Genomic DNA, 72,089 nt, shown 5'->3' on the forward strand with positions numbered 1-72,089 from the left:
AGAATAATTCTCTTTATAATTGGCCTTGCTGTAATAATCAGGGAAATTGATGAATCATTCAATAATCAATGAATATCACTATTTAGGGCTAAGCACTGTTGCAGGTATTGGGTAAAATAGATAAATAAAATAGTTATTTCACAAAAGAAGCTTATTCTCTAGTGGGTACATACATACTTAAACAATACAATAATATCACCTTATAAACATTTTCTTCACTAGAAGAAGGCACTAATGCTATGAAAATACAAATATGATCTGTATGATCTGCCTGGGTGACTCTGGAAGGTTTTATTCTTTCCTTCTACAAATAATAGTGAAGATCTACTTAAATGATATGTACTGTAGTTGGCTTTTGGGGTACAGAGATAAATATTCTATACTTCAATAACTGTCTAAAATTTGAGAGGAACAAGTATATAGAAAAAGAAATGAGTGCTGTAATAATAGAAGGTCACATAAGGATTTTGGGGAACAAACATTAATATTAAAGAAGTTTGACAAAATAATGTGTAGAGTGACAGAAACAAGACATATGTAATAAAACAAAGTATGAGAGAATGCAATACACAGGAATTGTTCCCAGTAGAGCATGCCTGTATGGATTACAAGGGGAAAACTGGAGACAGAGGCAAGACCAAATTAGGAAGGTCAGTAAAACAATTATTAAGAAATTTGTGTTTTTTCTTAGGTCATAGACTTTTCTTTATATCATTAATTCTGAAACTTCCATTTACATTAAGCGGAAAATATTCTGATTCTTAGGGTTCAAGTTAATAAATACCCTTCAGAAAAAAATTTCTAAGTGATGGGAAGAACTGAAATTAGATTATTATGGAAGCCAAGCTGATAAATGATAGGAACCTGAGCCATGATAGTGGGCAGGAGGATCAAAAACATGGAGTCATTTGATATAATCAATATTTAAAAATTTTAGTGTCTGATGAGCTGGTGAAGGAGAGAGGAAATAAAAATGCAAAATTTTTTTAAATCACCTGTCTACCATAATCTTGTGCACTATATATGGTTGTGTTGGTTTTCCTACCGGTCTATATGCATGGATAGCCTAAGTGTGAATCATAGCTTTGCTCTATTGTGTGACCCATGTTAGAGACTATTTTATGGGAAAAGATATGCTTACTACATTTGTTAAGTTTTATTATAGTTTTGTCTTACATAGAAGGAGCAAAGATTACCCCATATTCTTGGCTTTGTGATTGGACAAAAACTTTGAAACATATTTGTAATATTTTTACCACATATTAACCATACATAAGTCTATAGCTGACTGCTGAATTTGGGGTGTATCTCCAAATGTTATTTATGAAGCACTAGGTTAGGATCACACTCAATTATTATTATTATTACAGCACCACTAATGTTGATTACCCATTCAACTGAATTTACAGTGTCCATCAAGAATGTCCTGATATTTGGCTCTCCTTTCATCTCTTCATGTGTTTATACTCCCTCCCATTTATCTTTAGTTAATCAGAAAAGGCATCAGCTAGTCAAAGAAGATGGCCAATATCAAGACTCTAGGATGGATGTAAATGAAAATAGAAATCTACATTAATTGTTTCACTCAATTCATTTAGTGTGTGTGTCAAGTTGCTTATTCTTTAACAAAATTAAGAATTTAAATGTTCTCCAATTGGGTCATTCTGTAGGAATTGGATGTGAATTTTACAGTTAGTATTTTCCCTTCCTGCTTGTTTCTGAGCATGTTACAGTCATCCATAGATTAAACAAGGAGAAAAAGTCTAAGCCTTCATGATTAAAAAAGAAAAGTTAAACTTGTGCCTTGGGGAAAAATGTTTGAACTGGAGGTCTACAATTGAATTTTTCAATTAAATTGGTTCCTGTTTTCCTTGCTTCCATATGTTTGGTTTACATCAAAATCTGACATTTTAATCATACTCTGAGTGAACTCCAAATGAAATCTTTACTCAATGTATCTAAGTGATACAAGCTGTGAAATAAGTCACATATTTTTCCTTCTAAATTTTCAAAAATTCATTAGGCACTATTTCCTGAATTTATAACTATTCGAATGAATTAGATCAGACTCACATACAATTTAAAATTATTTTAGCACTCGTGTGTGATACGGTTTTAAGCAATATGCTTGTTTGGTTGCTTTATTTAATATTTTTTATTGTACTATGTTCCAGTGGTGAAATAATTTCACTTATTATATTACCAGTGCTGAATGTCACAAAATAATTTCCTTAAGTCAACATATGTTCGTCAGCAGGAATTTAAGCATTCATTATAACAACCCTATAAATGCCTGAGCTTTTTTTCTCCTACGACTTCATAATGCGTAGCCTATGCTCTAGCTAAATTTTACTTATTATTATTTCCTATGTGTGCCTGGAGCTTGCTTCCTTGTCTTCATTCATACTGTTTTACTGTCATGTCATCCTCTACTGCAATTTCTACTTACTACCATGTTTTGGTGTCTCACCCAGATTTTTAAATGATTAATCATTCCCTTAACCAAAATTATCCTCTCCTTTCTTGAACTAATATGATATGTATTGAAATTATATAGTCCTATAATGGTAAAGTTATTTAATGCACACCTGTCTTGAAGCTGTCTCATTTTCAGTTTCTTCTAATAGACTGTATGCTATGCCATGATGGTGATAATATGTTACTCTTCTTTTAACCTACTTTAGCAATTAACACAGGGATGAGATGGGGTGGGGATTCTGTAAATAAATATTGGAATTGAATTATTCTTCCCTGAAAATTTTGTTTTGTTCTTTACTTTTTGTTCTGAGTCTCTTCTACTCTCCTTAAATATATTATTTACCATTTATTTAACTAGTTTTATATATTGTTATTTGTGAGCTTTCCAAAATCTGAAAATATATCAGATTTTGTATCACACATCATTGAGCATATTATAGATGATCAATAAAATGCATGGTTTGCTGGGTTTAATTCTCTTGATAATTATGGTTTTATTTAGAACATAAGAAAACCCATTTGATGCAGAACCAAAATTCCATTTGGTATTTTTATAAGAATGCTACACTGTTGAGATCACGGGACATCAAAGAATGTGTAGTGGAATGGTTAAAGGTAAAACAAAATAATGAATATAAATTATACAAATACTATAAACAAATTATTACTAACACAATGTATTTATCTCACAGGGATTAATTATCGAGCTTTGAAATATGCCTATTCAAGTTATATACAGTGAAATGTTGTACAGGAAAGAGTAAAAGCTAAGTAGGCATCATCCAAACAATATAAAATGTTAAATTGCTAACATTTTCTGATGGATTTTGAGTTAAATTATAACTCAACTTTTTGACCACTCAACACTTTTTCTTTTAACTTTGGAAAGAGACAATGTCATCAATTTAATTTTCTTATGAGATCCAAGTAGCAAATAATTGAATATGAATAGTTTTTGAAAGCTTCAGGTTTACATATTTTCTTGCTGTGTGTTTGTTAATTTCTTTGTTTTTCAGCAATATGTTTATGAACTAAAGCTTGCCAGCCTCAAAGCAAGTGCCCTTTCATTCTTTCTGGACCTGCAGTGGCCTTACTTCCACAACATTATGACTGCATTCACCAGCAGGCTTGCTGTAAGACTACAATGAGTCCAACTTCCTGCTCAAAAAAAATGTGCTAAAGCAGGCTGAGCCTTCAGACATTTTAGAAGCTCTTCTTCACATAAGAGAAAAAGCACCAAGTCACTATGCACTTGCAAATATGTCAATTATCTAGAATCTGGGACTAAATTCATGTCACTTAGGGGAAAATATATGCTAAGAGATTGTAATTCCAAAATGGAAATTGCTATTTGTTTTTGTTTGGTAGGTTTTGTTTTGTTTTTCATGTATAAAGTTTGCAGTTTGATCCCTTAAAATGGTCAGGGGAAAAAAAGAAAGAAATATGCAAGTATGAAAAGCATTTATATAATATTAATGCTAAAGAAAGTTTAGGGACAGATTATAATCTCTTGAACAAGTGAATAATATAAAGGTTTTATTTCAAAAATATTAATATCTGTGAATTTTTACAGTGATGGATGCATTTTTAGTACCATTTTATTCTTTGGTGGCACTTGTCATTTCGAATGGCTTGGGGGTGATTTTGCTAATTTAAGTAGAGAATGGGTATGTAGGTGGAGGATGGTGTAAGGAAGGTGAGGAAGAAAGAGCAGGGAAATCAGGGCAGATATGTTCTCCTGTGTGAAACGGTGGATGGGGCACTATTACTGACACCCTTGGTAACTAAAATTGAAGGTGATCACATCCTAATTTAGTTTTATGCATGAGGCACTTAACCCAACAGCTAACAAGTGTCCACCCTATGGAACTCCTCAACACTTGACTGCTACAGAGTATTCCAGTTCCTTGTGCTTGTGTTGAGTTTTGTATCCGATTCCAAATTCAGAGCTCAACACTTTTATGAGAATGCAACTCACTGAGAGTCCTGAAGGATAAAGGCAGACAGCCCATGCTGATCAAATTCAGAGAAAAAGAAATGTTTCTTAGACATTTATTTTAAACACAGGTAGCATGTAACGATCAAGATAGCTTTTCACATCTTTTTGGTGCAAATCAAACTTCCTTAAAGAGCAAGCTTGTAAATTATTCAGTATTATAGATGGAAGAATGTATTTCTAAAGCTGAAATTTTAGACATTTTTCTGCAAACTACTCTGATTATATCCCATTTATCTAAGTTGCTAGATGGTGATGATTCATCCTTGGGTGTTTGTACTTAGCAAAGCTCCTAACTTGGTGATTTCAAAAGTAAGAATAAAAAACACTGCTTTAATAGCAAATTCTCAAGTTCTTTACATTAGCACACTGCATTAGAAATTGTCCAAAGCAAAATTTAATTCGAAGTTAGGTGCTCCTTATATACAATACACTGAGGAAGTTAAATATGTCAACTGCTTCAAACTTTGTTTTTATAAACCACTCTAGAATCAAGCACACTTAAAAAATTTTTCCATTATCTATCTTTGAAGTTCATTCATGCTTTTTATCATTTTAATTAAATCAAATAAGTGAGACAGATTACCATCACAAAATGATAAAAAATTAAAGAAAAATAAATATTAAAAAATAACTGAGTTGATATCATTTATTTGATCTGTTGTTGCTGAATGTGTTCTATAAATGCCTTTTTTCCCTGTCCTTTCCTGAAGGATAATTTTGTTGGGTACAGATTTCTCAATTTACTATATTATGCATTTAGCACTTGAAAAACATGTGCTATTTCCTCTGGTTGTCATGGTTCTTGATGAAAAATCTACGTGAATTTTTGTTCTCCTACAGCTAAGTTATTCTCTCTCACAGTTTTTATGATTTTTTTTCCGTCTTTCAATTACAAAAGTGTTTTTTTTTTGTTTTTTTTTTTGCTGTAATGTGTCTTGTGGATATATTTGGATTAACTCTGATCAGAAGTGGTCAGATTCTTGAATCTCTAGGTTTGTGTTTTCTACAAAGAAGTTTTCAGCATTATTTCTTCAAGTAGTTTTTTAAGATTCACTCTCATTCTACTTTCTTCTAGAATCCTAATGAAAAAAATGTTTGATTTTTGTCATAGTCCTTCAGGTCCTTGAGACTCTATTCTTCCTTTCTCCCTTCCTTTCTTCTATATACTTTCTCTCTGTTCAGATTACACAATTTTTATTATTTTATTTTCAAATTCACTTATTTTTTCCTCTTTCTCCTTCATTCTACTATTGATATTATCCACTGAATTTTTATATTTGTTATTGTATTTTTTGATTCTGAAATTTCATTTGTTTCTCCTTTATCTTTAGGTGGAAGAGGAGGTCTAGGTTTCCCACTGAGTCTCTGTTATCATTTGAGAGTAAGAACTTCTTATAACTGCTGAGTGGGGTGGGATTTCTGAATGTCAACTAAGTGTCCAATGATAGCACCCTGGCTGTGAATAGAGGAGTGTTTAGGTACTCTTCTCCAGATCTGCACTGACATCCATGGGCTGAGGAGAAAAATAACTTCATTAATTCGGGGGGTGATGAAATTCGTGACTCTTCACTAGGCTTCCACTGACACTACTCCAGTGGGGAAGGATATAGTAACTGTTACTTTCTGGCAAGGTTGGAAGTTTAGGTTTCTCTGTGGTTTCTCCTGTATGATAAGTTGATGGAGGTACCTTGTTTCAATCTGTGTATGTGCAACTCTGTGTTTCCCACTAGGTCTTCACTGGAAGGAGTGGGAGTTGGGCTGCAGTTTGTTTCTGTGGTGCTTGATTCACAAAGACCAGGTGTTTTCTAAATGTTCAGTCCTTTGCAAGGCTCCCCATTCCTGGACCTTTGCAGTTTTTTATGTTTATGCTTGTTAATACTTCAAATTTGTTGTCTTCTTCAGCTCCAGATACAGGATATATGAAGTAAAAACAAAAAACAGGAAACTCAGTCACCCTACTGTTTCTTGGTCCCCCAGGTCCCTATCCTGCCCTCTGCCTTCTTCTGACCATTCAGTCTTCTTATGTTGGTTTCACATACAATACATAGGGATTTTGATTCTATGTGGCTGAAGAAATGGGGAGAAATACATTTACTCCATTTTCCTGGAAGCAGAAGTCTGAAAAATTTTTGTTAGGTTTTTTCATAAATTCTTCTGAAAATGTAATAACACCCACAATAATTCCCTAGCAAAATATGAGACACACAAATAAGCACAATATTGCATAGAAGTCAACAGAACCAAAGACTCCCAACAGTTCACCCATGGATTCCTTTCTCAGAAAAAAGTTCCCTTTTAAAAAATTTTATCCTTGTTACAAAAAATTTTACTAATAAGAGCAAATATTTTCTTGTGTTAACTCTATTTGTTAATGTCTGTTATTTCATTAAATCAATAACAAATTTTAAGAAGTGATTACCTCCATTTTGGAAATAAAGAACTTGAGAGTTAAAAAAAGCAGTGTTTCTAAAGAAATGATAGTTCTTTAGGATTTAACTCTTAGAATAATATACTGAGTTACACCTAGGCTAAACAGTCTATCACCATGGCCAAGACAATGTGCAGCTTTGGGGAGCCATTCAAGTCTATGTCCATCATAGAAAAGAATGTACATGCTGCCTCCCAGAGGTACATAACAGACATCTCATGCATTTAAAAAAAATTTTTATTTTGGTATCATTAATACACAATCACATGAGCAACACTGGTTACTAGATTGCCCCCATTATCAAGTCCCCACCACATACCCCATTACAGTCACTGTTCATCAGCACAGTAAGATGCTATAGAGTCACTACTTGTCTTCTCTGTGCTATACTGCCTTCCCCATGCCGCCCCCCTACATTATGTGTGCTAATAGTAATGGACCTATTCCCCTTCTCCCTCCCTTCCCACCCAACTTACTCAACCTACCCAGTCCCTTTCCCTTTGGTAACTGTTAGTCCATTCTTGGGTTCTGTGAGTCTGCTGCTGTTTTGTTATTCCAGTTTTTTCTTCGTTCTTATACTCCACAGATGAGAGAAATTATTTGATATGTGTCTTTCTCTGCCTAGCTTATTTCACTGAGCATAATACACTCTAGCTCCATTCATGTTGTTGCAAATGGTAGGATTTGTTTTCTTCTTATGGCTGAATAATATTCCATTGTGTATATGTACCACATCTTCTTTATCCATACATCTACTCATGGAAACTTAGGTTGCTTCCATTTCTTGGCTATTGTAAACAGTGCTGTGATAAATTTAGGGGTTCATGTATCTTTCTGAAACTGGGCTTCTGCATTCTTAGGGTAAATTCCTAGGAGTGGAATTTCTGGGGCAAATGATATTTCTATTTTTAGTTTCTGAGGAAACTTCATACTTCTTTTCACAATGGTTGAATTATTTTACATTCCCACCAGCAGTGTAGGAGGGTTCCCCTTTCTCCACATCTTCATCAGCATTTGTTGTTCCTAGTCTTTTCTATATTGGCCATCCTAACTGGTATGAGATGATATAACATTGTGGTTTTAATTTACATTTCCCTGACAATTAGCAATGTGGAGCATCTTTTCATGTGCTTGTTGGCCATCTGAATTTCTTCTTTGGAAAAGTGTCTGTTCATATCCTCTGCCCATTTTTTAATAGGGTTATTTGATTTTTGGGTGTTGAGGCATGTGAGTTCTTTATATATTTTGGATGTTAACCCCTTGTTGGATATGTCAATTATGAATATACTCTCCCATACTGCAGGATGCATTTTTGTTCTGCTGATGGTGTCATCTGCTGTACAGAAGATTTTTAGCATGTGTAGTTCCATTTGTTCACTTGTTTTCCTTGTCTGAGATGTGCACAGGAAAAAGTTTCTCATGTTTCTATTTAAGAGAATTTTGCCTATGTTTTCTTCTAAGGGTTTTATGGTTTCATGACTTACATTCAGGTCTTTGATCCATTTTTAGTTTACTTTTGTGTATGGCGTTAGACAATAATCTAATTTCATTCTCTGGATGTAGCTGTTCAGTTTTGCCAACAAAGTTGTTAAAGAGACTGCCATTTCCCCATTGTATATCCATGGCTCCTTTATCATATATTAATTGACCATATATGCTTGGGTTTATATCCGGGCTTTCTAGTCTGTTCCATTGGTCTATGGGTCTGTTCTTGTGCCAGTACCAAATTGTCTTGATTACCGCTGGCTTTTTTTTTACTAGTAGAGCTTCAAGTTGGGGTGCATAATCCCCTCTGCTTTATTCTTTCTTCTCAGGATTGCTTTGGCTATTTGGGGTGTTTTGTGGTTCCATTTGAATTTTAGAACTAATTGTTCTAGTTCATTGAAGAATGTTCTATTTTGATAGGGATTGCATTGAAATTGTAGATCGCTTTCGGCAGGATGGCTATTTTGATAATATTAATTTTTCCTATCCATGAGCATGCGATGTGTTTCCATTTATTGGTATCTTCTTTAATTTCTCTCATGAGTGTCTTGTAGTTTTCAGAGCATAGGTTTATTTCTAGGTATTTTAGTCTTTTTGATGTAATTGTGAATGGAATTGTTTTCTTGATTTCTCTTTCTGCTAGTTTATCATTAGTGTATAGGAATGCAACAGATTTCTGTGTATTAATTTTGTATCCTTCAACTTTGCTGAATTCAGATATTATATCTAATAGTTTTGTAGTGGATTCTTCTCGGTTTCTTATGCACAATATCATGTCATCTGCAAACAGGGACAGTTTAACTTCTCCTTGCCAATATGGATGCCTTTTATTTCTTTGTGTTGTCAGATTGCCATGGTTCAGACCTCCAGAAATATGTTGAATAAAGTGAGGAGAGTGGGCAACCTTCTCTTGTTCCCAGTCTTACAGGAAAAGCTTTCAGCTTTTCACTGTTAAGTATGATGTTGGCTATGGGTTTGTCATATAAGGCCTTTATTATGTTGAGGTACTTGCCCTCTATGTCCATTTTGTTGAGAATTTTTATCATGAATGGATGTGGAATTTTGTCGAATGCTTTTTCAGCATCTATTGAGATAATCATGTGCTTTGTGTCCTTCCTTTTATTGATGTAGTGGATGATGCTGATGGATTTTCAAATGTACTATCATTCTTGCATCCCTGGGATGAATCCCACTTGGTCATGATGGATGATCCTTTTGATGTATTTTTGAATTTGGTTTGCTAATATTTTGTTGAGTATTTTTTCATTGATGTTCATCAGGTATACTTGTACGTAATTTTCTTTTTTTGTGGTGTCTTTGCCTGGTTTTTGTATTAGAGTGATGCTGGCCTCATAGAATGATTTTGGTAGTATTCCCTCCTCTTTTGCTTTTTGGAAAACTTTAAGGAGGATGAGTATTAGGTCTTTAATAAATGTTTGATAAAGTTCAGTAGTGAAACCATCTGGTACAGGAGTTTTATTCTTGGTAGTTTTCTGATTACCACTTCAATTTCATTGCTGGTAATTGGTCTATTCATATTTTCTGTTTCTTCCTGGGTCAGCCTTGGAAGGTTGTATTTTTCTAAAAAGTTGTCCATTTCTTCCAGGTTGTCCAGTTTGTTAGCAGATAATTTTTCTAGTATTCTCTCATAATTCTTTGTATATCTGTGGTGCCCATAATGACTTTTCTTTCCTCATTTCTGATTCTGTTTCTGTGTGTACACTCTCTTTTTTTTCTTAATAAGTTTGGCTAGGGGTTTATCTATTTTGTTTATTTTCTCATAGAACCAGCTCCTCTTTTCATTGATTCTTTCTATTGTTTTTTTTCTTGACTTTATTTATTTATGCTCTAATCTTTATTATGTCCCTCCTTCTACTGACTTTGGGCCTCATTTGTTCTTCTGATTCTAGTTTCATTAATTGTCAGTTTAGACTGTTCATTTGGGAGTACTCTTCTTTCCTGTGGTATGCCTGTATTGCAATATAATTCCCTCATAGCATGGCCTTTGCAGCATCCCACAGATTTTGCAGTGTTTTATTACTGTTGTCATTTGTCTCCATATATTGCATGATCTCTCTTTTTATTTGGTCATTGATCCATTGATTATTTAGGAGCATGCCATTAAGCTTCCATGTGTTTGTGGGCTTTTTCCTTTTCTTTGTGTAATTTATTTCTAGTTTCATATCTTCCTGATATGAGAAGCTAGTTGGAACAATTTCAATCTTTTTGAATTTACTGAGGCTCTTTTTGTGGTCTAATATATGAATCCATTCTGAAAATGTTCCATGTGTACTTGAGAAGAATGTGTGTCCTGCTGCTTTTGGATGGAGCATTCTGTAGATGTCCATTAGTTCCATCTGTTCTAGTATATCATTCAGTGCCTCTGTCTCCTTACTTATTTTCTACCTGGATGATCTGTCCTTTGCAGTGATTGGTGTATTGAAGTCTCCTAAAATGAATGCATTGCATTCTATTTCTTCCTTTAGTTCTATTAGTATTTGTTTCACATATGTAGGTGAACCTGTGTTGAGGGCATAGATATTTATAAGGGTTATATCCTCTTGTTCGACTAACCTCTTTATAATTATGTAATGTCCATCTTTGTCTCTTGTTACTTTCTTTGTTTTGAAATCTATTTTGTCTGATACAAGTACTGCAACTCCTCCTTTTTTCACCCTATTAGTTGCATGAAATATCTTTTTCTATCCTTTTACTTTCTCTCTGTGTGTGTCTTTGGGTTTGAAGTGAGTCTCTTATAGGCAGCATATAGAAAGGACATGTTTTTTAATCTATTCAGTGACTCTATGTCTTTTGATTGGTGCATTTAGACCATTTACATTTAGGGTGATTATTGATAGATATGTACTTATTGCCGTTGCAGGCTTTAGCTTTGTGGTTACCAATGGTTTAAGGGTAATCACTTACTACCTAACAGTCTAATTTAATTCCCTTAGTGTGCTATTGCAAACACAACCTAAAGGTTTTGTGGTTTTTTTTCCCCCTTTTTCTTCCTCTTCCATTCTTTATATATTATGTATCATATTCTGTGGGTTTTCTTTACCCCTTGATTGAATTTGGGGTTAGTCTATTTGATTTTGCTTCTGCTTAGTAATTAATTGTTTTACTTTGCTGTGGTTTTATTTCCTCTGTTGAGAGCAATTTAGCCTTAGGAATACTTCCTTCTATAGCAGTCCCTCCAAAATGCATTGTAGAGTTGGTTTGTGTCAGGTAAATTCTCTCAGCTTTTGCTTATCTGAAAATTGTTTAATCTCTCCTTCAAATTTAAATGATAATTTTGCTAGATAGTGTATTCATGGTTTGAGGCCCTTCTGTTTCATTGCATTATATATATCATGCCACTCCCTTCTGGCCTGTAAGGTTTCTGTTGAGAAGTCTGATGATAACCTGATGCGCTTTCCTTTCTTTGTGATCTTTTTTCTCTCTCTAGCTGCTTTTAAAAGTCTGTCCTTATCCTTGATCTTTCCCATTTTAATTATTATATGTCTTGCTGTTGTCTTCCTTGGGTCCATTGTGTTGGAAGATCTGTGCACCTCCATGGCCTGAGAGACTATCTCCTCCCCCAGATTGGGGAAGTTTTTCTCAATTACTTCCTCAAAGATACTTTCTATCCCTTTTCCTCTCTCTTCTTCTTCTGGTTCCCCTATAAATCAAATATTGTTCTGTTTGGATTAATCACACAGTTCTCTCAATGTCTTTTCATTCTTAGAGATCTTTTTTTTCTCTCTGTACCTCAGCTTCTTTGTATTCCTCTTCTCTAATTTCTATTCTACTTACTGTCTCTTCTACTACATCTAATATGCTTATAAATCCCTCCAATGTATGTTTCATTTCGGATATGGAATTTCTTAATGATTGAATCTCTGTTCTAATTTCATCCCTGAGTTCTTGAATATTTTTCTGTATCTCTGTAAGCATGTTTGTGATTTTTATTTTGAACTGTTTTTCAGGAAGATTGGTGAGTTCTGTTTCATTTGGCCCTTTTTCTGGGGTTTGAAAGATTTTGGTTTGAACCAGTTTCCTTTGATGTTTCATGTTTGTATGTGGCGCCCTCTCATGTCCAGAAGCTCTAGTCTCTTAACCTGTTCAGCCCCTGGAGTGATATTGGAGGGACACAGGGGACCACTGCTGGTTCCTGGGGGGAGGAAAGAGGTGTTTCCTGCTTCCCAAATGCAGTGCCTGTCTCCATTATCAGAACCAGTGAGCCAGAACAGTTGCATGCCTCCATGTTTTGTGTCTGTAGCTGCCATTGGCAGGGCCTCCCTCCAGCTATCCTGATGCCAGGGCCAGGACTGCTGGTTTGCGAGCTGGTCCCTGCAGGTCAGGAGGAAAGTGCAGCAAAGCTGCATATCACAGTGAGTGACCTCTGAGCTGAGTAGCCAGCCATGGGGATGGAGCACCTGAAGCTTCTGAAAGATCCCAACATGCTAGGCAGTGTGCACCCAGACAACCTCTTCTACCTATCCCTTCTCCCGCACAGCAAGCTCCGTGCAAAGCCCACCCCTTCAGCAGCCCTCTCGTTGCTAGGAAACCTCTCAGATCACCCACTTTTCTTTTGTCCCAGAGCAGCTGAGTGTGGATCCCTGTCCTCCACAAGTGGCTGGAATCTCAGTATCTCCAAATATTCTACCTGTCTTAGCTTTCCAACCCCACTAATCTCCAGAGCAGCATGCAATGTAGGTTTTTGCTCCCAAAGCAGATCTCCAGGGCTGGGTGTTCAGCAGTCCTAGGCTTCTACCCTCTACCCACTCCTGCCAGTGAGTTGTGGTGGGGGAAGGCCTTGGGTCCCGCCAGATCAGGGCTTTGGTCTGTTACCCTGTTTTGTGAGGTCTGCTTTGTTCTCCAGGTGTATACAGTCTGGTGCAGCCTTCTTTCCTCTTGCTCTGTTAGGATTAGTTGTATTAACCGTATTTTCATAATATATGTGGGTTTCAGGAGGTATTCTCTGTCTCACCTCTCAAGCCACCATCTTGAATCCCTTCTTCATGTATTTTTGACAAACTTAATTATTATATGATAAATAACACTCTTTTATGCTTAAACTCCTTAAATATTTTTGTCCAAAGCAGAACTGCCAATATACTTAAATGTAGACTTTTAAATTCTCATAGAAAAAGGAATAGATTATATATGCTAAGTGTTTTTTTAAGAGAAGGAACATTAAAATTACCACTAGAAGAAATAAAGATATAGTAACATGACTACTGCCTTTGAATACATTATCTCTGCTTATATCTATTAGGAATGCATTTTACATCTTTCATTTCCTTTCCGTTACCATACTCACAGTTTGTTGCATTCCTAGTGAAGTAGTCAGAATCCATGAAGAAAAGGGTAATATTCGTCTAGGTTCCAGTTATTATGATAATTTGACATGTTCCAGGCTCTTGATAGTTAATAAAGTTTAGATATTTAAACATTAAAATAGTTTAAATTCCTACTCTAACAATGAAACTGGTAGAACAATTTATTAGGAAGAAGTATTGTAGCATGCAAAAGCAGTGTGTTAAGAACCATACAGGTATGAGTCTGATAACTAGGTTTATATAATCCTACTTATGAGATAGGACAGATTATTAAACAAACAGAAAACCCTCCAAATCTCTATTCTCATATTAACTCTTAGTTTTTATGTCATAGAATTCTCCTAAAGATTAAGTGGTAAAGCACTGACTGCTACAGTTTATGAAAATATAAACTCAATAAATCATATCTATTAGTAGCACAGTAACAACATAAACTTGGGCACTAACTTCTATCTATAAAATAAAACTCTCTTGCTTATGTATTGATAATTTGTTTTTTATTATCCATGGGAAAGGGAAAATTTTTTGCATCCATTTCATCCAAATACAACAAAAATGATGAAGAAATAAGCAAAACACGTACAATGTCCAGAAAGCACCCCTATTTTATTGAACTAGAATTTTTAACTGCTCTGATAGAGATCCCAGGGATCCTTACTCTAAGAAATGAAACCTCTAATATAAATTGATTCTCAACTCAGTTTATATCAAAATGCAGATTCCTGGCTCTCACCCCTGGAAAATTTGAATTTATTGATCCAGAGTACAATTTGGACATTGCAATTTTTAAAACATCCTTAGATGAATCTAATATGGTGCCCAGATTAAGAATCACTAGTCTAGATTACTGCTTCTCCAATTTACTGTGCAATTATATCACCTGGGGATCTTGTCAAAACACACAATCTGATTCAACTGGTCTGGGGTGGGGCCTAAGATTCTGCATTTCTGTCCAGCTCCTCAATGTTTCTGATATCACTGGACCACACTTCTACCACCTTAGACTTAGGTGATCTCAGCCTATTGATTTTCATTAACTGTCCATATTTTGTTCCAAAATTTGAAATCTTTTACTCATTAAAAACCACAAAATTAAAAGAAAAAAATCACTAAATTTGAAAACAGGTTGAAATAAGTAAACCTAACTCTATTCCATATTTTAACATTTTTAGGTTGGGTTTCAGTGCAGTGATTAATTATATGATTCTTCTCATGTTGGGTTATTTTATTGCTCAAATGCATATTTGGTCATTTTGATTAGGCAAGACTAGAACTGTATTTAGTCTCAGACTGATTTTTGCCACTACTGAAGAATAATCCATATCCAACATTCTAGGGATAATAAGTATGTTCATTTTTCCTCTCTTTCTCTCTTTTTAATGGCAGCATTTAAAAGAACTATCTTCACTAGGAAAACTTCCCAGGAAGGAGGCAACTTAGTGCAATAAAAAGGAGGCCTTCAAGAGGCATGAGTTCTCCAGATGGCTGGAGACAGGACCTTCTCAGCCCAGCCAGCCACTGAGGGAGTGTCTGGTAGACTTCTCATGAGAAATGGGGGGGCCATGAGTCCAGGGTGGGTAAAGATCCAGGTGTGTCAGCAGTCCAGCAGCTCGCTGCCTGCCCCACCCTGCCTACCCCATGGGCAGCCCCTGCTCTCAGAAAGAAGGCATCTTGCTTGGGGTCTCAGCCCAGGAAGAGGTTTAGCATGACACTGGCATCTTGGGAGCTGCCAAGGCCTTAGAATTCAGCTTCTCTAGTCCATTCTGACCTTGCCAATCAGGATGCCCTCCTGCTTGAAGTGCATGTGGAACAAGTCCATGGAGTACATCTCACTCCACATGTACATGCAGTACTGGGTGTCATAGTGGCCCACCAGGTGGCTGAAGGTCAAGGGCATGTTGGTCCTTGGAGTGCCTGGGACCTCAAGGATCTCATGGCAGAGACTGGTGTGCTCCTCCATTGGATCTACAACCATCTGTGGGTGCAGTGCCCGGTTCACTTTGGCCAGGACAACTTGGTGCAGGTTGGAGAGACACGTGTTGGCCTATCAGGACTTGATGAGCTTCTCCAGAGGCTCCAGGGGGGATGTCACTGCCTGTCCTGAAGTGCTGTGACATCTGAAGCAGTAGCTCTTTCTCCCACACCCAGTTCTCCAGCATCAGTGACAATACTTCCACTAACTCCAGCTTCACTTGCCTCCTGCTTTACATGGTGAACTCTGCCTGACAACAGAGCTGGTGTGTCACATGCCCAAACTCATGCAAATAGGTCTCTACCTCACCGTGCTGCAACAGGGAGGGGCTGCCTAGGGTGGGCTTGGTGGATTTGGCCACTGTGGCTGCCATGGAGATCTGGCAGCTCCTATTCTGCCACAGGCAGCCCAACTGCAGGCCAAAGCAGGCTGTGTGTCCGCACTTCTCTTCCTGTGGGTACAGGTCCAGGTAGAACTTCCTGATGACCTTCCCTGAGGCTGAATCCCTCAGAGAGTACAGTGTCACATCACTGTGCCACATGGCAGCATGCTCCTTATGGTACAAGGTCAGCCTGAGAGGCTCCTGGTAGATGCTGAGCAGCCCCTTGTTGACCACCTGCATGAGGAAGTACTGCTTGAGCATCTGATACATGCTGTAGCATCTCCTTTACCTGGTTCTTGTAGAAGCTTATGTTCCAGGTGTTGATCCACCCGTAGAACTCCAGGCCCAGCTTCTTGCACCTGGCCTTCCTCAGCTCCAGGATCAATGCCTACTCCTGCTCCTGGAGCTGCTCCAGCTTCAGGACCAGCTTTCTATGAAAGTGGTCACCACTTTGCTGGTCTTAGCCATGTTCATCTACAGTACAGAGTTGGCCTGCCTGCCTAATCCCAGCTGTGGGGAAAACTGAAGTTTCTATGGCCAGGATCCTCACCTGAACCTAAACTACTTGATGAGGTAACTGGCCTGCTGCTAGGCTACTGCTTCCACACCCATAGGCAATAAGCTATTAGTGACTGAGTCACTATATAAAGAGCTCTGCCCAGTGCTCTGGGTGGAGGTAGAAATGAAGGAAGATTGCAGACATATTTCTAATACTCATCTACTGCTGGGAGAACTAGCTGGGTAATATACCCTTTTACCCCAAGAACATTTTATTGTCATACCTTTTTCTCACTGAATCCACAGTGAACTTCTCTGAGGCTGAAACCCATTGGCAGGACACCAGCAAGCTAGATTTCTGGGCCTGGAGTGAGATCAGGAATATTTCCAGTCCTCTGAGAATTTGGAGTTTTCCCTGTAATTCTTTGGGTAGTTTTTTCACTAGTCTCAGTTAATTTCTTCATACATTTTCTCTAGTTAGTATTTAGTTGAAATTTCAAAAGAGGTCCTGAGCAGATCTCCAAAGTTTGTTCTCTCTTTCTCATATGTCTTTCTTAATGTCTCACACAGCATTCTCTGTCTTCTACAAACTTCCAGCTTTGTCTCCTCAACTCAGGAAGATTACTAAGTTTTGTTCAGGTTCCCCTTTTTGTGCTACACTACAAAGAAACTCTCTCATGGTAGTAAGCCAGGGAAGTAGAGGGCACACACTTCATTTGTTTCCCTTTCAGTAATCACTGTCCTTTGTTGCCAGATGTCTCCTATCTTCAAAATCACCATTCCTGTGTTTGTCTTGATTTTTAGTTGTTTCAGGTGGGAGGCTAAATCCAGTCTATTACTCATCTTGCCCAGCTCCTCTGCATTTTATATTGGTTTCATTCCTATCATCTATATTTAATCCATTTCATTTCTTGTTGCCCTTTTTAGAAAACATAAGGATTTAATAATAACCATTATTGAACTGTTGAACCACTGTGTTGTATACCTGAAACCAATGTAGGATTGTGTATCAACTTCAATAAAAAAATACTACAATACTTAAATAAAAAAAGGACTTCAGTATTTCATAGCATTGGAACACTGTGTATCGAGTTAATCTGATTAAACAGGAAGCAATAAAGACAGAAATGACTTGGAGATTATATAAGGACAATATACAGAGTAAAACTATTTTTTAAAAATTGCATAATGTATTCAGACCTGAAAAATAAGGAATTGAATTTTTTTTAATGAATGTGGGAAAGTGCTAAACATTGCATGACACAATGTAATTTGAAAAAATAATTCAAATTAATTTTAAAAAGTAGGTATGTTACTCAGAAAATATTCATTTCCTAAGTATATGTAACATGTTTTTAGTATATTGTTTAACATCAGGCTACTGTGATCCCTGCAAATAATTCCTGAAGGGCAATTTACTAATTTGTGTAGTCTAGTATAAGAAATTTATGGGAATTGACTTTTGAGGGTCAAGGTAGAATATTATTGGTGTTACACCACATGGAGAAATACCTTTTTATTCCTCACATTGGAATTTGGCTATTATTTGCAATTATAAAGATACTTTATATTCACACAGGGTGTCAACATATGTTTAATAATTTTTGTCATACTATGCTCTTAAGTTTCAAAAAGATGGCCCATCACTGTGCTCCATATGTTGCCATTTATAAGACATCCCCACTCATTTCCTTTTTTAAAAATTTTTCGAGAAAGAGCTAGAAAAAAATAAAGATGCACAAATACATAACTTAAAAGATATGCACACACACAAAAGATATTCCTACTCAAATTCTGTACAGTGACAAGACATCCCTGCCAACTTCCAACAATAATATGCCATCATCATCCCACATTTTCAAACATTTAAAAATTATACAAATTAAAGAAGCTTATTTTTTAAATGAAATATCTCTCTCACTTATTTTTTAAATGAAATATCTGTTTGTTCTGAAGGTCTTATTAATGAGAGAATACTTAAGATTCTAACCAGTGAAATTGTTCTGTGTACTAGTTTAAAGGCCTTTGAACTGACAATCCTTTGTGCAGTCAAATTCTCAATACTGAAACCAGTGGTAATACCCATGCTTAACTGCACGGAGAACAAAGAGCAGATTATAACAAGGTTTCCTTTGTATAATAATTGAAAAGTAGAGGAAAAAATACTGTATTGACAAGAGATTTAGGGCATGTTTATACTTTTATCTGTTGTAAAGCAAATCTATTAAAGAATGTTTTATATGTGTAAACAAAATGGTTTTATAATTATATATGGGTGTTTTATTTGAAGATAACAAATTAAGAATGGAAAATATACTTTCTTTGTTAGCAGAATAGGTGTTGATGAATTAAGTATCTCATTTATGTACGATAAAAAGTAGTATTTATTTAGAAACTTAGAATTTCTTGTGACTTTGTGTCTATAAGCTGCCTATATTTTTTTGTAAAGACATGATATCACATTTATGTTTTCAAATTATATCATTGCTGCATGTTGCATTATAATTTAAATTGTCATGAAAAACAACCATTTTTTGAGATAACTAAAATCTATACCGCAACTTATACTTTTCACACAATAGTAATAAAAATATATTTACATTCACACAGGATATCAACATATGTTTAATAATTTTTGTCATACTATGCTCTTGAGTTTCAAAAAGATGGCCCATCACTGTGCTCCATATGTTGCCATATATATTTAAAATCTTACTGATGCTAAATTTAACAGATAAGGGGAAATTCAACTCCTAGGTACTTTCAGAACCAGGAAAAATGTGTTCCTGAACAGTGGCCATCTGTCAAACAAAACTGTACTATAGTAGTGTGTGGTACCCACATGATAGGATCTCATTTACTGAAATTGCACTGAGAACACTGCATGCATTTCACATAAGGAAGGCTTTCAATTCGACCATGGAGAGACATATAAAAGAAAAAAATTCACTCTTCTTGCAGATACATTGCTTGTATTGTCCTCATTATCCTACCAAGATGTTTTAGAAAAAAAAAAGAAGTAAAGGGATGCAGGGAATCATAAAAACAAGTCTTCAGGCACATGAACATGTTTGTTTAATTTACATCAAGATCTTACTGAAATATTTTATATGGATAAGCTGGAAGAAACACAATGACTATAGTGACTATTAAGTGTTAGGTTCACTACAACACACACATTAAACTCAGGAATGTAAGAAATTCTTTGAAACCAGTAGGACCACATTGAGTTTCCTCCCATTTTAATGGTACAATATATAGGCTGATTTTTACTTCAGTTTTTTCCTCAGACTTTATCAGCTGAATGATTTAGATGTATTTTGTGTCCTCTATATGCCAAATCTATTTTGGTCCCTCTGCTACTTAACATGAGCATCCTGCAGAGAAAGTATTTGAAGCCTTGATACTTTTTCCATGTGCACACATAAAAAATAACATTTTATTTCTCTTTTATCCAAATATAGAGGTGGTTAAATAACTTTCTTCTTCCTAAATTAATTTTACATAAATGCACTTATCAATATTGGTCATAGGCCAAGACAACCAGAAGTAAATTTTTAAAAAATTACTTGCTATAGCAACTATCTTACACTAATTTTCAGTGTATGCTGTATCTATTTAATGCAGCAACCCCAATGCTTTGCCTTATGTGTTGGTTTTCATTTAGAATGCATGACTGATGTTGTATTGCCAGAGGTTTTTTTGCAAAAGGATGAAATACTGTTTGATTTCATTCCTTTGACATTATGTTTTGACACCTGCATATACAGAGCCCACATATTCTTTAGGACTTCTGGTTGGATCACTGACATTTCCTTCAATTCCATATTTCTAAGGCTTTGGTAGTGTCTCCAGTTCAATCAGAGTATTAATTTTATCACCATTCTTGATACCCATACTAAAAGGTACATATTCTCCATAAGAAAATGTGTTGCTTCTTCTTCCCTTACATTTCAACCCTGGTTATGAGTGATGTGTTACCACTCTTCAAAACAGTTCTTCCCTCAGGTAAAATTTAAAAGTCCTTAATATGCCTCACAACAACATGTCTACCTGGAAGGTGTCCAGTATCATGTTTGACACAATGTGAATGGCTAATGGATGTCTGTTGAATTAATAGTCACAAATAAATGAATGGTAGTCCATTAAGTGAATTTTATCTTTTATTTGTCATTTAATAACCCAGCTAAAGAATGCCTCCTTCAGCTTACTACTGTTCATCTCAGCCTCTTGCTTCAGCTCGGATGAAGGACTGACTGATCTTGTCTGCACTCCTGGTGACTGTACAGCTGTGACCTGCACATTGGGTGCTGCACTGCTGATGCTGCCCACAGTGCTCTGTATTCTTACCCACAGAAGGGTGGCCTGCAAGTATGTAGCCCAAACATACGCAATCCGAAAAGGGCAAGGAAGTTATAATACCAGGAGCTGAACTTTGTCCAATGTGATAGAGGAGCCAGTGGATAAATTATATCCCTCTCAATCCCTTACAGACAGTTGTAACATACAACTTATAAGGCTCCTCAGGAGCATAGTCCCTAGACCCTAGATCAGACAATCAGTTGCCTTCATGGCAAAGGATAGCTTGCTAATGTATCTTTTCATGGACTGTCTCTCTTTTGTTTTGTTTTTCTTATACTTCAGTCATGGGACCATATTTTCTAGTAAAACAATGCACATAAATTCCATGTCAATGGCTCTTCTTTTAGAGGAACTCAGACTAAATGAACCCATCTCAAACCAACCAACAATTTCTTTGTGCTCCTTGTCTTTTAAGGGCTTCACTGTTATTAGGGACCTATTTATATTTCATACATACTATTTATTATATCAAAATGATAATTATTTTATTAAGTAAAATTTTTATATGCTTTTCACTTTATTAAGATACAGAAAGTCTAAGATGAGAAGACCCATTGCAGTCTTAAAGTTTACAGTTTAGGGAGAAACAAAAAATATACAGAAATAAAAACAAGTATAGTACCTTACAGAACAATATATAAAGAGAGTCTGAGCTACTCAGAGTCCTGCACCTATCAACAAGAGCTACTTTAAAATTCAAATAGAAGAACACCTATGTTAAATTTATCAGATTAATGTTCTTGGTCTCCCTACCCTTAGGCTTGGTGACAATATTTATAAAGGTTTCTGCCCACAGGGTAGTGGCAGCAGAAACTGGGCACCCTGCCTCATTCTTTCCTTAAACTATTTACTGTTAGAGTATTTATGTAGTAAGAAGAGAAGGGCAAAATGATTTCTGGATAGGAGAGGCCATAGTTTCCACTTAGACCCGTGAATGTTGTGTAGACTACATTAATAGGCCAATTCTTCATTTCTACCTTCAACTCATCCCCTGCCATGTGACTATGTAGTTTTTTCAACAGAGGAAAAAGTATATTTCCTAGTCCTTAGAGTCTGAGTTCAGCCAAGTGATGTGCTTTGACAAAAGGGGTGCTAGCAGATGTGATCTATGTATAGGCTTGAAAAAGCATGTTTCCACTGTCTCATCCTCCGTCATCACTATGATCACAGCAATGAGTTAGTATGTTCTAGGATGAGACATAGGTGGCCCAGAAGCCCAGTATCCCAGTTGACAAGTCTACAAAAATGCAGAAATGTTGATTCCAATTAAAGCCAGGAGAGCCACCAAACCTGAATGTTGAACCATAGTGTCATGAGGTAAATAAGTGCTCATTGGTTTATGTTACTAATTCTTGGGGTGATTTGATGTGTAGCATTATTGTGGCACTAAATAACTGATGCAGAAATTGGTTCCAGTAATTGAGTACTGCCATTACAGAAACCTAAAATATGTGGCATTGGCTTGGGGCTGGGTGACAGTAGAAAAGAGGCATTAATAAACCCTGGAAAACATAGTGAGGAAATTGTTACAGGATTCTGGAAAGAAACAACAAGGAAATTTCCAAGGCTGTCTGAGAAAATGGCCACCTGCACTACGTCTTTGTAATTATCTGGCAAAAATATTGCCTCAGATGACTTGTTATTGCTAAAGAGATTTTGGATTTGGGAAGAGCTGTCAAAGCAAAATATTGAAAGCATATATTTATTTATTGGAGCTGTTTATGAAGAAATGCATGAAATAAAAAAACAGACATTTTGGAATTAAAATAAGGGAGTATGGAGGTATCAGGACTTGCTATGTTAGAAAAAAAGTTATTTCTCATACCTAGCAAGCCATAGATTCTATAAGTAAGACACAGTGTCAGGATAAAGATCAAATAAATAGTGAGTTTATGAGATCCTTTATAAGGACTTCACAAAGAATTAAGGTGGGGCCCAGTAGATATTTACAGCTAAACAAAAGTGGTTTTAAGGAACTCAATCATGAGTACTAAAATGTCTGAAATATGGGCTAACCTGCTAGTGAGAAGCATTTACTAAAAACTTCTATTTGTATGACTTTTGGAGCATGGGAAAATATGATCACATACATAGAAAGCCCACAAAATGCTTAGGAGAATTGTATTTATAAAATCAGTACCGGCATGAGACTGACAGAATTCAAACAGTAAGCCCTCTGAGCCCTCAACTTTCTTTTCCTTTTTTTATTTAAATTCATTTTGTTATCAATAATCTACAATTACATGAAGAACATTATGTTTCCTAGACTCCCCCCTTCACCAAGTCCCCCCCACAAGCGTAGTAAGATGCTGTAGAATCACTACTTGTCTTCGCTGTGTTGCACATCCCTCCCTATGCCCGCCCCCACATTATGCATGCTAATCATAAGGCCCCCTTTCTTTTACCCCACCTTTATCCCTCCCTTCACACCCATCCTCCCCAGTTCCTTTCCCTTTGGTAACTGTCAGTCCATTCTTGGGTTCTGTGAGTCTGCTGCTGTTTTGTTCCTTCAGTTTTTCTTTGTTCTTATAGCTGCACGTATGAGTGAAATCATTTGGTACTTGTGTTTCTCAGCCTGGCTTATTTCACTGAGCATAATACCTGCTAGCTCCATCCATCTTGTTGCAAATGGTAGGATTTGTTTTCTTCTTATGGCTGAATAACATTCCATTGTGTATATGTACCACCTCTTATTTATCCATTCATCTACTGATGGACATTTAGGTTGCTTCCATTTCTTGGCTATTGTAAATAGTGCTGCAATAAACATAGGGGTGCACCTGTCTTTTCAAACTGGAGTGCTGCATTCTTAGGGTAACTTCCTAGAAGTGGAATTCCTGGGTCAAATGGTATTTCTATTTTGAACTTTTTGAGGAACCTCCATACTGCTTTCCACAAAGGTTGAACTAAATTACATTTCCACCAGCAGTGTAGGAGGGTTCCCCTTTCTCCACAACCTCGCCAACATTTGCTGTCTGTCTTTTGGATGGTGGTGATCCTTAATGGTGTGAGGTGATATCTCATTGTGGTTTTAATTTGCATTTCTCTAATGACTAGCATCTTTTCATGTGTCTGTTGGCCATCTGAATTTCTTCTTTGGAGAACTGTCTGTTCAGCTACTCTGCCCATTTTTTAATTGGATTATTTGCTTTTTGTTTGTTGACATGCCTGAGCTCTTTATATATTTTGGATGTCAACCCTTTATCGGATCTGTCATTTATGAATATATTCTCCCATACTGTAGGATACCTTTTTGTTCTATTGGTGGTGTCCTTTGCTGTACAGAAGATTTTCAGCTTGATATAGTCCCACTTGTTCATTTTTGGTTTTGTTTTCCTTGCCCGGGGAGATATGTTCATGAAGAAGTTGCTCATGTTTACGTCCAAGAGATTTTTGCCTATGCTTTTTTCTGAGAGTTTTATGGTTTCATGACTTACATTCAGGTCTTTGATACATTTCAAATTTCCTTTTGTGTATGGGATTAGACAGTAATCCAGTTTCATTCTCTTACATGGAGCTATCCAAATTTGCCAGCACCATCTGTTGAAGAGACTGTCGTTTCCCCATTGTATGTCCATGGCTCCTTTATCATATACTAATTGACCATATATGTTTGGGTTAATGTTTGGAGTCTCTATTCTGTTCCACTGGTCTGTGGCTATGTTCTTGTGCCAGTAACAAACTATCTTGATAACTGTGGCTTTGTAGTAGAGCTTGAAGTTGGGGAGCGAGATCCCTCTCCCCACTTTATTCTTCCTTCTCAGGATTGCTTTGGCTATTCGGGGTCTTTGGGGTTTCCATACGAATTTTTGAAATATTTTTTCCAGTTTGTTGAAGAATGCTGTAGGTAATTTGATAGGGATTGCATCAAATCTGTATATTGCTTTGGGCAGGATGGCCATTTAGACGATATTAACTCTTCCTAGCCAAGAGCATGGGATGAGTTTCCATTTGTTAGTGTCCTCTTTAATTTCTCCTAAGAGTGTCTTACAGTTTTCAGGGTATAGGTTTTTCACTTCCTCAGTTAGGTTTATTTCTAACTATTTTATTCTTTTTGATGCAATTGTGAATTGAACTGCTTTCATGATTTCTCTTTCTGTTGGTTCATTGTTAGTGTATAGGAAAGTCACAGATTTCTGTGTGTTAATTTTGTATCCTGCAACTTTGCTGTATTCTGATATCAGTTCTAGTAGTTTTGGAGTAGAGTCTTTAGGGTTTTTTATGTACAATATCATGTCATCTGCAAATAGTGACAGTTTAACTTCTTTACCAATCTGGACTCTTTGTACTTCTTTGTTTGGTCTAATTGCAGTGGCTAGGACCTCCAGTACTATGTTGAATAACAGTGGGGAGAGTGGGCATCCCTGTCTTGTTCCTGATCTCAGAGGAAAAGCTTTCAGCTTCTCACTGTTCAGTATGATGTTGCCTGTGGGTTTTTCATATATGGCCTTTATTATGTTGAGGTACTTGTACTCTATACCCATTTTGTTGAGAGTTCTTATCATGAATGGATGTTGAATTTTGTCGAATGCTTTTTCAGCATCTATGGAGATGATCAGGTGATTTTTGTCCTTCTCTTTGTTGATGTGGTGGATGATGTTGATGGATTTTCGAATGTTGTACCATCCTTGCATCCCTGGGATGAATCTCACTTGGTCATGTTGTGTGATCCTTTCGATGTATTTTTGAATTCGGTTTGCTAATATTTTTTTGAGTATTTTTGCATCTACGTTCATCAGGGATATTGGTCTGTAATTTTCTTTTTTGGTTGGGTCTTTGCTGGTTTTGGTATTAGGGTGATGTTGCCTTCATAGAATGAGTTTGGGAGTATTCCCTCCTCTTCTATTTTTTGGAAAAGTTTAAGGAGAATGAGTATTATATCTTCTATGTATGTCTGATGAAATTCTGAGGTAAATCCATCTGGCCCTGGGGTTTTGTTCTTGGGTAGTTTTTTGATTACCACTTCAATTTCTTTGCTGGTAATTGTTTTGTTTAGATTTTGTGTTTCTTCCTTGGTAAGTCATGGGAGGTTGTATTTTTCTAGGAAGTTATCCATTTCTCCTAGGTTTTCCAGCTTGTTAGCATATAGGTTTTCATAGTATTCCATAATAATTCTTTGTATTTCTGTGGGGTCCATCGTGATTTTTCCTTTCTCATTTCTGATTCTGTTTATGTGTGTTGACTCTCTTTTTCTCTTAATAAGTCTGGCTAGAGACTTATCTATTTTGTTTATTTTCTCGAAGAACCAGCTCTTGGTTTCATTGATTTTTTCTGTTGTTTTATTCTACTCAATTTTATTTATTTCTTCTCTGATCTTTATTATGTCCCTCCATCTGCTGACCTTAGGTCTCATTTGTTGTTCTTTTTCCAATTTTGATTATTGTGACATTAGACTATTCGTTTGGGATTGTTCTTCCTTCTTTAAATATGCCTGGATTGCTATATACTTTCCTCTTACGACTGCTTTCGCTGCGTCCCACAGAAGTTAGGGCTTTGTGTTGTTGTTGTTGTCATTTGTTTCCACATATTGCTTGATCTCTATGTTAATTTGGTCATTAATCCATTGATTATTTAGGAGCACGTTGTTAAGCCTCCATGTGTTTGTGGGCCATTTTGCTTTCTTTGTACAATTTAGTTCTAGTTTTATACCTATGTGTTCTGAAAACTTGGTTAGTAGGATTTCAGTCTTTTGGTATTTACTGAGGCTCTTTTTGTGGCCTAGTATGTGGTCTATTCTGGAGAATGTTCCATGTGCACTTTAGAAGAATGTTTATCCTGTTGCTTTTGGATGTAGAGTTCTATAGATGTCTATTACGTCCATTGGTTCTAGTGTGTTGTTCAGTGCCTGTTTCCTTACTTATTTTCTGTCCAGTGGATCTGTCCTTTGGAGTGAATGGTGTGTTGAATTCTCCTAAAATGAATGTTTTGCATTCTATTTCCTCCTTTAGTTCTGTTAGTATTTCTTTCACATATGCTGATGGTCGTGTGTTTGGTGCATATATATTTATAATGATTATGTCCTCTTTCTGGACTGACCCCTTTATCATTATGTAATGTCCTTCTTTATCTCTTGTTACTTTCTTTGTTTTGAAGTCTATTTTGTCTGATACTAGTACTGCAACACCTGATTTTGTCTCCCTGTTGTTTGCATGAAATATCTTTTTCCATCCCTTCGTTTTTAGTCTGTGCATGTCTTTGGGTTTGAGGTGAGTCTGTTTTCAGCAGCATATAGATGGGTCTTGGTTTTTTTATCCATTCAGTGACTCTATGTCTTTTGATTGGTGCATTCAGTCCATTTACATTTAGGGTGATTATCGCTAGGTATGTACTTATTGCCATTTCAGGCTTTAGATTCGTGGTTACCAAAGGTTCAAGTTTAATATCCTTACTATCTGAGAGTCTAACTTAACTCACTTAGTATGCTGTTACAAACACAATCTGTTTCTCCTCTTTTTTCTTCCTCCTCCATTCTTTATATATTAGGTATCATATTCTGTACTTTTTGTCTATCCCTTGATTGACTTTGAGGATAGATAATTTAATTTTTCAGTTGCTTAGTAATAAGTTGTTCTACTTTCTTTACTGCAGTTTTATTACCTTTGGTGACAGCTATTCAACCTTAGGAACACTTCCATCTATAGCAGTCCCTCCAAAATAGACTATAGAGATGGTTTTTGGGAGGTAAATTCAGCTTTTGCTTATCTGGAAATTGTTTAATTCCGCCTTCAAATTTAAATGTTAATCTTGTCAGATAAAGTAATTTTGGTTCTAGGCTCTTCTGCTTCATGGCATTATATACGTCATACCACACCCTTCTCGCCTGTAAGGTTTCTGCTGAGAAGTCTGATGTTAGCCTGATGGGCTTTCCTTTGTATGTGATCTTATTTCTGTCTCTGGCTGCTTTTAACTGTCTGTCCTTATCCTTGATCTTTTCCATTTTAATTACTATGTGTCTTGGTGTTATCTTCCTTGGGTCCCTTGTGTTGGGAGATCTGTGGATCTCCATGGCCTGAGGGACTATCTCCTTCCCCAGTTGGGGAAAGTTTTCAGCAACTACCTCCTCAAAGACACTTTCTATCCCTTTCTCTCTCACTTCTTCTTCTGGTATCCCTGTAATGCGAATATTGTTCTGCTTGGATTGGTCACACAGTTCTCTCAATATTCTTTCATTCTTAGAGATCCTTTTTTCTCTCTGTGCCTCAGCTTCTTTGTATTCCTCTTCTCTAGTTTCTATTTCATTTATCGTCTCCTCCACCGTATCCAACCTGCTTTTAATACCCTCCATCTTGCTCTTTAATGATTGGATCTCTGACCTGAATTCATTTCTGAGCTCTTTCATGTCTTTCCATACCTCCATTAGCATGTTGATGATTTTTATTTTGAACTCCCTTTCAGGAAGGGTCATGAGGTCCATATCATTTAAATCTTTCTCGGGAGTTGTATTAACAATTTTACTCTAGATCAGGTTTCTTTGGCATTTCATATTTGTATATGGCGCCCTCTAGTGTCCAGAAGCTCTATTCTGGAGCTACTCTGCCCCTGAAGCAATGTCGGGTGTCGCAGGGGAACGGTATTGGTGCCTGGGGGTAGGAAAGAGCTTTTCCCCACTTCCCAGCTGCTGTGCCTGTCTTCACTGCCTAAACCAGTGGGCCGAGCACACAGATATAAGCTTTTGTCCCAGAGAAGCTGGATATGGATCCCTGCTTTCCGCAAGTGGCCAGAATCCCAGCCTCCCAGGAAATCCACCTGTCCCAGGTTTCCAACCCTATAATGAGAAGAATATGATGAAACACCATGAAATGTAGGTTTGTGCTCCCAGCGCAGATCTCCGGAGCTTGGTATTCAGCAGTCCCAAGCCTTCCACTCCCTCTTTGCTCAGTTTTTCTTCCTCCTGCTGGTGAGCTGTTGTGGGGGAAAGGCTCATGTCCCACCAAGCCACAGCTCTGGTATGTTACCCCATTCGCTGATTTCTGCTCTTTTCTCCAGGTATGTGCAGTCTGATGCGGTCCTCTTTCCTGTTGCTCTCTCAGGATTATTTGTGCCAACTATATTTTCTAATTGTACCCAGTTTTAGGAGGAAGCCTCTGTCTCTCCTCTCACGCCATCTTATTTAATTGCTCTCTGAGCCCTCAACTTTCTATGGGACACCAAAATTAGAAAGTTGACTTAGGTAGACATTTTTCTTATTAGATTACTCTTCCACTTATATCTACCAGAAATGAAGAGAACTTATACGGTTTTTGTTTCTTCAAAATCCAGATTTGTGTCTTCTTCTTGTACTCTGATCATTTATTTAAAGTTTGTACCCTGGATTTACTGACTGTAAGGTTCACTAGCAATTTCAACAAAGGTTAAAACAGTTAAGGCTAACATTGTCATATCCAAGGAACAGGTAAGTGCAGTGACTGATATCAGGATCAGGAAATGATTCTGTTAAGAGTCACCTATTAGATATTTTAGGCTTTGTGAGGCAAAGGTCTCTAACAACACCACTTAATTCTAGCAGTGTCACTAAACTTGTCATCAATGATATGTAAATTAATGAACATGGCTATGTTTGCATAAAACTTTATTGGCTTATGAACTGTAATTTTCTGAGTTGTGATTTACTCAAAATACAGAAATTAAAATAAAAGTACATTTGTCATATAACAGCATTCTTTTTGTAATGAAATGCTCATATAACTTGAATAAAGGTATGTACAGAATTTTGAGGCACATTATATTTAATATCTATAGAATTCCTTTGTAAATTCTTAAGCTGATATAGATTGACAGTTGCAACTCATAACTCATGTTATAAGACCTATGATGATTCATCTAGTGTGGTTATTGAATACTAAGAAAAATACTGTGAACCTAAATGCACTCTTATCAATATTCTTTCTGCAACATTTTACTTTGGAGATTTCTATCTCCCTAAATGGAATGTGTCCTGAAGTGTACATCTATACACCACTAAGTTAAATTATGGGAATTGAAATCTCAAAATGCATGTTATTGAATATGCTGAGATAGAAATTCTTTGTTCATCTTAAGAAGCAAAACATGTATTAGAGAAAGCTAATCAGTTTTCAAGTGGGTAGTAATTCTAATTTCTTCCAAGCATAATTTATTATTTTTAAGGTAGGAAAACAAGCCATCTATCAAATGTTTCTCATAGTAATATCATTAATATTGTTATTAAAGGAGACTTCATTTAGATGCTGCATGAATAGTGATCACAGGCTTATTTTTTTGGTATATGAAAGTGAATTTCATTTTTTCTGGGTTTTCATTGAAGGAGTTATGAAAAAAGATGAAAAATGGATTATAAGAAGGATGTTATTTTAGACTAAAATTATCTTTGTGTTTTGGTTATAAGAATATTTTATAAAAAATTTGTTTTATATTTTGTTATCCATGTATTTTAAAAATCTACTTAAAATCCTTCTACTCTTCATTTGGGCAAAAAAAAATAAAAAATCCAAGATTTCTCAACAACCATTAATTCATTATTTGATACCAGTGAGGATTAGAAGAGAGATATTTGGAGACATATATATCCTATGATCAATTGACAATTTCCCTCTCATTTAGTTTTCTCTATCCATATTAGTTAGACATTCAATCATATAACTGAATATTACTTGAGAATTTATTATGTGCTATATATTGTGCTTTTGACAAGACAGATTACTTAAACTCAAAGAAGACATCTACCAGTTGAGATGAATTTTAAACAAATAAATATAAATGTACATGGCATGAAGGAAAACATCATGTATAATACAAACATAAGAATGGGAAACAGATTTTCTATGGCCAGCAAAGGAAAGCTCTACTAAGTTTTTTTCCTATATTTGAAGAATGAGCAGGATTTAGGCCACTGAAAGTTTGTGTGAACAGCATTTCCAGCAGAGAAAGAACATAATGCCAAGGACCTTAGGAAAATAAAACTTGGTATATATACTTCAGGTACTGAAAGAAGGCCGATATGGCTAGATCATGATAATTTTGAGCAAGAATATTATAAAGTAGAGCCATAAAGTAAAATAGCAGTTAATTACTGTGAGACTTAGCAAGATTTAAGAATTTTAGTTTTCAACCAATGAACATGACTCTCCATCAAAGGGTTTTAATCAGTAAAGGGATATATCAGCTTCTTTTTAGTGCTGGATAATATTACTTTATCTGAATGTATCATATTTTATCCATTTTCCCAATGAGGGCATCTTGGTTTCTTCCATGTTTTAGCAATTTATGAATAAAGTTGTTATAAATATACACATACAGGTTTTTGTGTGGACATAAATTTTCAATTTCTTTAGGTAAATACTAAAGAGCGTGATTGCTGTACCATATACTAAGCTTATATTTAGTTTAGCAAGAAATTGACAGACTGTCTTCCAAAGTAGCTATATTTTGAATATGTAGAGTATATATTGAATATCAAAAGACTTATTTCCCAGGTGAAATAAAGTTATGTCATATATTCTGTTAGTGCTAATGCAAATGAGAGAATTACATGTATCTGAGAAATATGTAAGCAATACAACTGATGAGAATTTGTGGTATGAGTGAAACACAGATGGGAGGGATAGGAAGATTGTTGATATGAGCCATAGCCAAATGCAATTTTCTGGAAAGGAAAAATTTGAATTCATGACAGTAAGGCAGGAGTCATTTCATTTCTCTGATAGTATAAAACTAAATGTCTTCTCTCTGTGGATTTTTCCTTCCACGTACATACATTAACAGAAAATACGGTACTTTTCCTGTGGGTCTGTAGTACAGTGCCACTACAGTACGGAGGATCATCCCCATTCCACAAACCTGATGCTTCACAAAGAATGTTCTCATCAGTTGGAATTGGGTCCTCAAAGCCATGGCACGGACAGATGGTGACATAGGCATTTTCTTGTTTCTTCTCTTCAGGCATTTTTTAATAACACAATCGCTAAAGTTGTGCAGAATTTTTTTTCCTTGCTAACGCATACCATGGAGACCATAAATGACACTATGTGTGTGTCACTATATGTGTGTGAGATGGAGGAAAGAACGACATCCAGCACTTTACAAATGCAGATTTATCTTTTCATGATATAAATGGACTTTTAAAGAAAGTATTTTCGAAATATGGAATACTTAGTGATTCACATTGGTGAATAGTGATAAAATAGCACTGCTCTAATGTTTACAACAAATTCTCAAGTAACGCTTTTAAATCGTTAAAAATAATTCTTCACAGATGCAAAACAAAATGACAGAAGTCATGTTTAGAAAGAAAAATATTCATTTTATATGTTTGAATAACTTAAGAGTGAACATTTTTGTACAGGATTTTTTTAGACCAAAACAATAACTAACTTCTTTGCAATGCCTTTTGAGATTTTAAAAATCATTTATTGAACCCTTACTAGGCTCTGGTTAAGCATCTTACATGTATTAACTTACATAATGCTCATAAATTATGAAGTTGGCATGATTAGTATCACTATTGTACATGTTGGAAGCTGACACACTGAGACAGTGAGTCTATTTTGCCAATGGATACAGAGACAGTAATTGGAGAAGTTTGAATCAGAGCCCGGGCAACCTGAGTTAAGATCCCATTTATCCATTAAGCCATACACAGTGAGAAGCTCAGGTCTCATATTCATGATCAGAACAGATTTGATTTTTTTTTTAAAGATTCTTAAGTTTAATTACGTCAGTCCCTCTCAACCCATAGGGAAGGACTCAGGCACACTATAAATATTATCTCTAGAAATTGCTCCAGGATGAGTATTCTGTTGTACTGGTTCTGACAACTGTCTTGCTTTGCTCATTTGCCTCTGAATGATTTCCCATTGCTCTTAACAAAGTTTTACTCTTCTGTGTGGTCTCTTTGAACGATGCTTATCTCAGATTATGTTGCTAGTCCTGATACTACTGTCAGATTCAGTGATTCGGCAGAACTCATAGGATTCAGAAAAAGCTGCTATACTCATGGTTATGGTGTATTAAAACAAAATAATACAGATTCAAATTAGCAAAGGAAAAAGATGTAGAATGCTGAATCAATGAGAGACCATACACAAGCTTCTGTTTTTCTTTTTTCACTGGAGCTGCATGGACAGCACTTGATTCTCACAGAAGTGGAATCTGACAGCATGTATGGAGTCACCTGCATGACTGCCCTTAGTTCTTCAGTATTGAGTGCCTCCAGAGATCAAGCTGATACTGCATGGCTAAAGATCCCAGCCACAAATCACATATTTAGGCTAAAGTATCCGGTGTGGCCAAAAGCCTAGGTGTAGAAAATACTTTCTTCAGATAAGATATTAAAAGGACTTAGAGATTATCTCCCAGAAGCCAAAGATCAGTTGATTTGGAATGTACAGAGTTTGAATACCAAAAATGTGCAAAGTCAAGCTGTGACTGAACAGAATGCCTGCTTCATTCTTGTCTACAAGCTTAATTCCTGGATACTTACAGAATGCCATGTCTCCTTTGATTCTATATTATGTAATTTAATAAGATGGCCTCATCCTCACTTTTGTAGTTCTTGCTCAAAGTATTATATCAATTCTTTGTAAAAGGAGAATTGGTATATACAGAATAATTATACTGGCCTAATTATTACTTTTTCACTTTTATGGCTGTGAAATAGAAAAAAATTAAGATAAAGGCAATTAATAAAAATAATTTAGTAATTTATCAATAATTTTAATAATTAAATAATTAAATTATATATAATTTATTAATATATCGAATTGATTAATTAAATCAAATAAATTACATTGATTAAATCAAATAAATTAATATATTGATTAAATTATATATGATTAAATAATTAAATTATAAAATATAAATTTATAATATATAATTAAAATTAATTTCTTAGTTATTCAAGAGAAACAAAATTTGTTCAAGAAAAGAAATGTGAAATAGAACATTACATAATTGAGATTACATACATTGATTCTGTGTTGTGATGAGGATGGTGACTGGGGATATGCTTTTCGTTGTGGAAAATTATAACAAAGTTAAATACTCAGCTTCTATGATAGGAAACTATATAAATGTTATGCAATTTAAAAAGCTTATTTGGTTTTGGTGTTTCAACATTTTTACAAAGTAACATATTAACAAATAATATATGACTAAAGAAAAGAGAATAACAGTTGTAATGAACATTGAGAATGAGTAATTAAGTGCCAGAAGGAAAGAAATAAAGCTAAAAGTAAAATTTTTTGAAGAACAGGAGTTAATAGTGGGGAATTGGGGACAGACTGCTTTTAATTAAGCATTGTAGAATTATTTGACATTTTAAAATATGTGCATGCATTGCTTTGATAAAAGTAACAATTTAATTTGGCATTAATATTTCATCATATTTTTCTGACTTACAAAATCTGAAAAGGAGGTTTGTTATTTTGTTCTAGTGAGCTTGCCCACAAAAACAGGTCTGGCATTTGACCTTATTATTAAAAATGCTTTTAAACACTAAATTAAAATCACTGATGGTGGCAAGTCTGAGTTCCAGTTAAATAAAATCAGTAATATTATTTCAGCATTTGTACCTATATGTACAACTATTGGATTTACATACTTTACTGTGCATAGCAGTTTTTTAAAAATATTCTTAAATTGTATCCAAATATTATAAAGAATATTATAGCTTTCAATAGCCAAAATATGGTCATGTTGTCTCATTTAATATTATTTCAATTTTTCTAATTTAGGTCATTCCTTCTTCATTCCTTAGAAGAAAAGAAAATGCTAAAATAGCAAGGATTGATCCCAGAAGAAATCTGCAATCCCAGAAGAAAGCTAATGAATTGTCTAGAGAGATATTACTTAATCGGGTTACTTTTTATTTTATAGTAAGTATATATTTAATTTTATGAAGTCCCACATATTTGTATAGTATTAATTATTTTTCAGACCAGTTGTAACTCTTTTGTACAGATTCTATGGTCCTTTTTTTTCCCTGATGACGGATTTTGAACAAAGTAAATAATACAGAAAAACCAGGTATATTCCTTTCATTTTTCTAAAATTTTGGTATTTCATTACTATGGAGTTATTTGCAATATTTGCTATACAAAGTGACATTAAAACAATGATTCACTGATCCAAGTATTTGTTAGGATGCCTGAATTAATACATGCAAGTAAAGACAGAAACACTACTATTGGTTAATTTTTGCAAAAAACTAGAAATTATTGTGGAAATGTTGGAAACAGAGCTATTCTTGATCTTCCTATTTAATGATTAACATGTCTTATTTTAATTAGCTTGACTCAGTAATTAAGGAAAGAGGATGATTAATAAATTTGTTCTCAAAGTCTTCAAAGTAACAACTATTTCTATATTCTTGTTGAACTGACCACAGAAAATTTAGTTTATATATTTACTAAATTTTTTTCTTAAAAGCAAAGTAAATCACTGGCACAATCATAAGGAATTACTCATTTCTAAGAGTTAACTCATCTGTGAAACATAGTCCCTATTTCTGTTATAACAATCTTTAAAGAAGAATCTGAAATACAAGATTCCTTTCTCATTAGCAGTTGGGGAGGAAGAAAATGAAGGTACTGAGTGTTGGTTAACGGGGTGTGGTTGTTATCATATATATTCTAGAGCTAAGGAGTTGTTTTTAAGTTTATGCTGTTGATTCTCCCATAAGAAAAACTCTTTGGTAAGGATCCAACATAACCAAGTTACGTCTATAGTTGGCATTACAAAATAGCATCTCTGACAGTAGGATGTATCTTAAGGGAGAAGAGTGAAAGGAAAGAGCTTCCTTCCCTTGAGAGAACTGAAAGGGATGGACACTACTACTATTACTACAACTATTGCCACTATTAGTAGTACTACTTCCTATCTGCTTGAAAGAATAGCCGGTCAATACAAGCTTTAATGGGTGGTTTGAGAACTGAAGTACATTTTTGTCATTCCCTCCTTAATTTTTCTAGCTAGTCAGAGACTCACTGCAGATTTCTACATCTTGTAACACTTGAACAGCCCAAGCTTTGAAAATTTTGAGTATTTCTAATGCACTGCATTTCTTGAGTATGAAAGAATTTGGAAAGGAGTGAACTTTGATCATAATTGATTTATTTATTTGTAACAGAGTACAGTATAAAATTCTGGAACTCAGAATCCAAATATGAGAACATTTGGATTGCATATTGGCAAACAGTTGTTTAGCTTTACAAAAGATCATTAAGACCATCAGGCATATCAAACTGTAAGGGTGAACCAAGGACAAAAATAAGATCTGGGGGCTGATGATCATAAAATTAAGGTGCTAGCCTTTCCAGAATAAATTGCAGCACCTGTGTGTGTCAGTGGCTGAGAAATTAGTACTTGTTAGCATTCTCAGTGGGGAAAAACGCTTTGCTATTATTCGTGTGTGAACACATATTGTACAATCATCAGTCATGGGACTGCATTCTAATACATGCATGCTGGAAGTTTAGCTCTGTATCTGCACTATTGAGTTAGTCACAGCATGACAGAAAGCAATCCCTGCAATTGGGGAGTAAGAAGCAAATAAATACAGGTAGGATGAACATGACTGGAGGAAAATAATATGTATCTCTTCTCTCTACTGATGGAGAAAAACAACATCAAGCATTTTAAATACCTATGCACTTTGTAGTCATTTTTCCCTTTAAGATCCATTGGATGGTGTGGATGAGCAGCAGTACCTGCAACTACAGAGACATTCCAATCCCCAGAGCTGTCAGTAAGGCCTACACAAAATGTGTCCTGAAAGAGTGATTAATAGGTTTTGACAATATCATTGCATTGCATATTTAATCAGATTATACATCTGTTAGAAATGGTTTGCTTCTAACATCTGCAGTCAAAATCCACTATTGGTATTCAGATCATCACTTTAGAACAAGCATGAAACTACTATGTCAGTCTTACTGTTGACAAGTTAAAGCTGCATGCCAGAAACAAATGAATCCTGACATTTTCTTGATTCATGCAATGATTTTTTTCAAAATTTCCTAGAAATTTATGTGCCTAAATAGATATTCATTATGAAAGGAGATAAATATATATAATTGTAAATTACACTCTCAAGAAACAGATGTACAGTGCTTTAATGCTATCCTAAAGTTGGGGCTACTTGGTTACAATCTCAAAAACATATTTCAAATGATAGTGCTAGGCTAAGAAAATAGATATTGTGAGACAAATTTTCAGATTACAAAATTCAATATGACAACTTGTATTTTCATGGGATTAGGAATTATATAAAATGTTGATTAAAGAATTGTATTCAAAATCACCAAAGTAAGATTTAAAATTACACCTTATTTTCTTAGTATTTAGATTTCCCTTATGTAGTTGGAAACCATTCCTTTTAAACAAGACACCCTTTCAACACTAGTCTTTTTCATTTTAATCCCGAGTAATCTTCCATAAAAAAGTGTATTCCTGTACCTTCCACAACCTTGTCTTCAGCATCTGACTGACCCCAAGGTACATACTCTTTCTATATACAATTATTAACATTTACTGTTCAAAACCTCTAATCTGCTTTGAGTGGACCAGTGTAATAAGACTTTTCATACTCAGTTTATCAATGACATCTACCTACAAACTCAAATGATTACTCTTAACTTGAATTCACTGTACTATTCAGCAATGATACTCTATTCTTAAAACCCTTTACATTGTTCAATCTGTGTGATCTATGCATGCCCCATTTCCTTTCAAATTCTCTGGGTATTCCTTCTTTGTTTGTTCTGTATCATCCTCTTTCTTTGACATTTTAAATTATGGTTTCCAAGTACTTTCATTGATCATCTTTTCTGTTTTGATTAAAGCTGTTATAAATATTTCTATACAGTTTTATGAGAACATCTTTACTTTTGTTGAATAAATGAGTAAGATTTGAATTGTTGGTTCATGGTAATTATATATACACACACACATACACTATTTATTTACATAAATATAACACAAATACTATATATAAGTACATACATAAATATAAATATATATTGTAAGAAACTATTGAGATGTTTTAAATAATAATAATAATTTTACATTCCCACCAGCCATGCATTAGATTTCCTATACTTCCACAATCTCACCAAAATTAGTGTTCTCAGGTTTTAAATTTATAATTACAATCTTTCTAGTTGGTGTGTAGAGGTAGATGGCGACAGACTTTTTCTTTTCTAATATAGGTATTATAGGCTATAATTTTCCCTACAAGCACTGCTTTAACAGTGACCCCAATATTTAAATGTGTTATTTTCTTATTTTTATTCAATACAAAATATTTCTAATGTCTCCTCAGAAAATTTAAACCATGTTTTATTCAAAAGTTTTTAAATTTCCTTGAATTTATGGATTTTATAATTTAATTCCATTTGTTCAGAGAAGATATTCTGCACTATCTCAGTCATTTTAAATATATTGAGACTTTTTAACTGGTGCACAATATTACTTACCTTGTTGAATGCTCCATTTGAACCTGAAAATATTGTCATATTTTTGGTAGTTCTATAAATTTTATTTAGATACAATTTAAATCTATACCTAAGTAGCTTTCTCTATACTTTTCTTGATTAGTAGAGAGGAGTATTAAAATTGCCAATATAATTGTAGATTTGTCTATTTCAATTTTTATCTCAGTTTTGTCTGTTATTAGGTGCATATATTTATTTACATAAATATAACACAGATATTATATATAATTACATACATAAATATAAATATATATTACAATAAACTATTGAGCTGTTTTAAATAATAATCTTAATTATTCTAAATTGTCCCCTTTATCAATATGAAATACTTTTTTAATCCTTGAAAACATTACTTTCCCTGAAATGTAAGTATTTTGATACTATTATAGTCATTTCAACCTATTAAAAAAACTTTTTTTTCAGAGTATATCTTTTTCCATTGTTTTCTCTGTACCTCCCTCTTTTTCATATTTAAAGTAGCCTTCCTATAGACAGCATCTAATTGTATCTCACTATTAATCCAATATGTTAAGGTTTCTCTTTTATTTGGACTGTTTAGATAATTTCTATTTAATGTAATCATTTGAGAATAAATCCTCACCTCACTTTTTTTTTTTTAATATTACTAAATTATGTATTTTCCAGTTTGGCTTTTTTTTAACATGTTTCTATTACTCAACTATGTATAACTGTGGTGTGTTCATTATCATAAATGTATGATATTCCAATATGTGGCTATATCATAACTTGTTTTACTTCAAATTTGCTGGTTCTTTCTTCAGATATGTCCTGTCTGCTAATGATCTCATTGAAGGAATTCTCATCTCAAATACATCTAGCATTTTAATTTGACTTTTTCTTACTGTTTCCATTTTGTTGCTGAAATCCCCCATCTCTTCATACATTGTCCCTTTTTTCCACCAAATTCAGGTTCATAGTTATTTTAAAGTCTTTGTCTGATAGTTCCAAAACCCAAGTCATACCTGAGTCTGGATCTGTTGATTCTATTTGGTATCATTTTCTTTCCTCCTGAAGAACTTCCTTAAACATTCTTGTAGTGCAGATCTGCTGCTGATGCACTTTCTGTTCATAGTTCATAGTTATTTTAAAGTCTTTGTCTGATAGTTCCAAAACCCAAGTCATACCTGAGTCTGGATCTGTTGATTCTATTTGGTATCATTTTCTTTCCTCCTGAAGAACTTCCTTAAACATTCTTGTAGTGCAGATCTGCTGCTGATGCACTTTCTGTTTTCATCACATCTGTTCTCTGTTCTTATAAGATTTTCCTCCTTGTCTGCCTTCTTTTAAGGAAGTGTTTTTAGCATTCCAACTTCTCTTCCTTAGTTTATTTAGTATACTTTTATCATGTTTTTAATGGATGATCTATGGTTTAAAAGATTCATCTTTCAGTTATCATTGTCTACCTTCAAATAATTTTTACAACTTCAAACATAATTTATCATATTTACCAGAGTATACACAGTCAGCCAGAGTCAACTTTCCTCTCCCATCTTATTTTTGTCATACCTTCTTTTACATATAAACAACACAATAAATAGATTTTTACAATGTGAAAATATCTTTTATTTACTCACACATTTTCCATTCTACTGTTAATTAATTGTCTATATAGATCAAGTTTCCACCTGGAAATTTCTTCCTGCATGAAAAACTGCCTTTAATATTATCTGTACTGAAAGTTTGGTGGCAACAAATTATCTCATATTCTACTTGCTGAAAAATACTTAGGCTCCCATTCATTTTTAAAAATGCATTTTTGCTCAATTTAGATTTCCAGTTTGATAGTTTTTATCTTAACATTTTAAAGTTGACATTTTGCCCTCTTTCTTGATTTCTGTGTGACTAGAAGCACAAAGTTATTTCCTTTTGTTTGTTTCTTTGTGCATCTTCCCCTGGCCCACCTCTCACCCTGGCAACTCTGATGACTTTCTCTTCCAGCAATAGTTTACTAACTTGCCTTGATACGGTTTTCTTTGTGCTTATCCTACTTGAGATTGGTTTAGTAAATTTATAATATTCATAAAAGTTAAAGCATTTTGAACATTATTTATTCAATGTTCTTTAATTTTCTCCCCTTAATGTCTCTCCTCTTTTTCTCTATAATTACGTAATGCTAAAATTTATATCTCAAGGTCATTGAAGTTCCTTACATTGGTTTCATTTTCTTTTTTCTGTTCCTTTTATTTTGAATAGTTTCTATTGCTGTTTTTAAGTTTAGTAATCCTTTCTCTTCCAGTGTTTACTGCTAATTCCATCAAGTGAAATTTTCAAATTTTACATTGTATTTTTAGAGCACTTTTATATTCACAGTTACATTTCACTAAATATAGTTAGTACTCTACTCCACAAAATAAATATACCACTTCCTTACCAAATCCTTATCTCTAAATCCTCAAATCACCAGCATTAATTTGCTCTGTTTGAGATACCCTAACTTGCACCAGAATTTAGACTATAAATCAGAAATTAATATAAGTCAGAAAGCCAGAAAATTGAAGAGTTCATATGATTTGTTTCTCTTGTCTTGTTTATCTTATATCTGAAGACAACTAACTTAGATATTTTGTACAGTTTTCTATTTTTTTCCCAAATGAACGTTAAATCAATTCTCATTTTATCCACTGTGGCTGGAGGGAGAAGTTCATCTCACTATGTTTTTATTTATATTTCTATAAATTAGTTATGCAATTGAGCCCTATTTAATGTATTTATTGGTTACTTGGACATACTTTATATGGAAGTTCCTATTCCTATTGTATATTGCTAGGGATTGTCCATCTTTCTAAGAGATATTTAGTGAGTTAGATAAATGGATATAAATAAATATTCTTACTTTTGATATGTGTAAGAGCACTCTGCCATATTCTTGTGTTGACACTTTTTTATTTTGCTTTCATATGATGTCTGATGGAAGGAGATTCTCAGTTCCAGTGTAGTACAATTTATCACGAGTTTTATTTACAATTTAGTGCCTCTGCTTTTAAGAAATTATTTCCTGTATCAGTACAATCCTGGTATAATCCTCTGTGATCATCTCAAACTATTAATTACTATGTTTGCAACTTGCATTCAGATCCGTAGTCCACCTAGAACTCATCTTTGTGGATATTGTAGGGTCATGATTAATTCTATGTCCCTCAACTCATCACCATTAATTAAGATCAGTGATATGAAGTTCCATCTTTACTAGGCACCACATGTCCACAAAATTCAGACCTGCTGTTCCAGTGATTCATTTGTCTATTCTTCTTTCAAAACAATGCAGTCTTATTACTAGGTTTTGTTAAGTGGTAATGTAAGACCTCCTACTTTGTCTTTTTTTCCAACATTATGTTATCAAGCTATATTTCTTTCTCTCTTTCTATATGCAGTTTTATAATTAGTTTTTATTTATATGTAGAAAATATTATAGTGCTTTGGCTGGGATTATATTGAATATATAGATTAATAGATTTTAGGACATTATATTTTTTAATTACTGAGTTTTCCAATTCATGTACACATTGTACTGCTCCATTTATCTGCATACTCTTTATACTCTCCCAATACTTATTTGGAAGATATATTTCCAAACACTTTATATTTCTGGATTGTTACTGGAAAAAACATGAGATGGGCTATAAAGCCTACAGGAAACAGTTGTCATCAATATTTCCACTGCAGTGTTAAGCAGCTCATAGGTCTTCAAACTGTGCTCCTAGGTGCTTTTTCTAAAGGGAGAGGGAAATAATTTGAAGAGAAGTCATTGTGAGTTTTCCTTCCTTTCCTGTAATTAGAGCCTCCTGATTTTATTAGAGCAGCCTTTCACACATCAGCTTCCATATGAGATTTTGAAATGAAAATATTTTTTAAAATCCTCTATAGCATAAAGTTTATTAGCTCTGCAGGCTAGTAAGCCTGAATTTGAATACCAATTATTTTATTTCCTAGTATTGTGATGCTCAGACATGCTCTTTATCCTTTCAAACTTAAGTTTTCTTATACATAAAATAGAAACAATAAAAATTCCTTGCAAGTTTATTATAAGTAGTAATTATGAAAGTATATAGCATGTGGTAATGTGAATGGTGGTTACTTTATTTTTATGATAAGGTATGAATAGTAGGAACTCTAGAAATCACCTGTTGTAGCATATTCACTCTATAGCTGAAAAAATAAAACTCCTTCATACACTTACTCAACAAGTATCTATGGTTACTTACTTCATGCTAATGGAGATAAAGAGTGACAGGGAGTGAAGATGCTAATATAGAATAGTGTTCATGGAAGAATTTTAGAAAAAAGAAATATATTAACAGAGACTTCAATGAAATGATAAAGTGAGTCATGCAAATGGCTGAAGAAAGATTGGAAACAGAAGGAACCAAGCTTGTCGAGTTTAAGAGCAGGCAAGAAGGCAAGAGGTGATGGAGTAAGCTATGCTATATGGACGGTAGTACAAAATGAGCTTAGAGACACATGTTGAGGCCCTATAGTGAAGTGGTGTAGGTTAGAGAGGGAGAAACCACTGGAGAGTTTTGAGCAAAAAAGTAAAATAATTTGATTTAGAAGTTGTTTAGCGTTTAGTCAAATAGCTCTATAAGGTTCTCCTCTTCTTTTAAGTGCAATGTATAAAATTTATTAAGACAAAATATGTGGATTACAATATTAACAATGTTATTAACCCAAAAACAGAACTTGAGTACAATGATGTTCAGCCCACAGGAATAATCCTAAGACTTCCTAAAACCTGCCTTGTTAAGAAAGTACTAAATGATTCAGCTTGCTTGTAAAATTAGTATATTCTTTGTTGGTCTTATCATTAAAATTTATCTAATTTCTTGTAATTTATGTGAAAAGTGAGATTAAAATAGATGTTCATTATGTTTTATTTCTCCCTTAATTAATATTTTGTTATTGATATAATATTTTTCTTCCTGTACATGTGAATTTCTATTCCCCTATCAGTACTTTCCATTTATCAAGTTTAATTCATTTTGCATTAAAATGATTTTTTAATTGAAATAAAATTATTTTAATGAATTTATACTGATGATATCCAGTAATCAAATTGATACAAATCCTGTAATGGACTTACAACATTGTTAGTTTCTGTCTTAACTAAGTTGCTGACCAATCTCACAAAAGATTACTTAACCTTTATATTGTACAATACAATAGGTTAATGACAACATCAAGCTTCAGATACCAATAATGTATCAGAAGTTACAATGGTAAAGTGTACTTTAAAACAGTAATCTAAAACACTTAATAGAGGCCAAATATTTAAGATAGAGTGTATTCACAGCATGCTCTAGTTTTATAATTAACAATGAATCAAAATAAGCTATTAAGCTTCTGTGGCATTTCTATTCTTAATGAACCTCATGCTGCTTAATGTTCAAATTTCTATTGTCCTCTTAATATGTTTATAGATTTTTCTAGGATCAAATATAATAGTATGTTGGATCATTATTTTCATAAACATTTATAAAGAATTATTTCAACATTTTCCTCTTCTCACACATTGTAACTATTTAACTTTCTAAGTTCTCTGCATATTTTCATCAAAGTGAAATATTGTCTTCCAATTATGGAACAATTTCAATGTGTATCTTCCTTCCCAATATGCTGATCTATTTAACATATGTTCAAATTTCCCAGGTTTTTGTTCACAGGCATGTATGGTCAATGTTTAATTTTGGCAGACTTCATTAGTTTTTCATTGTATCGGCTTATTTTTTTTTTTTCTGTAAAGAACACATCTACATTAACAGGCAAGCATTTTCAATCATGCAATGAAAATGCTGCTCTATTAATTTCATTCTAATGCTATCATGTTATTTAAATGCAAATGCTGACACCATCATAATGCAGTAAAAGTTTTTGTGAAGAAAATGATAGATACTAGAATAAAGTATTTGGTTAAAGTAGGTATACTCTAAGAAATAAAAAAAGATTATGTCAATTTCCTTGTCCACTAAATTAGGGCAGAGAGAGTGATAACTCCAAATGTGTGTCATGCTGTGCTTAAATTGGCACATTCTTATACTGTTGGTGACTTTTAAAAACATTACAAAAGCAGTAGGACAAAATGAAACTTTCATATATAACCATATAGGAAGACTTATCTTTTGACCCAGGAATTTATTCTCTTCTCAATAAAAGAATAATCGAACCAAAGTCAAAATAAAAGAAAAATAGAAACAAAACTTGTACTCATAAAAATACATATGTGGCAATTTTTTTTATTGATTAAAAAATTGGAAAAAGGGAGTATTTATTAAACTGTGATTCATGTGAGATGCCATTGAGCAGACATCAGAGTCTGTGATTATTTAGACTACACTGTAACAGAATCCTTTAATAATATGTTTCTGAAGGAAAAGTAATCAAAACATAAAAAAGCATGCATAATATGAGCTCAAATATTTTTAACTGAGTATGTGTATAGATTAACATTGAATAGCAATGTAGAAAACTAGAAATAGATGTTCTAAACTGAAAGGATTATGGGTGTTTTAAATTATTTTAAATATTTAAAATTTTAAATTAATACCATATCTAGTATCTAATATTTTGATATGGTATTAATTTTAGTTAAGTAAAGTTTCCATGGCATTACTGACAACAATTTATACTGTGAATAATACATGTAATATATAATTTAACAAGGGAATTAAATAATTCTCATGTGGTAAATTAAATTATCTTCATCACAGTAAGAATCATTACAAATTATTTAAATTAATACAACATTTGTTTTCTACTTCACCCATTCAACAAAAGATTTTAAATAAAATTAAAACAATTCAAAGTACAAAATCCATTTAAATAAATCAATGAATTCATTCATAAACAAAAATACACTAAAGCTTTATATATATTTCCAATTTGTTACAATTGTTCTTACAAAGTACACCCAATATTTAAAGTTATTCTAACTCAAGCACTCTGTTTTTCCTGAAAACATTCTATTTAAAAAGATTTATGATGTCTACAGTATGATTCACAATAGTTGATATGAAAACAACCTAGATGTCTACTGACAGATGAGTAGATAAAGAAATGTAACATATACATTAAGTGGAATATCATTCAACCTTAAAAAGGAAATCTTATAGTATGTTACGAAGTAGATGAACATTAAAGACATTAAACTTAGTGAACTAAACCAGTCAAAAAAAGGACAAATACTGCATGATTCCACTTGTGGGATGTATTTAAATAGTAAAATAGCAGTAGATAATATAAGCATGATTGTCAGAGTTTCATGTAGAGGCAAATGGGGAATTGCAGTTCAACAGGTATAAAGTTACAGTTATGCCAGATAAATAAGTTCTAGAGATCGGCTGTACAACATTGTCCCTATAGTAGTTAACATGACCATATTGTGTACTGAACAATTTAAGAGGGTAGATATTATGTTAAGGTTTAACAGTAAAATTATTGTGAGTTAGATAGTCCATATTGGCTTTGTATATTTCAAGGAATTTAATCTTTGTCCAATATTAAATCTTGCTTGAAATATTCTACATTATAATAAACTAATAATTATTTCATTCATCTCCCCTAATACACTTCACATTTTTGGATAATTAAATTAGTGCTTGTTTTGAACATACAAGTATTTCTCTCTCTCTACACACACACACACACACACACACACACACACACACACATATTTACCTGTTTTATATATATATACATATTATATCATGCTGTGGAGTACTATCAATTGAAATTTGTAATAAAAGGTAAGTTTTCTGCAGTATTTGATCTCATTTGGAGACTCCTGCTCTAACTACTGGCTGTAAAAATTTCAATGACCACCAATCCAAGTATCATGAACAGTGTGACCAGTACCACCAGCAACACTAATGTCCCATCTTCCCTGTGGCAGTTATTGTACCAAGATCAGTACATGTAAAAGTTCTACAAAGTCTTGTCAGTTATGATGTATGTTCAGTATTATTTATTATATTATCTCTATTTTCCAAATGGGAAAATGGAAACTCAAGGAAATCCCAAGTAACTGCTACAAAATCAATAATGAATAACATGGCACTAGGCACAATGAAGACTTTCAGATTCATGGAGACCCTTACCCTGAATAATGAAGCTAAGACTAAAACATGAATTGTCTATAGATCTGCTGGTTGGCTGTTATATGCTTATTCATATGTAAAGATTAGCTATATTTGTTGAAGGTGAGATGAGTTGATAAGCATCCTAAATAAGTAGATTTTCCCTGTTACTCTTTGTGGCCTCTTGCTTTTAATAAAGTATGATTAAGGGATAAGAAATATCAAAATATGGCACATTTATTATGTGGCATACATAAGAATAGTGTATCAGTCAAGTACAATTTTTGAGAATCCACTCTATTTTAAACAAAATGTTATCTATTATAACAGTTTTACATAGCTTGTAAAAATATTTGGATACACTGAAGAAAGACAGTCTAAGCTAATATTCCAAGATAAATGCCCAAAGTCACACTGTAGTTTTGTGCTGCCAAAATGGTGACTGCCTCTAGAACTTCCAGGAAGTGAGAATCAGGAAATTATCGCTGCAGTAGCATGCTACCCCTGCCACTAACAGGAAGCCCTGTGCTAAACTGGAAATATGCTGAGACAGTTGACAGCTCCAGAACTATGCCTCTTCTGTCCTAATATGCACAAGCAAAATAAATGCTCACACACTGCCTCCTGATACCCTTCAAACCGGGGAATGGGCACTAAGACCTCTGAAATAGCTGCTGGGCAGGACAAGGGTTGGGGTAAGGGAAGCAAATGATGTCACTGATACTACTGCCAGAGGAAATAACAAAAATAGCAGACGTTAGGCAGGCTTCTACCTCCCAGTGTTCTATTTCTGCTTTCCAAACATTTTACAGATGAATTTGATAGATGAAATTCCAAATGTATCTGTAAACTGAGTCATAAATGTTCTAGCATCTGACCTCTGTAGTGTGCATACTAGGAGGCAGTAGGAATGGATGCTGAGTCAGCAACATGACAGTATCAGCCAACAGAGCATCGCTGAGGAAGTTTGCCCATACTTGCTCTTGTGAAATGTGATGCTCTTGAGAGACTATATTGGAAAATAGTTGAAAATTCTGTATTTGTATCAAGCATAGAAGACACCTAACTGGTTTCATCACCTAAGAATTCTTCTTCACTATATGAGACTCTTAGTGAACTATGACTAATGGTTAGTTTTGGTCCTCCAGAGATGACACATGTTGGCAAGTTTTACTTGCATGAAATCTTGAATGGAATATACTAAATGAACGTCACATATTGGGAACTATACTATTTAAACAATGCTAAACCAGCGGATGCATCCTTGGAGGATCCATAGTTCATTCATTACAAAAATGTTATATACATAATTTCAGAATATCAAAAATTATATGGAAAAGAGAAAAAGAGTTATAGTATTCAAATAATATATATTTGAATAAACACATTCCTTTACATCTCTTAAATTGATATGCATCTTAAATACATTTCATGCAAGCACCATTTATGATCTAGATGTTTTTGTCTCCATGTGTATAAAGTTAAAAATAGGTATTTAAACTATTATTTTCACCTCACCTGAGTTTTATGCATTACTACACTACTTGAATTTCTAAATTTACAAAGCGTCTTTCCACTGTCTTTCCACACTGTCTGGAAATCTGATAACACTGGCGATGCACATGTATTTTAGTTGTGATGATGGTATTATCATTATTTTTGGTATTAGATATCTTTATAGAGATATACATTGAACTGCACATATATATTGAACTATAAATAAATTAGATGATTTACTCTAAGTATTCAATGGAAAGAGGAGGGAAATGAGTGAGGGTATAAATGATTTCATTATTACTGAAGCTGGGTGAAAGGTATATTGAGATTCATTATACTTCTCTCTCTACCTTCATATATAGTCAATGTTTTCCACAATGAAACATTTAAAGTCTTCAAAATTTAGAAGCCTGTTTTGATATTAAAAGCAAAATTTATGTTATTTGCAAAATAGAACAAAAATAATGGTAAAATTTGATGTCCATGTAATTATAAAAAAATGTCTAAATTAGTAAAGTGTCTTAAATTGGAAACTTATAATATCAGAGTTTAGATTCATAAATCACCATTCCCCCACAATACATATGTATTACAGGGCACTAAGACCAAACTACACTCTCATTTAATAAATTAATACAGTGAGAATGGTTGATAAATTAGAAGATTAAAAAAAGGAAGTACAGTTATCCAGAAAGACACTAACCATTTGCATCCAACCACTGTCCAAGACAGTAGTGGCTCTTTTTCAAAGTGAATTTAATTCTTATACCCCTTTGGCAAGGCCACGCCATTGAGAAGCACTATGTGCCTTTAAACCTCCAGACTTTTTTCATAAACAATGTTTTCTGTTTGTAAAATGTTTTCTTCTCTCTTCCCAAGTTTTCCCTACTAAGATCTGCCTTTGAAGATACATCTCTGGGACATTTTTCCTGATATCCCTTATCTGGCTTAGGTTCTCCTCTTAGGTTGTTCCACAATACCTCTATCTCTTCAATTAACACATTTATTAGATGTTGAAGTTGTCTACATATCTGTCTTTATTCCCCCATAACAGTTCACAAACTCAATAACCCTGTCTGCCTTCATCACCATTCTTTCCTTGCCATATGCCATTCCTACCATACACATAGTGCCAGCTGAACAGCTGAATATTTGCTGAAAGAAAACTTTCTTTTAAACAGTGGAAATATTATTTAACTTGCTTCTAAAAAATGGTGACACCTGAAAGTAGAAGTAAAAGAGAGACAGGCCCAAACAGACTCTGCCAAGCCCCAAATGCCCGCCAGGGATCCAGCAGTCCTATGAAGGTGGCAATAGTGCAATAGGAATATGGATTCACCCCACCTGCCCCCTTCCAACTCTAGCCACCCCATTAACATGGTTCTGAACAGTGTGCATGCCAGATACCCTCGGACTATACTCTTCCCCGCCAGCCACCTCACTGGCATGGCTCCAGACAGCAGCCTCGCAGGACACCCCCAAACTGCACCCCTTTTCCCTTTGTGCCAGGTAAATTACACTGATAAAAGCAAACATATAGCAAAGGTAGTAAATCAATCACTTAAAAGCTAGTATGAAGGGTAAAAGACAAAAATATTAAAATCAATTATTTCAAAAAGTTAGTTAAGGGAATCACTACATAAGGTTTAAAACAAGACATCATATACCTAAAATGTGGGGGCCGGGGAGTAAAAAATGTAGTTCTGTTACAATATGTTTAAACTTAAGTAACCATCAACTTAATAGACTGCTATATATGTAAGATGTCGTATATGAAGCCCATGGTAACCACAGACCAAAAACCTGTAATAGACACATAAAAAATAAAAAAGTAAGCAATCCAACCATTCACTAAAGAAAGTCAGTACTCACAGGGAAGTCACAGGGAAGAGAGCAAAATAGAGGAACACAGAAGAACGACAAAAACAACTACAAAATATTGAACAAAATGGTAATAAGTATATACTATGTTTAGTTACTTTAAATGTAAATGGACTAAATGCTCCAATCAACAGAGGGTGACTGAATGGATTAAAATAAGACCCATCTATACGTTATCAAGAAGACACTCACTTTAGACTTAGACACACAGCCCAAAAGTAAAGGGATGGAAAAAGCTATCTCATGCAAATAGAAATGAAGTAAAACTCAAGTAGCAGTATTTCTATCAGACAAAATATACTTTAAAACAAAGACCAAAACAAGTAACAAAGAAGGGCATTATGTAATGATAGAGGGCTCAATCCAGTAAGAAGATTTAACAATTGTAAATACGTACATACCTATCAGAGGAGCACTGTTATATGTAAAACAAATATTAACAGACAGAAAGGGAGAAATTGACAATGATGCAATAAAACTAGGGGACTTTAACACACTGCTTACATAAATGGGTAGAATACCCAGACAAAAATCAATAAAGAAACAGTGGCTTTGAATGGCCCATTAGACCAAATGGACTTAACTGATAAATACAGAACATCACATTCAAAAACAGCTGAATACACATTTTTTTCAAGTACACATAGAACATCTCCAAGATAGATCATATGGCAGACCAGAAAACAATCTCAATAAACTTAAGAAGACTGAAATCATCCAACCATCTTTTTCAACCACAACAGCATGAAATGGAAATCAATTACAAAAAAAAAAAAAAAAGCTGGAAATAAACAAGAACATGTAAACATGTAGAGGCTAAACAACATGCTACTAAACAACAAATGGGTCAATGAAGATATCAGAGAGAAAATAAAAAAAATTACTTGGAGAATAATGAAAATAAAAACACAACAGCTCAAAATCTTTTGATTGCAGCAAAGGCAGTTCTAAGAGGGAAGTTTATAGTGATACTGGTCTACTTCAAGAAACAGGAAAATCTCAAACAATCTGATTTTACACCAAAAGAAGTAAGAAAAGAAGAAACAAAGTACAAGGGTAGGAGAAGGAAGGAAATAATAAATATCAAAGCAAAAATAAAATAGAAACTAAAAAAACAGCATGAAAGATCAATGGAACTAAGAGCTCTTCTCTGTAAAGATAAAATTAATAAACTTTAGTTAGACTCATCAGGAAAAAAAAGAGGACTCAAATAGAATCAGAAACAACAGATTAGGTGTTACAACTGACACCACAGGAATACAAAGAATTATCAGAAAATTCTATGAAGAATTATATGCCAACAAATTGGACAATCTAGAAGAAGGAATGGATAAATTCCTAGAAACATTCTCCAAGACTGAACACAGAGGAAATAGAAGATCTGAAGAGACTTATTACTAGTAATGAAATCAAATCAGAAATAAAAAAAACTACTTACAAACTTAATCCAGGACCACATGGCTCCACATGAGAATTCAACCAAACATTTAAGGAGGAGTTAATATCTATCTTTCTTAAACTACTCCAAAAACTGAAGAGAAAGGAAAGCTTCCAAATTCATTCTATGAGGACAGCATCCCTCTGATACAAAACCAAAGATAATACAAAAGATGAAAATTATAGACCAATATCCCTGATGAACATAGATGCAAAAATTCTCAACAAAATATTGCAAACTAAATTCAAAAATACATCAAAAAGATTATTCATCATGACTAAGACAGATTTATTCCAGTGATGCAAGGATGATACATACAATATCCACAAATAAATCAATGTACCACATTAACAAAAGGAAGGATAAAAAAGAATATGCTATTCTCAAAAGATGTTGAAAAAGCATTTGACAAAATTCAACATCCATTCATGATAAAAACTCTCAACAGAGTGGGTACAAAGGGACCATATCTAAACAGAGCAAACGTCATATATATGACAAACCCACAGCTAACATCATAATGGTAAAAAGCTGAAAGCATTTCCTCTAAATCAGGAGCAAGACAAGGATGCCCACTCTCTCACCACTTTTATTCCACATAGTACCAGAAGTATTAGCTACAATAATCAGTAAAGAAAAAGAAATAAAAGGCATCCAAATTGGAAAAAAGAAGTAAAATTGTCACATTTGTAGATAATATACCTAGAAAACCCTAAAGACTAGACCCAAAAAAAAATTTAGAATGGATTCAGTGAAGTCATAGGATAAAAATATACAGAAATCTGTTGTTTCTGTATACAAATAATGAGCTAGCAGAAAGAGAAATTATGAGAACAATCCCACATACAATTGTATCACAGAGAATAAAATACCTAGGAATAAATGTAACAAAGGAGGTAAAAGACCTGTATTCTGAAAACTACAAGACATTGAGGATACAAATAAATGGGAAGATATTCCATGCTCATGGACAGGAAGAATTAACATTGTTAAAATGACCATACTACCTAAAGAAGTCTGTAGATTTGATGGAATCCTTATAAATACAATGGCACTTCTCACAGAACTAGAACAAATATTCCAACATTTGTATGGAACCACAGAAGACTCTAAATAATTAAAGCAATCTTGAGAAAGAAGAACAAAGATGGGGTATCACTCTCTAGGATTTCAAATTATACCACAAAGCTATACTAATGAATACAATATGGTACTAACACAAAAGAATAGAGCCAAGAAATAAACCCATGCTCATATGGTCATTTAATATATGCCAAAGGAGACAAGAATATACAATGGAGAATGGACAGACTTTTCAATACATTGTATTGGGAAACCTGGACAGCTATATGTAAAAGGATGATATTGGATCACTGCTTTCCACCATATACAAAAAATAAGTTCAAAATGGATTGAAGGCCTAACCATAAGACTTGAAACCATAAAACTCTTAGAAGAAAACATAGGCAGTAAACTCTTGAACATTAGCATTAATAATTTTTTTCTTGGTATGTCTCTTTGGGAAAAGAAAACAAAAGCAAAAACAGACAAGTGGGACTACTTCAATCTAAAAATCTTCATAGCAAAGGAAACCATTAATAAAACAAAAAGGCAACCTACTGATTGGGAGAATATATTTGCAAGTGATATATTCATACGGGGCAAATATCCAAAATATTATAAAGAACTCATACAACTCACTACCAAAAATACAAATAATCCAATTTTAAAAATGGGAATGGGACCTGAATAGACATTTTTCCAAATAAGACATATACATGGTGTAACTCTGAGAGAGAAATTCCAGGGCAAAATACCTTTGAAACCAAAATCAGTTAAAGGAAGAAATAAAGTAAGAAACCCATTTATTTCTTATAAGCAGTCATCCCTTCTCTCTCTTGACCAGGCTGCAGCAGAAGAGAAGAGAACTCCACCCAACCTCTCCAGTCCAGATAAACCCTCTCACACCTTTGATATGCCTATGGACTAATACTCTCTGCCCCTTGGAAACACCTATTGATATGCACATGCACCTAAAACCAGGTGAGAGATTCTGGAAATATTGCAATTTTACCCACAGATGGCCAAAAGGCACATGAAAAAATGCTCAATATTACTGATCACCAGGGAAAAAGCACATCAAAACCACAATGAAATATCACCTCATAACAATCAGAATGGCCAAAATCAACAAGTCAAGAATTAACAAGTGTTGGTGAGGATGTGGAGGAAAGGGAACACTCCTACACTGTTGGTAGCAATGTAAATTGGTGCAGGCACTATGCAAAGCAGTATGGATGTTTCTCAAAAAACTAAAAACAGAGCAACGACCTAGTTCCACTTCCGATAATTTACCAGAAAAAAAAAATTCATGAATTTGAAAAGATATATGCACTCCTATGTTTACTGCAACATTATTTACAATAGCCAAAATAAGCAACCCATGTTCCTATCAACAGATGAATGGATAAAGATGTGGTATATAATGTACCATGGAATATTACCAGTCCCCAAAATAATGAAATCTAGAATTTGTGACTACATGTATAGACTTAGAGGGTATTAAGGTAAATGAAATAAGTCAGAGAAAGACAAATACCATATGCTTCCACTTATTATGAACTCTAAAAATCAAAACAAATAAACAAACAAAACAGAATAAAAAACACAGAATAAACTGGTGGTGGCCATTGGGGTATGGGTAAAATAGGTGAAGGGGAAAAAACTGGAGAGAAGATTTGACAACTTTATCTGGGTGACAGTTACACCAGTATACACACATCAAATTCATTAAGCAGTACACTAACATTTGTGCATTTTATGTTCCTCAATAAAAAAGACATTAAAAAAACAAACTTAATGAGACTTAAGAGACACAAGTATATGAAACTTGGTATTAGATAGTATTAAAAACTTCTCAGTAATTATTTTTAGATAACAATGATGATATTGGGTTAAGAAGGAAAATATCCTTATTTAGAGATGTATACTGAAGTAGTTAAGAGTAAAATGCTATGCGTCCTGAAATTTTCTTTAAAAACAGAAAAAGAAAAAAGATGAAGTACATATTGCAAAATGATAGAAACTGAAATCTAGATGATGGAAATGGAATCTCTATTTGGTCTATATTAGTTTCTATTTTCTTTATGTTTTAACTTTTTAATAAGGCAATTTAAAAAATGACTAGTTATTGTATAGAAAGAAACAAATAATCAAAAGTGAAAGCAATGTAGTAAGTAAGAGATTTTAAAGTAGTTCAGGAAAAGTTTGATAAACCAGGGTGTGGTTCTGCAAGTGGAAAAAAGACATATTTAAAATATATTTTGGGTGTAAAATGAATAGGACTTAGAATGGACTAGATGTGAGGGTAAAGTAAAAAATGGAGATTGATTCCTGAATGCTTGGCTTGAGCAACTAGTGAATGACAGTGGCACTTACTGAGATGGGAAAGACTGAAAGAGGGGCAGCTTGAGGAGTGAAAATTAAGAACCCTATTTTGTTTAAATTAAGTCACTAAATGAATGATCTGAATTAGTTTAAATTCTTCCCCTAAACATTACTGACTCCTGAAAATCATCACTGTCTCTGGGTCTCAAGTTTTCTCATCTGAGTGTTACTTAACCTCCACTTGTATAAGATAGAGCTAGTAACAATAACATGGAAGTACCATATGATTCAGTAATATATACTTCTGGGTATATATACAAAAGAATTCAGAGCAGGATCTGGAGAGATATTTCCACACTTATGTTCACTGCAGCATTATTCACAATAACCAAGAGGTGGAAACAACCTGAATGTCCATCACAGATGAGTGGATAAAGAAAATGTGATATATATAGAAAATGGAATGTTATTCTGCCTTTAAAAAGGGGATCCTGTCACATACTACAATGTGGATGAACCTATAGGACATTATGCTAGGTGAAATAAGCCAGTCATAAAAGAATAAATAATGTATGATTCTGCTTATATGAGGTATTTTAAATAGTCAAAATCAGAAAGAAAGTGGAAAGATGATTGCCAAGGGCTATGGGAAGGAAGAAGGGGAAATCTGTGTTTAATAAGTATATAGTTTCAGTTTTTCAAGAAGGAAAAGTTCTCGAGATCAGCTATATAACAACATGAATATATTTAACACTACTGAACTGTACACTTAAAATTTGTGTTTAAGATGGTAAATTTAATGTTATTTGTCTGTGACCATAATTAGAAGTAATTTTCTTAAAGTTGTCTATTGTGTGCCAGAAAGTATGCAGGCTGCCTTTGTATAATAGCCTATTCACCTACACTGAACAAAGAGGAAAATAGGTAATCCAAGCTTCATGGTTCACTTACCCTGCAGCAGGTACTCCATCATATTAACGGTGCCCCGTTACAAACATTATGGCTACTGGAGGTGTCTCCATGGTGTCTGATTAAATTGAAGGCAACAGAAATGGATTCAGAGTCCTCAGCCTAGTAAATAACAAGATACACCTTGAAAAGAGAACACTTGTTAAAACCTCAGAAAGGTGGAGAGACAACAGATATGCTTGTGTCATAGACCTGTACATCAACAGATTCATCCATCTATCCAAAGCTTTTTGAGTAACTTTTTTTTTGTTAGAGGGCAGTGTCAGGAACTGATGACCCAGAAATACACAAAGGAGAACTGGGCATGGAGTTACAGCAAAATCTTCTATTCTCAAGATCTGAGACCTCTAATAAAAGTTTTCTGTTGTCAGACGTCACACTCTGGGACTTTAATGCCTTCCTTATAAAATGGGACGAATGATATTTAACCTCCAAAGCTTTGAGGCTCAGGTGACATAATGGACATGAAATAACATTAAGAACTGAAAGGTGACTTAAAGGGGCCTTGTCTACTTTTCAATTTATAATACATAAGCCTATTTAGGTTCATAGACGGACCCAAGGACACACACAAGCAAGTCGTGGCAGAGCCTGGACCAGACTAAATGTAGACGTTCCACCTCTCTGAAAACGACTTTTAAAGCAAGCCAAGCAGAAATATGAAACTCTTAAAATGACGGTTAGGTCCTCCTAATCGAGCATTGAGGACACGTTCCCGCTTATGCCAGGAACACACTTCCACGTGCATTCTAGCCGCCTCTTGTAAAGCAGGATTTTATATCTACTGAGAACCTCCAGCTTTCAAACTACAATTAGCCTCCAGCCTTAAGATAAAGCCCCCTAGATACTGCAACGTTTCTTCCTCCTCTTCCCACTTCCGGCAAGAAGCCGACGTTGCGCAAACATGGACGTCGCTGCCCAGCAACGTCAGGGTGCCCAGGGAACTATAAGTCCTCTTGGCTTCCCGGAAGACAGAGGCGCATGCGCAAGACGAGGTGCTGACGTACGGGAGACAGTGGTCTTCGCGACTGTTCTTCTTGGAGGTACCAGGCCTTGACGTCATCGTCAGTCTTTTGGGAAAATATTTATTCTTCTCAAGTTTTGTGATATGGAGACATTTCCGCCTAGGAAATCTCTTGGAAAGGACAGGAGGAAAACAATGCCTGGGGAACGGAGCTTCAGGAGAAAAAAGAAGAGGGGACCCTTGCAAAACAGACTTCTTTTTGTTGAGTACCTGAAGGTGCAAAGGAAATTTGATAACCCTTTACTGCTTAGCATAAAGTTCTGAACAATTAGGGCGATCAGCAACTACATGAAATGTTTATTTATTGTGTATATTTTATTTAATGAATGTTTATTGAAAGAAAAAAAAGCGTCAGCAGTCTAAATCTAAAACGAGTTGCTAAAGAGTTAAATCTGTCATGTTAAGATAGGAATAGAACAAGTTTTCAATAAGGATTAGTTGTTAATAATACTCAAATTTTTGCTGTCTTCTCAGTTCTACTATACCATTTTCAAAGCTGGCAGTAGTGTAATGTAATGTGACATCACTCATACTGTGAATCTAATGTTAGCAAAAGTTTTATGAATGACGATTTTTAATTTATCTTTTTTCTTCTCCCAAAAGCTTTTAAGGTATTTGAAGGCAGAGATGAATGGTATCTTTTCTCTGCATACATAGTAGAAATTGGTAGAGTATCTTGAAGTTACCAACAATTTAACCTATAAATATTTAGCTTGTTATTAAGGGAAGAATCTTATAGTTAGGAAATTGGGATGAGGATTATTTTCACTAAATAAATCATTAAATACAATTATTATATTAGTCCAATATTTAGAACATTTCAAAACAATTTCACTCATGTGCATGCCTTTGACTCAAGGGAGAAATCTAATCTAAAGTCTTTTTCTGTTCCTCAAGTTATTTGTCCCTGTGCTGTCCTTGGCCTGGAGTCCACATCTCTCTGATCTTACAATGGCCTGTTTTTTCTCACCTAACAGGTAGGTGTCAGCTTAAATGTCTTATCAAATGAGGCCTTTTGCATGACCCTCTCTAAAGCAAGAGCACACCCATCCCACCCAGTCCCACTATCCTTCTCTATTACCCTGCTTAATTTTCATATAAAATTCGCTATCTGAAATTTTTACTTTTTTCCACTTCTGGCTTTTTTGCCTTCCACTAGATTACCAACTCTGTAATAGCAGTTCTCTCTTACTCATATTTTTATACCCATATTAGAACAGCAACTGACACATAACTGGTACTTATAATATCTGTTGAAAAAAAGAATTAATGATTGATATGAAGTTTAAACATGTTTCTTTTTGGTGATATAAAGTAAAAGTCAAGGAAATTGAAACTCAATTTGGATTAAGATGATCTGTCCTAAACTACATATGTGAAGCTCAGAGGGATATAATATTATCCAGAGGTATAAATTGTCCCCATATGTTTTATGTTAAAAAACATTGATATAAATAAAAATTTATCTAGAATATCAAGATGAGATAAGTCATTTGAAAGGGGAAAAAATTAGAAATATATCCAATAGATATCAAAATATAATAGTTATCTGATATGAACTTTAAAATAATTTTGATAAATGTATTTTAAAAGTGTAACATAGGTTTCACCTTCTGTCCAAGACACATTAATAGACACTAAATTTACTCTTCCCCTTCAAAGAAACAATTATAAAACTACAAAGAAATACAAGGTAATAGTTTTCAGGTATTAAACAATAACTGGCAGCACAAGACTATGATCCTTAATAAAAGAGAAATACTAATTCTACTTGACTCTTCCATAAAACAAAGGGAGAAAGAGTCCATGAAGATCATGGAGTCTTGAACTGAAGAGAGAGAGAGAATACAGTTTTTTGGCCATAAAAGAAGCTTGGATTTATGGGAAAGAATCCTGGAAAGAAAAAAAAGATGTGCAGAGTGGTATACCCAGAAGTCTGTAAGGGGAACTCCTAAGGGTTTTTGGCTGGTAATTGGGCTGACCATATTCAGAGCAATACACTATTAAGTAGGCCTAGTAGAAAGAAGCTGCTACAGAGGTACTCATAGATGAGTGATGTCGGAGTTGTAGCCAGGCTAAAAATGGAAGGATCTAGATAATCTTCTTAGGCAATCAACTGAGACCTAAGAATAGCAGCACATTTAGTTGTAAGGACCGAAACATAGGATAAGAGACACGCCTTGCAACTAAGGACTAAATATTTACAGAAGCTTTTCAGAATTAAAAGGAGCCATCTGCAATTTTTCTTTCCAAAATTAAAACAAACATCCTTTATAGGAATAAAATATAACCCAGACTCCTACAATACATCATTCATATTCAGCATAGAAATAAAAAATTGCTAGTCATGTGAAGGAGGGAAATAGCCACAATCAAGAAAAGACTTAACAATATAAACAGTCTTAAGATGACTGAGTTATTGATAATGAGAGACAAAGAATTTAAAACAATATTTAAAATATATTCAAACATTGAAAAAAAAAGTTTTTTTTAGTTTGTTAGATCTATCATAACAAAGTATCATAAACTGAGTGGCTTAAACAATAGACATATATTGTTTCACATTCTGCAGGCTCGAAGTCCAACACTGATGTGTTTGTAGGATTGATCACTGTAAGGGATATGAGAATCTTTTTCACTGCCCTCACCTAACTTCTGGTAGTTCACTAGCAGTCTTTGGTGTGCTTTGGTTTATAGAAGCACATTCCCAATCTGCCTTCATTCTCATATGACGTTGTCCCTGTGTGCATGTCTTTTTGTCAAAATTTCCTCTTTTTGTAAGTATAATAGTCATACTGGGTTATGGCCCACCCTAACGAATTCATCTTAGCCTGACTAATTATACCTGCAATGTCCCTATTACCAAATATGGTCACATTCTGAGATACTAGGAGTTAGGATTTCAACATGAGAATTCTAGACGAACATAATGCAACTCATAACAATAAGTAAATAGATTAAAAATTTTAGCAAATAAATTAATATCATAAAAGATAAAATGAAAATTATGTTACAGCCCAAGAAATGAAATGGAACTTAAGTGGGTGAGTTTAACAGTAGATTGGAGATTTAAGAAAAAATGCCAGTTAATCTGAATATAAGCCAATAAGTATCAATCTGAAGAATGAAGGAAAAAAATTAAAAAAATATGTAAACAGAACCTCAGTAACTTAGGGGGCAATATTATTTAATCTAACATGTATAAATTGAGATCCAGAGAAAGAAGAGAGAAAAAAACTGAGCAAAAAAATATTTGATGTAATAGTGGCCAAAAATATTCCAAATCAGTGAAAAACAATAATCTATTAATGAAAGAATTTCAGCAAATCCTAAACTGAAGAAATAAAAAGGAAACTACACCTAAGCACATCATAAAAAATTACTGAAAATCAAAGATAAAGAAAAATAATTAAAAATTGCCAAAATATAAGACAGATTATATTCAAGAGAGCAACAGAGATTACAAAGCAAGAGAATATTAATTATCTTTTTATCGAAAATAATAGAGGCAGTTGAGGGTGGAATAACTCCAAGCATTAAAAGAAAAAAGTCTATCTGTATTTTTACATCCAACTAAAATATCCTACCAAAAGAAAAGTGAAATAAGAACAATTAGACATGAGTAAAAAATGGTATTTGCCTACAGCTTAAATGCTAAAGGAAGTTCTTAATTCTGAAAAGAAATAACAGTAGATAGAAGGTTGGATACTCAGGCAGGATTTAAGAGCACTTTATATGGTGCAAAAGAGTGAAGCAGGAAATACTATTTTTTCTAAGGTAATGTGCACTTCATATAATGCAATGTAATAAAACAAGAAGCTGCTTGAATTAAATATTACAAAATATATACTAGTCCAAGTAATTTTGTAAAGTAACAAAAATACATAGAAATGAGTTACAGAATCTTAACAGCTCAGGAAACATGATAAACATTGGAAATACTGTGTACCTTTTAAAAAATAAAATACTCATACAAATGCAGTAAAGTAAAAGAAATGGCAACAAATTGCATTGAGTTTTACAGGCTGATATTTGTATAGTAAGTCAGTTGGTTACTAGTCCCTTTATGTAATCCAGTAGAATTTTAATGTCCTCAGAACTTTAGAAAATAGTAGTAATTTTATATGATTCAAAGGATTCTCATTTTTCAGATTTGAAATCTGAATGAGACATCATTCATGATACTGAAGTTAAGCTGAATGTTTTATCAACATATACTATGATCAATGAATGCACTTGCTGTGCTTTGAGGATTTTTGAAGGCTGGGTATTTGCAAGGTACTTGGGAACACCAGAATTTGCTGCTTCTAGTCCATCAAGTTGGGAGGTAGCAAAATGAAAAAAGAGAATTGGTATAGAGGGATTGAAGACAGCAATTATCAACATCTTCATCAAGATATTTTGCTTTCAGAGGGAGTAAAGATGATGAAATGGTAATTGGCAGTCAAAGAGGGGTCAGGAGATGTTGGTCAAGAAAGTATCATGTGCACAGTTGTCTGTCCTCCTCTCAGCCATGTAAAAATGGGCCTTAGTTCTGGAACACTTTCTTACCAACAAAGAGTCGACACAGACTGTATCTGGTTTATCACCTGTGTGGGGAATATCTTTCCTGTTTCAGGCTGAGTGAGCTTTTGTTTTGCTTGTTCTTGTATGTCAATGGTCTTTAGGAATGCTCCTAGCTTTCAGTATTTCAGAATACACAAGGGATGGGACACATCTTTCTGAACATGGTAAGGTTGTGCATAAGCTGTTCGCTTAACACAGTGTGGGGGTTGGTACCCACTGGCCATGAGGGAACAACACACCCTATTGGAGCTGATTTCGCTCCTTCTCCTATATGTGACTAAAGCACTGTTCCATCCAATGCTTGAGTGCATTTTGTTTGTTTTGGTGCCTTTGATAGTAAGATGCGGTGGGCTAAGTGTTCAAAATCCTCCCTTGGAATTAGTAACCATTTCACAGTGTTCTTCTCCCTGAAATGGATAACAGATGCATGATACTCTGCTGGAGGAGAAATGGTTTTGATGTTAAGAGAGAATTATAATGTTAAATTGCATAGGGTGCTGGTAAATCTGGGTGCATTGGTGTGCTCTGTTAAGATGATTGCCAAGCACTCAACTCATTTTACTTACAACCATCATGTTCCTCCTTTTCTGCTAGGAGAAGCTATTGCTTTAGCAGGGAAGACAAATATGATACAATCTTTAATTCTCCAACAGCAGTGAAGGGAGGTCATCTGGCTCCAAAGCAGCCTATTCTTAGTCTAATTAGTAATTTATGAGGAGGCCTAATAAAATTGGCCTTGAAATTTTATTAGAATTGTTATTTATTGGGATTATTTATTAGTGATGGGTTTCAACTGGGATGGTGTGATTCTCTCACTCAGAAATTTAGACTGAATAATATGGGATATACCGATAGAGAAGTTAGAAGAAAGTTTTAGATCCCAATAAATGAGAATGGCTATTTTTGGTCTTATTCCTCACACGAGTTCTGCATTTTCAGTCTTTTCTGGTTCCATTTTTAGAACTCATCACAATATTGATGAATCCTTGTTTTTCCCCTAAAATGTGAGCCTGGAACATAAAGAAATTGATACCAATAATTAATAGGTCTTTAGGTAGAACATAGAACATTTCAACATTGTTAGAATATAGTGAAAGAGTGAAGGCCATGAGACTTCCTTTCAAGTGAAGAATTAAGTAACCTATTCCATGTGATCCATTAGGAACACAGATCATGTGTACGTAAGATGAGGATATTTATTTGCATACATGGTAATATATGAGACAGAGGCAATGGGCTAGATGATTGCCTACTTGGCCTGAAGTTGAGTGGAAAGACACTCTAATACCATATTTTCTAGTTCTGGCACATAAGCTGTGAAGCTATGATAACTTTATTGAAGGATGGCCTTTCAGTGGCCTAAGACTGATGAAAACCAGATCCCAAAACACATTGTTCTGGTCTTGAAATTCAATATCATATAAATTTCCATAGCTAAAGTTGAAGCTCTTATTATAAAAATTGTAACTCTGTCATTAGAAAGGAGCGTATCTGGGAAATCTAAGCAGCTCATCGTCACAATCACTGTCTAACTCATCCCACTTACTGTATCCAATGTGCTTAGTTTCTGAAATTATAAAAGAGAGAGAGAGAGAGATTCTGCTCATTTTCACTATATCCTTAGCAGTGCTATTATCTACAGTAGCAAGAACCATCTCCAATACATGGCAAAACCTGAGGGATCATTGAATAAATACATAGGTGAAAGACTAGAAGGAAATCAAGTTGTTTCTGTAAAAATTACAAAACATATGTCCCATTGGAAGCTCTGCTCACTGCTTTTTTTGTTTGTTTTTTAAATGAACCAAATCTTTAAGGAGCTTGCCCCATCTCCAGTGAATAGAGTCTAAATATACCATGGCTGTGATGGAGCAATGAAAAATCAATTTTCATTCAAAATTACAAGAATTGCCTAGGTAATATTGACAAATTTCAGTAGGTATTATATAAATATGAAACTGTATTCAGAGTGCATGAAGTATAATTTTAATGCTTGCTGTATTGGTTGCTTAGGGGACATTGTAAGTAATAATATGTTTAGAGAAAATATGGAGATAGCAGATTCTTCCTACAACAGTTAATTATGAGTAGGCTAAGGCAAATTTGGATTCAGCTAATCCATTCAAGCTGATATTATAGAATGCATAGAAAGTCATTCAAGGCTGTAGAAAAAAGAATTAGTCAAGATCTATTTTGTGTCCCAATTTTGTGTCTTGATAATATTCTTCTCAGTACTCAAAAGCCCATCCCTTTGTACACTGACTGTTGGTTAGGAAGGCATACATACGATAAAATGGACAATACTAAACTTTCCTAAGAGAAAAGGATCACAGGACAAGGGGAGAAGCTAAGACTGTTCTAACACAATTACCAGCTGGTTAAGGGTTCAGGATCCTGACAGCACTCTACATAATTGATATCATCTGGCTAATGAATTTAGGTAAACAAACTACAAAAATATCCCTCCATGACCACAATATGAATGTTAAAATTAATTAAATTGTTCAAAAGATTAATGTGTATTAATATTCCCTGGTATCTTAGGCCACCATTTCTACAAAGTGTTACAATTGGTAAAGACATGTTAATATTTAATCTACATTTACATTACCTTAAAAAATGAGATAATCAAAGGTTTAAGACACTCTACTAGTCATTGTTTCACCAGTATTTGACAAAGAGGACTTTCATGTTTGTGTTGAAGAGATTAGAGATGTAACTTGATTTACTATGATAATAGACTCCCTCAGATATACCCCTTTCAGTGCCTAAATTTAATAAGCAGAAATTTATTTCTGAATCCTAACTATTTCTTGTTGTCATATGGTTCTTTTTTCCAATGTAAATGCCTCTAAAATGGTATGTGTGCTACATTCCTTATGCTTCAGTGTACACTGACTCTTAGAGGTGATGCAAGTAAAATTGCACCAAAATCAACAGGAGTGATTTAAAAGCTATGCAGGATACAGGTCTCCCTGTCCAACTGTGTGTCTTGTACTTACTGTAATATTTATTTTTCCCTGGATAGATAAGAGGTCTAGAAAAACATGAGAAGAGCAGACATCTCAAAATAAAAGATGTTGATAGGAGGGGTAGGAGGAGGTCATGTGGAGTGTTGTCGTGGAGTATTCACAAAAATTTGCCCAGTGCTTCAGTTTTGACTGGGTTGAAATTTGCCTTCAGACACAATTGAAAAGTACAGAAAACTGTTTATATATTTAGAAGTGAAGTGGGTTTGGAGAGAAGAGAAATGGGAAGAGAAAGTGTTAAAGATATAATGTATGTTTAAAAGGACATCATAAAACACCTTCTTAAATTACTTTTTAATGAAAATGTTGCCAGGTTTTTAACTACAAAAAATACCTGCATATTGGAGAAATCTCCTTTTGGTGGTAGGTCAGGGGGTAAAAGCCTCAAATATCAATGGTTTATTTTATAAGGACCAAAAGAGCTCGAATAAAATTTTTCTCCCAAATAGAGTACTTTTAATTATTTGCATGATCACTTTAATTCTTAATGCCAATTAGAAATCACAGTACATATTCATACCTGATTTGGAGATCAGACTAGCTCTTTTGGTGGTGTTCTTTGCTAACAGCTGGCATATGCTTGAGATATGTAGTCTTGGCACACAGCATATATTTTGTTTCATTACAACCTAAAATGAACCAGAATTTTACCTATAAAATTGATGGACAGTCCTGAAATATCAGTAGGTGAAATTTTATTTGAAAATCTGAATGTGTTCATAGCTCCATTTAAAATTCAGAAGATTATCATTACTATAACTTTACTGTCATTTGGTAATAAAACAAATAAAAATTAAAGGTGTGGAAATTATGATATGATTGGATATCATTTTCTCTGTTTAACATTTTGGTCTGATACTGTATTAGAATGTGTTCCCTGGAAACAAATTGTGTCTCGTAGGTTGAGTTACATTTAGAGGTTTATAGGGGAGTTCTTTCAGGGGACACTCTCTGGGAGAAATGGAAACAGTATTGGGAAAAGGCAGAAGCTAATCCATAATGTAGTGGAAACTGAGCCTTCAGCCGACCCTAGGTTCTGTGGGATCAGGTTGCCATCAGCTCGTATCCACTCTGAAGAATGACAAGGAGGCATGCTTTTGCTAGTAAGGAAAATTGCCAGATGTCTCTTAGGGTTCCTAGTCTAAACAGTAAATAGGGATATGCAATAGCCATGGTCTGAGAAGGACATGGTAACCAGAAGGTTCTTGGTTTCTTGGTCTTCATCATCCCTTTGGAATTGATGGTGGACATGGGGATGAAGAATATCTGTTTTATTATTTAGGTAAACTGCAGCATAGAGACTTTTAATTCATTCCTTTAGCCTTTTACTTTTACATTTGTCCAAGAAACAAGAACATTCAACATCCTGGAGAAGCTGTAATTACACTTTAACAAGCAAGTGGATCTGGGCAATGAAGGAAGGAGACCAGATGACTTCAGTGAATTTTCTGGTGCTGCACTTAGACCCAGAATGAATATGGCTTCAGAATCACCTCTGAGCTTCGCTTCTTGCATGAGATCAACTGGTTGGTGACTCTAACAAGTAAGAGTTTGCTGCAACAATAGAAAGAACCTGCTAGTCTATTGACAATGTAGCTGGAATTTTGTCATCACTTTGCTTTGGATTATAAAGTTCCAGTTCTATCTTTTTTAAATTAATAATATAGTCATTATTCAAAATTTAACTTTTAATTATGCTTCTTGTAGAAACCTGAACAAATTACATCAACATTACAAATAAAAATAAAAATGTTGTTTTTTGTAATATATTAAATTTTGAGACACCACATGTAAAACTTCCAGTATCTTCTCAATTCCTCATCCCAAATATTAAGTCAGACTTGCCCAGTGATATTTTTCTGCCTTTACTTTCTTTGCTATCTCTGTTTTATAATTTCTGAAAATTTGTTGTGGTCTCTAAAAGCTGAGTTGTTGCAAGCAGCAGAGGACAAATTCACTCTTGTTTTTTCTGTGTCAAAACCTTTCTGCATAGGAGGCTGCCTTTGCAACACACAAGGTTTACCAAATCATCCCCTTTGCTATTGTATTCTTTCAGTACTGTGCTTTGTTTCTTGAGTTTGAATAAAAGAAACTGGTTAATGATTTGTCAAGTTATGGATCTATGCTCCAATTTAGAGTTCAAGACTAAAATATCTTTTGTTTCTACTTATCATTACAAAACACTATTATGAAACTATTACTTGGTTGATTCTTTGCTCAGCTAGTTAAGAAAATCCAAGGTAGTTTCATTGTCCAAGAAGAAAGTTCTTCTTACTCAGGATTCCAGAATCCTAAGTCCCTGAATTCTTCATTGCGTAAGAGAAAAAAAAAGGTGAAAATAGAGATTCAATGCCTGATTGTTTATCAGCTAGCAAAGGTATCATTCTATGTCACTGAGACAGAGAGAGACAGAAAATTTGAATGAGAGAAATATTTATGCCACTTTACAATTATAGTAAGGACAATTTCCGATTTCCCCATGTACTAATCTCTTGTATCACTTTTTGAGGTTCACATTTAGGCAGTAACACAAGGTGTCGATCCTTCAAAGGTAACTGCTTTGCCTATGCCTGTGCAGAAAGCATATTTTTCTCCTGAGGTTTTTGCAAATAAAAAGTTTCTGTTTGCTGGCAAAGTAACAGCTTTGATCATTTTTTTCTTTTAGCTTGTGTAAGAAATACTGATTAAAAAAAGGATGATTCACAGATGGAACATGAAGCACACTGTTCCCCCTGGATATTAAAGGACAAACAAACAAGGTCTCTTCAGTCTTCAGTTTTCTGTCAGACTGATCAGAGAACGGTAACTGAATGGCATCCATTAGGGAGAATTCAAGGCCAAATACACCAATAGGTTTTGGTTACTGCCTGAGAGTATCTCATGGGGACTAGGAGACTCTGACAAAGCAGGGCTGTCTTCCTGTCATGTCAGGCATCTGAATGACGGCCTTTATTTAGGACTGACATTTGGGTGATTAACTATATTTTGAACTTTTGTACTTGTTTTTTTGTCATGTTCTCATTCTTAGTCAAAGAAGTAACACCTTGCCTCTTTGATGTGGTGTGCAGCATTTTAACATCTGTTCCAGACTTTCTTCTTCACTACACCTGACTCTAGGTGGTCTAACAGACTGGAAACTTTATCCAAATTGTGAGTTTTAGTGCTGATCAATTGCCTATGCTTAATTACCACTATTTCTTTAAACCTTTCAAGTCTTTCTCTCCCTCTGCATCTCCTCTCTCCTTGTGTCTCCGTCTCTCTTTCATTCTCTCTCTCTCTCTCTCTCATTTCCATTGAATTATTTAGTCCAATCACATGTGATTTTAATTATGGCAAGAGCCTCCTATGTGGTCTCTCTGCCTCAGGTGTCCTCTCCTTCAAGATGCTTCCACGTTAATCTAAGTGGTCACTCAGAATTTCAGCTTTGGTTGAATGACCTCAATGCTTGAAGACTTCAAAGACTTTGTATTATTTTTAATTTTAGACTTGACTGCTTAAAATGATGTAAAAATTATTTATCTTTTGGCCCAGGCTTGCATCTCCAGCTTTATCTGTCTTTCATCTCCTTGCTCTGTCTATTACCTTTCTTAATGACTTGCAATTCTACAAACAACGGAGCCTTTCTTAGCACCCTCATTTACATAAGACAGTCCCTCTATTTGAAATTCCTTTCTGCTTGGATGACCCTAATATATTTATTTTTGCATTTTATTTTTTTTTAGGGATTTTTTTTTTCTTTCTTCCCCCCAAAATGGGAGAGGCTTTCTAATGGCCACCCAAGCCTGTGTTCTGTTATAGTAGCGCTTACCAAGCAGTACTGTAATTACTTGATTTATTTCTATCTCATCTGCCATCCAACAAATTCCTTCAGAGTACAAGCCTAGAGTCATCTAATGCATATCTGACTTTTGATCAGTTAATAGATGCATAAGAAATATTTATTGGATAAGTAGATGAATAAAATTAACATGATTTTATTTATATATGTGTTGATATTCTATTTTCTAATAAATGCTTATTTTTCTTACATGGTTTGTAAGCAACTTTAAGAAGATGGGTGGGCAGGTAGGAGACCTGTAATAGACTTGAATAGTCAGAACAAGTTTTTACAATCCTGAAAGAATGCACTGTAATTTGGAAAATAAATTAAACTATAGGGAAAATTTCAGTGTCTTGCCCACAGAAGGAGAAAGCAAAAATAGGTGGCAAAAATAAATGTCCTACCTGGTCTGTTTGGTTCATTTTTGATGGAATTCAGAAATGAGCATTGGTAGGACTTCAGATCATTTAATAATTCAACTTTCTGTGAAGGTATGAATCATTTCAGACTATTTGTGTGGGGCATGCTAACAGTCAAGTACTTTAATAACATAGGAAGGCTTCCTTATCAACATTCCTACATACTTAGAATTATCATAAATTGTGAAATTGGAAGGTAATGGGCAACTTGCCACGTATGTTTTTAGTTTCTACAGGCAAGCAGTTATGGAATCCTTTTGTAAAGTCTGTACCTGCAGTCACTGAGTTAATACTTTTTTTCCTTTTTTTTTTTTTTTGTAGAAAATTATTTTTTATTGAAGGGTACTTGACACACAGTATTACATTACATTAGTTTCAGGTGTACAACACAATGATTCAACATTTATATACATGATAATTCTAGGTACCAGCTATCACCATACCAAGTCGTTATAATATTTTGACTATATTCCTTATGCTATACATTACATCCCGATTAATTATTCATTTTACAATTGGAAGTGTGTACTTTTTTTTTGTCTTGTTTTTGTTTTTGTGAGGGCATCTCTCATATTTATTGAACAAATGGTTGTTAACAACAATAAAATTCTGTATAGGGGAGTCAATGCTCAATGCACAATCATTAATCGACCCCAAGCCTAATTTTCGTCAGTCTCCAATCTTCTGAAGCATAACAATTTCTTACATGGAGAACAAATTCTTACATAGTGAATAAGTTACATGGTGAACAGTACAAGGGCAGTCATCACAGAAACTTTCGGTATTGCTCATGCATTATGAACTATAAACAGTCAGTTCAAATCTGAATACTCATTTGATTTTTATACTTGATTTATATGTGGATACCACATTTCTCTCTTTATTATTATTATTTTTAATAAAATGCTGAAGTGGTAGGTAGATACAAGATAAAGGTAGAAAACATAGTTTAGTGTTGTAAGAGAGCAAATGTAGATGATCAGGTGTGTGCCTGTAGACTATGTGTTAATCCAAGCTAGACAAGGGCAATAAAACATCCATGTATGCAGAAGATTTCTCTCAGAACAGGGGGGGTGAGGTTCTAAGCCTCACCTCTGTTGATCCCCAATTTCTCACCTGATGGCCCCCCTGCGACTGTGCCTGTCTTAAGTTGTTCCTCCCTTGAGGAATCTTACCCGTCTCTGGCGAACCAATCATCTTCCGGGGCCATACAGGGAAATGTAAAGTTGGTAAGTGAGAGAGAAGCCTTATTGTTTGAAAAGGTTAGCTTTCTACTTCTTTGCATATTTATGCCCTGTGGCTTCTATAACCAGCATTTGTCTTGAGGTATCTTTACCACTTGGAAGAATTATGATACTCGGTAAATTTGATATGAGGCACGAATTCTATTTAAGGGTTATAAATAGGAAGGAAGAAGAAAAGCTATAGAAGTAGCAGGCAGAAGAAAACATGGGAAGATTGATTATTTCTTTGACATATCTTTTTTTTTTTTTTTTTTATTGAAGGGTAGTTGACAACAGCATTGCATTACATTAGTTTCAGGTGTACAACACAGTGACTCAACATTTATATACATGATATTTCTAGGTACCAGGTATCACCATACCAAGTTGTTACAATATTTTGACTATATTCCTTATGCTATATATTACATCCCGGTTACTTATTTATTTTACAATTGGAAGTGTGTTTATATATATATATATATGTATATATATATATATATATATTGTGAGGGCATCTCTCATATTTATTGATCAAATAGTTGTTAACCACAACAAATCTCTGTATAGGGGGGTCAATACTCAATGCACAATCATTAATCCACCCCAAGCCCAATTTTCGTCAGTCTCCAATCTTCTGATGCATAACGAACAAATTCTTACATGGAGTACAAATTCTTACATAGTGAATAAGTTACATGGTGAACAGTGCAAAGGCAGTCATCACAGAAGCTTTCGGTTTTGTTAATGCATTATGAACTATACACAGTCAGTTCAAATATGAATATTCATTTGATTTTTAAACCTGATTTATATGTGGATACCACATTTCTCTATTATTATTATTTTTAATAAAATGCTGAAGTGGTAGGTACATACGAGATAAAGGTAGAAAGCAGAGTTTAGTGTTGTAAGAGAGCAAATGTAGATGATCAGGTGTGTGCCTGTAGACTATGTGTTAATCCGCGCTAGACGAGGGAAATAAACATCCATGTATGCAGAAGATTTCTCTCAGAACATGAGGGGGGAGGTTCTAAGCCTCACCTCTGCTGCTCCCCATTTTCTCACCAGATGGCCCCCTGCGACTGTGCCTGTCTTAGGTTGTTCCTCCCTTGAGGAATCTTACCCGTCTCTGGCTAACCAGTCATCTTCCGGGGCCATACAGGGAAATGTTAAGTTGGTAAGTGAGAGAGAAGCCTTATTGTTTGAAAAGGTTAGCTTTTTACTTCTTTGCATATTTATGCCCTGTGGCTTCTATGCCCAGCATTTGTCTTGAGGTGTCTTTACCACTTGGAAGAATTATGATACTCGGTAAATTCGACATGTGGCACGAGTTCTATTTAAAGGTTGTGATTAGGTAGGAAGAAGAAAAGCTACAGAAGTAGCAGGCAGAAGAAAACCTGGGAAGATTGATTATTTCTTTGACATATCTTCTTGTAGAGTAACTTCAGCATGGATAGGTTTTAAACGACTAATTAAATTGTGCACACACATTAACATAATAGGAGTATAGTTACCTAACCAAAGCATACCTGTAGTTACCAGCCATCTCCAGTGAAACCAAGAAAACCATTTAGGCACCTTAGGCATTTGTGAAAACTTATCTATGATATGGTGGATATTGTCTGACTGAACTTAAACAGTCTGAGAGAATTCAGATAAACTAGAACACCCTATTCCTGGGGACTGTTCATATCCCATATGTTCTTTTAACGATAAATAGTCTGTGGTTGTAAGATTTTGGAGTGCTACAATTTGCACTTCTCCTAATTCTTGGTTGAGTTCCAACAGTATAGATCCAGTCCAATTTTTGTTTTACTGCATGCACAGGCCAGCTTAGATATCTCCTTCATCTTTCCCATGGCAAGTCCAGGAACTGGTGGGATGAGTGCATCTACACCTGTGACAGTGTGTGGATCTTTGTTGAAGTTTTTTTCTTGTTTTTTTGTTTTTTTGTTTTTTCTGATCATCTTCTGTCATGAGTCTTCCCGAGAGTGCTGATATTGGAAGTTCTTTTTCATATCGTATCTTAGTTCATTTTCGGGGTAGCCAAATTAGGCTTTGATCCTCTGTATAAACACAAACAGACCCTTTGCCTACACTTTTATATGTCCTTTATATCATTGTGTAGAACTCATTAGAGGTCACCACATAGGAACTGCATTTTTTTTTTTTAATCATTAATCTACACTTACATGACGAATACTTTGTTTACTAGGCTCTCCCCTATACCAGGTCCCCCCTATATACTCCTTTACAGTCACTGTCCATCAGCGTAGCAACCTGTTGTAGAATCACTACTTGTCTTCTCTGTGTTGTACAGCCCTCCCCTTTCTCCCACCCCGCTATGGAT

At 34.5% G+C, this 72,089-nt stretch overlaps 1 pseudogene; it reads right to left on the reverse strand.

The window, feature by feature from the left end:
- Positions 1-12,677: 12,677 nt before the first annotated feature.
- Positions 12,678-31,849, reverse strand: LOC118928666 (thimet oligopeptidase-like; annotated as a pseudogene).
- Between the last annotated feature and the right edge of the window lie 40,240 nt (positions 31,850-72,089).

Source organism: Manis pentadactyla, chromosome 5, assembly GCF_030020395.1.
Source record: "Manis pentadactyla isolate mManPen7 chromosome 5, mManPen7.hap1, whole genome shotgun sequence".
In the NCBI taxonomy this organism is placed as follows: domain Eukaryota; kingdom Metazoa; phylum Chordata; class Mammalia; order Pholidota; family Manidae; genus Manis; species Manis pentadactyla.